General features: G+C 47.5%; 1 protein-coding gene across 2 annotated transcripts; it reads left to right on the top strand.

Annotated features, from left to right (window-relative positions):
• The first annotated feature begins 12229 nt into the window (after positions 1–12229).
• ovca2 (OVCA2 serine hydrolase domain containing) lies at positions 12230–66069 on the top strand. Of its 2 annotated transcripts, XM_070858051.1 has the most exons (3): positions 12230–12298; positions 54563–55156; positions 65514–66069. In XM_070858051.1, exons 2-3 carry the CDS (start codon positions 55003–55005, stop codon positions 66014–66016), a joined length of 657 nt encoding a protein of 218 aa, XP_070714152.1. In that variant the 5' UTR covers positions 12230–12298; positions 54563–55002; the 3' UTR covers positions 66017–66069. The 2 variants fall into 2 exon arrangements, with proteins under 2 accessions (XP_070714152.1, XP_070714151.1); XM_070858050.1 differs by lacking the exons at positions 12230–12298; positions 54563–55156 and adding an exon at positions 63082–63325.
• Positions 66070–72089: the final 6020 nt, after the last annotated feature.

Below are 72089 nucleotides of genomic sequence, written 5' to 3'. Positions count from 1 at the left end.
CGTGCACCTGAGAAAGCAGACGGTTTAACATCTCATCCCGACTGTGCAGCACTCCCTCAGCACTGCACTGAGAAAGTCAGCCTAGATTTATATGCTCAAGTCTCTGGAGTGAGACTTGAACCCACAACCTTCTGACTTAGAGGTGAGAGTGCTATCCACTGAGCCAATTTCTGAATTGTGGGGCGTTTTTGTGCTCCAGACTTGTTGATGTGATACGGTTTTGTACTTTACATCGAATTTACAGCACAGAAACAGGCCCATGTCTGTGTTTATGCTCCACACGAACCTCCTCCCACCCTACTTCCTCTAACCCAATCAGCATATCCCTCTATTCCTTTCTCCCTCATGTGTTTATCCATCTTTCCCTTAAATGCCTCGATACAATTCACCTCAACCACTCCCTGTGGCAGCGAGTTCCACATTCTCACCACTCTCTGGGTAAAGAAGTTTCTCCTGATTTCCTTATTGGATTTTTTAGTGACTATCTTATATTTATGGCCCCTAGTTTTGGACCCCCCCCAACAGTCATGGGGCCTTCAGCTGTCTCGATCCTCCTTTCTGGAACCCTCTCCACCTCTGGTTCTCTCTCCACTTTCAAAACCTCCTCACACTTCCCCAATGGCTTGACCCGCACTTTCGAGAGGGATACAATACGAACAATGGCAAACAGGTAAAGACCCCCTGGTCCATCGAGCCTATACAGTCTCCACCCTACCAGAAACCAGGTGATCTCTTGGGGGAGGCAAAAAAAAACAATAAAAAAAAAAAATGCCAAGCCAATTTGGGGAAAACAAATCTGGGAAATTCCTCTCCGACCCAAATAGGCGATCGAAACTAGTCCAGGAGATCACTCTGGTCCGGAATTCCCTGCAGTACCTACCTTCTGTAAGAGGTGATCGCCGCCGCGACCAGAAACAGGTCCAGCTCTCACATGGAGGAATTCAGCGAATCAGCGACCACTGCACGAGATGGCAGCCTGTCCCAGAGGTCTCTGGGAAATGAACCACCTCCTGACATCCAATCTAGATTTGGCCTTGTACAACTTCAATTTGTGACATCTGGTCCTGCCTAAGCTATTTAATTGAAACAAACTGTCAGCTGGAACATAATCTATTCTCTTCATTATCTTATAAACCTCAATCAGATTGCCTCTTAAGTCTACGCTTCTCTAAAAAGTGTGGAGTTCCAACTCATTTAGCCTATGTTGATAACTCAGATGCTTTAAACTGGGATAGAGATGTACAGGAGGGCCTTGTGCTGTATGGAGGAAGTGGTAGAGATGTACAGGATCATAGAAAATTACGACACGGAAGGCGGCCATTTCGGCCCATCGTGTCCGTGCCGGTTGAAAAAGAGCTACCCAGCCTAATCCCACCTTCCAGCTCTAGGTCCATAGCCTTGCAGTTTACGGCACTTCAAGTGCATATCCAAGTACTTTTTAAATGTGATGAGGGTTACTGCTTCTACCACACTTTCTTATCGAAACATAGAAGATAATGAGGGGGCTCGACAAGGTGGATGCAGAGAGGATATTTCTACTCATAGGGGAAACTAAAATGAGGGGACATAGTCTCAGAATAACGGGCCGCTACCATTTAAAACTGAGATGAGGAGGAATTTCTTCTCTGAGGGTTGTAAATCTATGAAATTCTCTGCCGCAGAGAGCTGTGGAGGCTGGGTCATTGAATATATTTAAGGCGGAGATAGACAGATTTTTGAGCAATAAGGGAATAAAGGGTTACGGGGAATGGGCGGGGAAGTGGAGCTGAGCCCATGATCTTATTGAATGGCGGAGCAGGCTCGAGGGGCCAAATGGCCGACTCCTGCTCCTATTTCTTATGTACAGGAGAGCCCTGTACTGTGCTATACGGAGGGTATTAGTGCTGTATAGAGGAGTGTGTCGGGAAAGAACACACCTTAAGGAGGGGAGTGGATCTGTCGAGGGGGTGTGGAAGGAAGTCTGTGCTAACCTCTTACTATCAGCAAGCAGCAATGATTGAATGAGTTAATTATCTGAAGCATGAACTTTGCTTTGAGAAACTGCAGCCGGTGATCGAGCGCTAAGATGGCCGTCACTTATCGGTCTCCCTCTGCGTGTTCTGTCTGTGAATATCTGGGCTCTGAAAGTTATTCAGATGAGCTGCCACTTAACATTGAGCGGTTTGACAGTGATGCTGACTGCCTCTGTCAACACGACAGTAGAAAGCCAATAACAATTGCTTTCTATCTCCCGCTTCTGTCTTAGTGACTCGGGAACGTTTTACTGCTGTTAATTCCGGAGTTGCTGAAGCGTTTCTGGCTGCGAATGTCACAAAGGTTTCCAAAATCCTGCGGGGCTGTCAGTTTATGGGGCCGTCGGTTTTATGGGGCGAGGCATTTCCCCGCCATTTCGCCGTGGCGGGTTTTTAACTCCTTAGGGTACGAGAGGTCAGAATCAGTCGAGGGCTGAAAAAACATTTCTGAATCATTGGTTTTATTGACATTATTTATTGACTGTCTCAGCCGTGGTTCAGTGAGCAGCACTCTCGCCTCTGCCAGAAGGTTGTGGGTTCAAGCCCCACCCCAGAGACGTGAACTAGGCTGACAGTCCAAGTGCAGTGCTGAGAGAGTGCTGCACTGTTGGAGGTGCGGTCTTTCGGATCAGATGTTAAACCGAGGCCTCATCTGCATTCTCAGGTGGACGTAAAAGATCCCGTGGCACTATTTCATAAGAAATAGGAGCTGGAGTGTCATTTGGCCCCTCGAGCCTGATCCATCATTCAATAAGATCATGGCTGATCTGATCTTGGCCTTAACTCCACTTCCCCGCCCGCTCCCCATAACCCTTGACTCCCTTATCGTTCAAAAATCTGTCTATCTCCACCTTAAATATATTCAATGACCCAGCCTCCACAGCTCTCTGGGGAAGAGAAATCCAAAGATTGACGACCCTCTGAGAGAAGAAATTCCTCCTCATTTCCATTTTAAATGGACCATTCCTTATCCTGAAACTATGCTCCCTAGCTCGAAGAAGAGCAGGCGAGTTATCCCCGGTGTCCTGGGCCAATATTTAGACCCTCAACTAACATCACTAAAACAGATTATCTTATTCAAAAGCGAAATACCGCGGATGCTGGAATCTGAAATAAAAGCAGAAAATGCTGGCAATCTCAGTGGGTCAGGTAGCATCTGTGGAGAGAAACAGAGTTAATGTTTCAGGTCGATGACCCTTGCTATTTGTGGGAGCTTGCTGTGCGCATATTGGCTACCGCATTTCCTAAATTACAACAGTGACTGGACTTCAAAAAGTACTTCATTGGTTGTAAAGCGCTTTGGGACGTCCTGAGGTTGTGAAAGGCGCTATATAAATGCAAGTCTTTCTGTATTAAGACACCACAGTTTTACAGATAAAGATTCTTACAATCTTATCCGGGAGTACAACTCAAATAAATCTGTGAGCTGCTTCTAATTCTGTTGTCTCCAAATCGCTATGAAATGGCTGGTGTCGTAGCTCTCTTTGCTTGTTCACTACAGCTTGTTGGTGGTTTATTTCCCCCTTTCTCTCTTTCTCACGGATTTGTTATGGTTCATTTATCTCTCACCTTGTCCTTATCGGCCCGAAAGTACAGCAAGTCTCTTGTGCACAGCAGTTAGTCCACAACAATAATAATATCCATGATACCTTTCGAACTTGGTCGACTTCCCAGCATGGCTTCTGATTTCAGCCAAGCTCTGTGTTCTTTGTTGTTATGCACATTCAGAATAGATAGAGAGAAACTGTCTCCATTGGCAGACGGGTCACGAACCAGAGGGGACAGATTTAAGGTGACTGGCAAAAGAACCAAAGGCGTCATAAGGAAAAACGTTTTTACACAGCCTGAAAGGGTGGTGGAGGCAGACTCAATCATGGCTTTCGAGAGGGAGTTGGATAAGTACCTGAAAGAAAAGCAATTGCAGGGCTACGGGGAAAGGGCGGGGGAGTGGGACTGGCTGAGGTGCTCATGCAGAGAGCCGGCAGCTCATTCAGGGTTTCTACCCATTCTTTTAGTTTTCCTTTTTTTTAAAAAAAAGAAATTAGTATAAAATTCCACATTGAAAAGTCCAGAATCCTTCAGCAGGTTGTCACATGTACCCTTTCAGTGATAGAGAGATACGGAGCCCTGTGTTTCTGAGGGAAGGAGTTTAGCCGCCATGCTTGGTATTGAATAATACACAAGGCCACAATTGCCGAACTTGAGGCCTGTTTTTAAAGGAGCAGTGAGAGTGTCCTCTGGTCACTCCGCCCGTGCCTGTAAGAACTGAAAATGCAAAGGTGACGCAGGCTGCATTCTTCCAGGCGCCAAGCTGTCACTTGCACCCACCATTCCTAACGCGGCGAGTTCCCCCATCCTAGCAGTGCTGACGGAACGTTTTACGACTGGTGACTTCTCCCTCGCCCCGAGCACCCGCCCAAAGACCTCCATCCCATTCCTCTTGCATCCAAATGAGTGGCTGCCTTAGGTGAGTAACCTCACTCCTCTCTCTGACGGAGATGGTGTGTGTAATGTATGCACCTTGTGAGCATGCTCACAGGTTGGTGGAGCTGTTGAGCTGGGAGTGATGTTCACAAGGCTCAATAAAACCCCGGCCAGTTGGGTTCAGGGGATCCATGAAAAGGCAGGTGAGTGTAAGCCTGGTGGATGAACTATAAAATGCTGAGTGATTGTTAAACCTTTTGCTAATAAACTAACTAGTTCTTAATGGCAATGTGTTGTTACGAATTCTTAAGCAAAGAGCCCATGAAGCAAATACATGACGGTGTGTGTACAGAGGAGGACCTGTGTTGCTAGTTCTTCTGTTGTGTTCCTGACACAGATGAGACTGCACACAGGGAGGTTAAAGCAACAGTGACCTCAGTCTTTATTAAGACACTCCAGAGTGAGGAACAGGCCTTAGGGGCCGGCTTACATACAGTGCTCCCAAGGGATACTAGGATCCCTTGGGACTTCAGGGTATGCACTCCCTGGTGGCAGAACATGGGAGTGCATGCTTTACAGATACACAACATCACTCCCCCCAAAGTCAAAGTGAAAACTATTTACAAGGTGAGGCGGTCGGGAGCCTTTGTTTCCCTGGTGGACCGCCTCGGTACAAATGTCTGTTCTGGTGTGTTGGCTGTGCCCTCGCTGGGCTGGCGTGTTGTTGGCCCTGCAGGGTTACTGGGTGAGCCTGGCCTTGCTGGGCTGTTGGGCGTGATGGGTTCGATTTCCTGGTCCGGGGTGGTGTCGTTGATCCTTTGATGTGTATTGTGGGCTCGAAAAAGATGGTGTTTGCTGTGGATTGTTCAGGGCAGTCTGTGAACCGCAGCCTCGTTTGGTCCAGGTGCTTTCTGCAAATTTGTCCATTGTCTAGTTTGACTACAAATACCCTACTCTCTTTAGCTATCACTGTGCCCACGATCCACTCTCTCCCTCATCATGTGAGGTACCGCTCGCGCATTGTGTTGAATGGGTCGTGCCTCTGGGACCAAGTGGATACGCACCTTCGACCCGGAAAAGTTTCTAATGCCTGGCTCAAAAAGGGAAGGAAATTTGTTAAGAACCTGGGTACACGAGGCCTCATTGACATGTGCTAGCGCTCGGATGTCATCCCAGTTCCAGCGGATTTTGCCCAGCCAGCTCCTTCCAAGCAGTGTGGGGTCATCGCCCCGGACAACCCAGAGTGACAGTTCGTGCACCGTGCCCTCGTAGGTGACCTTGACCATGGCGCTGCCCAGGACAGTGATAAGCTCTTTGGTGTACGTTCTCAGTTTCGTGTGGATGGGGCTCAGGGCTGGGCTGAGTGCCTTGTTGCACCACAGTCTCTCAAACATTTTTTTACTCATGATGGATTGGCAAGCGCCAGTGTCCAGTTCCATGGCTACGGGTAAGCCATTCAATTTGACATTTAGCATTATTGGTGGACATTTGGTCGAAAATGTGTGCACCCCGTGTACTTCAGTATCTGCCTCCTTTCTCTGAGGCTCGAAATTGCTTTGATCCACCATGGACCGATCTTCCTCTGCCACGTGGTGGTTAACAGGTTTTGTAGAGCTTGCAGCTCGACTGCAAGCTCGTTGAAGGTGCCTCATTGTTCCACAGCTCTTGCAAACATACCCTTTGAAGCGCCATGAGTAGGCTGAATGGAAGCCTCCACAACGCCAACAAGGTGTGAATTGCCTTGCATTCATTCTTTGTTGCGGACTCTCAGTCATCTGGGTCACCTGCGGCCTGCTGGCAGTTGCAGACTCGTGGTTTCTGCCCTGTACATTTCTGCTCACAAACACAGTTCCAGTTAATTTATGAACATTGCTAGCACTTGTGTGCTGAGAGATTTGTTTGGTGTTATCACTGGTGGACATAAACGCCTGTGCTATCGCAATGGCCTTACTGAAGGTCAGTGTCCCTACAGTCAATAGTTTTCGTAGGATGGTCTCGTGGCCAATGCCCAGTTCAAAAAGGTCTCTGAGCATCTGCTCCAGGTAGCCATCAAACTCACATTGTCCTGCAAGCCGCTTTAGCTCAGCGACGTAGCTTGCCACTTCCTGACCTTCAGATTGCTGGCACGTGTAGAACCGATACCTCGCCATCAGCACACTCTCCCTCGGGTTAAGATGCTCCTGAACCAGTGTACACAGCTCCTCATACGACTTATCTGTGGGTTTCACTGGAGCCAGAAGATTCTTCATGAGGCTATAGGTCGGTGCCCCGCAGACCGTGAGGAGGACCGCTCTCCTTTTTGCAGCGCTTCCTTCTCCATCTAGCTCATTGACTACAAAGTACTGGTCTAGCCGTTCGACATAGGCTTCCCAGTCCTCACCCTCTGAGAACTTCTCCAGGATGACCACAGTTTGCTGCATCTTTGCGTTGGATTTGTATACTCGTCGCCAGTTGTTGTGTTCCTGACACTGATGAGACTGCACACACGGAGGTTAAAGTAACAGTGACCTCAGTCTTTATTAAGACACTCCAGAGTGAGGAACAGGCCGTAGGGGCCGGCTTATGTACAGTGCTCCAAAGGGATGCTGGGATCCCTTGGGACTTCAGGGGATGCACTCCCTGATGGCGGAACATGGGAGTGCATGCTTTACAGATACACAACACTTCTTCCGTACCTAACGACACACGAGGCAATCCATTTCTTCAGCGGCTTTAGATCCAGTAGCTAAGAAATGGGTTGTAACTAAGTTATGTCCTTTTTACCTGGACAGGATCTTAGCCGGGCTCACAACTCCCTACCAGGAAGGGTGCCCCAGCTCCCATTGGATGTGAGTACCCCACTGCTCGGGGGTGGGGGGAAGGGAGGGGGGGGGTGAGGAGGGAGGAGACACTCCACTCTCATTGCACGTGAGTATTCGACACCAACCCAATATTCACAGATCGACACTCTCCTGGGTGTGTAAGAGAATTAAAAACCTTCCAATAGAAAGTGGGTGCGGCTGCCAATGGCTCGGTGGACAGGTGCACATTGCAGTACCCGTATGGAGTCATACAGACCCGGAGGTGCAACAATAAGGGGCACCATGATTGGTGCAGCAATAAGTCTAGTGTTGCCAACACTGGTTAGACATATTCCTGGAGGTTTCATCACATGACCTCGAACTGCCCTGCCCCACTTGGCCAAATAGCCGTTTTCACCATCTCCAGTATTTTTATAACATAAACAAAAGGGTTCAAAGAAAATGAAAACCACGTACAATGTTATTTATTGCCCCCTGTGATTTTTCTTCCAAATTGGTCCTAGCAGTGTCCGAGTGATCAATCTTTAATTCCTGGAGACTCCAGGGGAATCCTGGAGGGTTGGCAACCCTAAATAAGGAGCACTGTGATTGATGCAGCAATAAGAGGTGCCATGATTGGCCTTAAGGTCCCGAGAGAAGATAAACAGCCAGGAGCTCCTCGACTGATCCAGTGCACCCTCTTGGAAAATGTATAACTCTTTGGCAACTCGCCAAGGCTTCTTCGGCAGCACCTCCCAAACCCGCGACCTCTACCACCTAGAAGGACAAGGGCAGCAGGCGCATGGGAACACCACCACAAACATTCCCCTCTAAGTCACACACCATCCTGACTTGGAAATATATTGGCCGTTCCTTCATGGTCGTTGGGTCAAAATCCTGGAACTCCCTCCCCAACAGCGCTGAGGGAGCACCTTCACCACACGGACTGCAGTGGTTCAAGGCGGCTCACCACCACCTTCTTGAGGGCAATTAGGGATGGGCAACAAATGCCGGCCTTGCCAGTGACGCCCACATCCCATGAGCGAGTAACAATAAAAAAAGGTGATCAGGATTAGCTCTGATGCTTCTCCCCCCCATGGTGGAATAGGCTACTGACCCATTCTACGCTTGCACACGGAGCTGGCAATGGGTGTTTGGGGAGGGGTTGGGAGAGGAGGAGCTTTCATACCTGTGGCAAGAAAACTGTGGAGCGAATGAAACACGTTGAACCCTCACCTCAAAACCGGGACGTAATCGGCAGTTTCTGCTAACCCGAGTCTTTATTCCTGTGGAAGTGGGTGCGTGGGGAATTGGCTGTCATGCTTCTGTGGACACACTAACTTAATTAAGATGCTGGAGTGAAAATTGTAAACAGGCAGCGGCAACCGAGAAACATGAACTCCTGTGACATTTTTTTTTCTATTGAATATGTGGGGACATAACTGTCACGGTTTAGTAACGCTGTCACATAGTTAGAAAAAAGAAACGTGCATTTGATTTATAACTATGGTTTCTTTTTATGAACTTGGGGGTCTCTGAGACTATAAACCTGTTTCTTCCAAAGCAATAACGCTCCTCTCCAGGGACATTTTCTACCCATTTGTCTTGACGTTACGTCATTCAGCCATCGTACTGCTAGACCTTTTGTATTTGTGTACATTTTATGAGAAGAGCAAACAGATACCAAATGTATTTTTTTTTATATATATATATATAATATATATTATATAATATATATTATATATATATATATAAAGTCTCACTCCAGAGCCTTGAGCACAAAAATCTCAGCTGACGCTCCAGTGCAGTGCTGAGGGAGTGCTGCACTGTCGGAGGTGCCGTCTTTCAGGTGAGAAGTTACAGCGAGGCCCCGTCTGTTCTCTCAGGTGGATGTAAAAGATCCCACGGCACTATTTCGAATCACAGCAGAGGAGTTCTTCCCAGTGTCCTAGCCAATATTTATCCCTCAATCAACATCACTAAAACAGATTATCTGGTCATTATCACATTGCTGTTTGTGGGAGCTTGCTGTGCGCAAATTGACTGCCGCGTTTCCCACATGGCAACAATGACTACACTTCAAAAAGCACTTCATTGGCAGTAAAGCGCTTTGGGACATCCGGTGGTCGTGAAAGGCGCTATATAAATGCAAGTCCGTCTTTTTAATAAGCTACATTGTACCTCGCGCTTGTTTTATCTGTCACGCCTAAGTGTCACACCTACCTATGCAAATTTGTGTCACAGGTTAAAAAATGCTAAAAAAAGGGGTAAGGAAATGAATCTAGTGCACTCTGCAGAGAAATTCCTGCAGTTCAAGAAAATACCTCATTGCCGCAGGAGTCAGGATATCTGTAGCCACTAATTGACCTCAGCAATCACACATTAAGGAAACAAAACCGTTGCAGCCTTAAAGGGCTGCAGCACTACACTGTATCCGCAGCTTACTGCTCTCCAGCAGAATGACACCTTTCCAGAGAGCGCAGCTCAAGAACAATGGGGTAATCACGTTCTTTTTCTTGGGAGATAAGAAGTTTGCTCTCCCACGTCTTGTTCTAACGTGGTTTCTCCAGGAAAAAATCATTGTAAATTGAGATTTTTGTACGTTTTTCCTCCTTCAGGCTTGTGAATGCCATATTTGGCCGTGTTTTCCATTCTGACTGTTCTTCCAGCCTGATTTCTTATCTCTGCAGCAGTCAATACGTCCTGGCCTTGTGGCCTGTTACTTCTTTTCTAAGTTTGTTGCTGGGCAGAACAGGCTGCTGTTTAGGGGACGGTTTCTCAGAGTCCAGTGAAGCAGCTGCCTTTTGTTACCCTCTGCTTATCTGTCCTCGCCTTCCAACAAAACAAGACAGGCATCTTGGCCAGCAAGCTTTCCTTTACTATTCACCAAGAAAAAAAGAAAGACTAGCGCCTTTCATGACCACCGGATGTCTCAAAGCGCTTTACAGCCAATGAAGTACTTTTGGAGTGTAGTCACTGTTGTAATGTCGGAAAGCAGAAGCCATTTTGCACACAGCAAGCTCCCACAAACAGCAATGTGATAATGACCAGATAATCTGTTTTTGTTATGTTGATTGAGGGATAAATATTGGTCCAGGACATCGGGGGGATAACTCCCCTGCTCTTCTTCAAAATAGTGCTGTGGGATCTTTTACATCCACCTGAGAGAGCAGACGTTTCATCCGAAAGATGGCACCTCCGACAGTGCAGCACTCCCTCAGCAGTGCACGAGAGTGTCGGCCTAGATTTATGTGTTGAAGTCTCTGGAGTTGGACTTGAACCCATAACCTTCTAACTCAGAGGCAAGTGTGCTACCCACTGAGCCACAGCTGACACCAGTTCCGGCCTTTTACCAAGTCCATTCTTCTCTTCCTTAAAGAAAGAAATAATTCACATTTATATAAGAGCCTTTCACGATCTCGGGACATCCCAAATGGCTTTACAGTCAATGAAGTGCAGTCACTTTTGTAATTTGCGCACAGCAAGCTCCCACAATAAGTGACTGTGACCAGATCATTTTTTTTTAAAAAGTGATATTGGTTGAGGGATAAATATTGGCCGGGATAGCGGGCCGCACTCCCCTGTTCTTCGAAATAGCCTCTGTGAGATCTTATACATCCACCTGAGCGATGGTAAACGGGCTTGTCGGTGGGTTTAATGTCTCGCCCGAAAGGCAGCACCTCTGACAGCACGGCCCTCCCTCAGCACAGCCCTGGAGTATCAGCCTAGATTTTTTGCGCTGGAGTGGGTCTTGAACCCCACCAACTTCTGACTCCAAAAGCGAGCGCGCGGCCCACTGAGGGGGAAAGAGAATGGGAAATAAAATCGCTGCCTGCAACTGAGAGAGTATCGACAAGTGATAACACTCGTAACTCGGGACAGAAGGCGAGAACACGGTGAAGCTGCTTGTGGCGGCTGTGCCGTTAACTCTTTTAGAGTCTACCTATAAAACATAAAACATTAAACCGTGCCACCCGACCTGGATGACACACCAGACATTTACAAGGCCCTTTTTTTTTGTTTTTTTTTGTTTTTTTGGGGGGTTTTTTTGTGTTTTTTTTTGGGGGGGGGTTTTTTGGGCACTAAAATCACCTTTTTTCCCCAGTGTCCCCTATAAAAGGGAAGGGGACACTAAAAGCACCGGCAATTAAAACAAATTAAACTTTAAAACGTAAAATCAAATTAAAATTTGGTTGCTGGGCGTGATGATGCACTCCAGTCCCTCCGGTGCCCACCTCTCGCGGAAGGCCGCGAGCGTACCGGTGGACACCGCGTGCTCCATCTCCAAGGACACCCTGGACCGGGCGGAAGAGAGGCAGGCAGTCAGGTTGAACGACCCCCTCGACCGCCCGCTGCCTGGACCGGCTGATGGCACCCTTGGCCGTGCCCAGGAGCAGTCCTACGAGGAGGCTCTCGGACCTACCCGCTCCCCTCCGCACAGGGTGCCCAAAGATCAGGAGAGTGGGACTGAAGTGCAGCCAGAATTTCAGGAGCAGCCCCTTTAAAGAATGGGGAGCTGTGCCGTTATTCGAAACTGCTGCCTGCAAGTGTGGAGCAATTAACAGACTATATAGACAGAGTAATCCCAGGGGCCGGGGTAAACTTCACAGGCCCTGCCTGGCCCACTGGTGCTGACATTATAGCTGCTGAATAATCATCCCCAGCAGCTGCAGGCACTTCGGTGCGATGATCAGGGACACACTGACACGAAGCACACTGCTTAATAACGAGGTTTAAGAACACAGGCGTCACGGAGCAACTTACTGGGCGAGGAAGTCACGCCGCTGTGTCACTTTTACATTTGGTAATCGCTGACGGGATGCAGCACTGCAGCAGGGACCCAAAACTAATTGCACCACACAATTGAAAGCCGTGAGCTATGATTTTTAAGCTCCTGGTCAGACTTTGCTGAATCAATACAATACCTGCCTTCAGAAGCAGCCTTCGTCACTGACCGGCACCCCCTGCGACGATCTTCCGGTTGACAGCTGGGAACTGGATTTTTGGCGCTTATGTTTCCGGGGCGACAACGGAGGCGGGACGGGAAAGTTACCGGCCGGGAATAGTTTGCGCCTCAGGAGGGTAAGTTTGGGGATCTGGGCCCTTGAGTCAGGGGGCGCAGCGCTAAGGGAGGCGTTGTACACCTCGGGTGGCGATAGGATGGGAAACTCCCGAGCTGAAGAATCGGGCCCCGAGAGACGCCTAGCGGGGAGGTGAAAATAAACCTAAAAAACCCCCCCCCACACACACACACAAAAAAACATTCATAAAACTTTGCCCACGTCACCACAAACACAAACCGCACAAAGATTTAAAACAAAACAAAAACACTCGGGCTTACCCTGCGGCGTACTTTGCCGTCCTCGGCGCCGGCTATGCTGGCCGCCCAGGCGGTCATTGCGGGCAGCAGGCCGGTGTTCGCAACCAGAGGCGTTGCACACCCGGCCCGGTGCAGCTCTTCCTGGCGGTGCGGTGCTGCTCAGCGCCGCCACAAAACCCGACCCGGGGGATCTCGGCGGGGCGCTGGAGACTTCACCGCCACCTTTCCCGCCGCTCCGCGGCGAAACCCGCAGCGCAAAGGACCGGAAAATCCAGCCCAAATTTTGAGTTTGTATTTTTCTTCTTCTAAACGCCACTCGGCAGGGTGACGACGTACTCTCCTGTTTCTCTCACTGTGTTGGTCATCCCAGTCCGAGATTTGCCGAGTGCAACAAAAAAAGGGGAAAGAACTTGCATTTCTGTAGCGCCTTTCATGACCTCAGGCCGTCACAAAGCGCAGTACAGCCAATGAAGTACATTTTTTGAAGTGTAGTCTCTGCTGTAATGTAGGAAGCGCGCCAGCCAATTTGTGTACAGAAAGATCCCATCAACATCAATAAGGTAATGACCGGATAACCTGTTTTAGTGATGTTGGTTGAGGGATAAATATTGGCCAGAACACTCCTGCTCTTCCTCGAAATAGTGCCCAGGAATCTCAGTTTAACGTCTCGCCCAAAAGATGGCAGCTCCGACTGTGTTGGGCTGGGAGCATTCGCCTGGAGCATTCCCCACCGCACCCCCCTAAAAAAAAGAGTAACAAAGTTCTCCTACTTCTTCAATCTGGCAAAATGACGTAAGAACATCTCTGTCCGTGGATCCGGTGTGACAGTAGTGACTGTGACAGTAGCGAGTGTGATAGTGATGAGTGTGACAGTAGGGGGTGTGACAGTGATGAGTATGACAGTAGCGAGTGTGACAGTGAGTGTGACAATAGCGAGTGTGACAGTAGCGAGTGTGACAGTAGCGAGTGTGACAGTAAGTGTGACAATAGCGAGTGTGACAGTAGCGAGTGTGACAGTAAGTGTGACAATAGCGAGTGTGACAGTAGCGAGTGTGACAGTAAGTGTGACAATAGCGAGTGTGACAATAGCGAGTGTGACAGTAGCGAGTGTGACAGTAAGTGTGACAATAGCGAGTGTGACCGTAGCGAGTGTGACAGTGAGTGTGACAGAGATGAGTGTGATAGTAGGGGGGTGACAGTAACGAGTGTGACAATAGCGAGTGTGACAGTAGCGAGTGTGACAGGACCAGCGGACGGCCTCAGAATCTGCCCCCCAATTGATTTTCCCCTTCTACCGCCCAGAATTCCCATTGGGACACCCATTGGTGGCACTAATGATGCTGGAGGCGAAGGTGAGCAGCGATTGCCACACGGGTTTCTGGAGGAACTAAAATCATTGGGCAAACACCTTAAAGCTACCGTTTAATCTTCTTACTTTGCCCTTGGTGTCAGCCGTGATTCAGTGAGGACAACCTCGCCTCAGAGTCAGAAGATCGTGGGTAAAAGCCGAACTAGAGACTTGAGCACATAATCTAAGCACTCCAATGCAGTGCTGAGGGAGGGCTGCACTGTCAGAGGTGCCGTCTTTGGGATGAGATGTCTGCTCTCGGGTGGATGTAAAAGATCCCAGGGCACTATTTCGAAAAAGATCAATGGAGTTATCCCCGGTGTCCTGGGCAATATTTATCCCTCAACCAACATCATTCAAACTGATTAATCTGTCATTTAATCTTAAATCCAGATTTTTTTTTTTTTCGTAGCCAATCTTTCCAATTCTTTGTCAAATCACAAACGCCAGAGGTCACCTTGCACACATCAAGGATCACTCTGCGCCAATGCTCTTAGCCAAAAGGCCTAGAGCCACTGCACCGTTCCTGGAAGTACTGCAATACCAGGTTCGTGCCATGGAGGTGGATGGGTCAGCACCCCCACCCACCTCCTATTTCTAATCTTAAATCCAGATGTCTCTGAACTGCATTCTTCAGAACCACCCAACAGCTGGGTTTAGTGCACATTATTAGGCCCACTCAGCCAATCAGATCCTTCCTTTTGTTGATTATGGTTTAAGAAGGGACTGAATCAATACTTGTCGAGAAAGCATTTTGAGCGTTATTGCGAGATTCGGGTCTCTAAAATGTCACACTGTTTGTCCGACATCCAGTTCTGGATGAACAGAAATTTTCTTCATTTAAATATTGGGAAGACTGAAGTCATTGTCTTTGGTTCCCGCCACAAACTGCGTTCTCTAGCCAGCGACTCCATCCCTCTCCCTAGCATCTGTCTGAGGCTGAACCAGACTGTTCGCAACCTTGGTGTCATAGATGACCCTGAACTGAGTTTTCGGCCACATATCCGCACCATAACTAAGACCGTCTATTTCCCCCTCTGTAACATCGCCCGTCTCCGCCCCTGCCTCAGCTCATCTGCTGTTGAAACCCTCATGCATGCCTTTATTATCTCTAGACTTGACTATTCCAACGCACTCCTGACTGGCCTTCCACATTCTATCCTACGTAAATTTGAGGTCATCCAAAACTCGGCTTCCTGTGTCCTAACTCGCACCAAGTCCCGCTCACCCATCACCCCCTGTGCTCGCTGACCTACATTGGCTCCCGGTTAAGCAACGCCTCGATTTCAAAATTATCATCCTTGTTTACAAATCCTTCCATGGCCTCGCCCCTCCCTATCTCTGTAATCTCCCCCAGTCCCACAACCCCCGAATTATCTGCGCTCCTCTAATTCTGCTCTCCTGAGCATCCCTGATTCTAACTACTCAACCTTTGGTGGCCGTGCCTTCAGCTGCCTGGGCCCTAAACTCTGGAACTCCCTCCATAAACCTCTCTACCTCTCTTTCCTCCTTTAAGACGCTCCTTAAAACCTACCTCTTTGACCAAACTTTTGGTCATCTGCCGTAATTTCTTGTGTGGCTCGGTGTCAAATTAATTTTTTGGGCCTGTGAAGCGCCTTGGGACATCTAACTACATTAAAAGCGCTATATAAATACAAGTTGTTGTTGTAATGGATCAGCTTGATTCATGTGGAGAGCTTGGGTTGGGGAAGGGGTGGATCCGTGACTGAGGTGGCCATGTGTGGACTATGTAAGGAGGAGTGAGCTTGATGGGCCAAATGGCCTTTTCTCACCCGAGCTTTGTGATCTTCAGATGTCTCAAAGTAGACCTGCAAAAAATATTAATTCCCACTTCTCCACTGGGAAAAGAAAGTCACCAATTACTGTGCTGTGGCTCAGTGGGTAGCACGCTCTCCTCTGAGTCAGATAGGTCGTGGGTTCAAGTCTGACGTGTGTGCAAAATTCCGGGCTGACACTCCCAATGCAGTGCTGAGGGAGTGCTGCACTGTCGGAGGTGCCGTCTTTCAGATGAGACGTTAAACCGAGCCCCCTGTCTGTTCTCTCAGGTGGACATAAAAGATCCCAGGGCACTATTTCGAAGAAGAGCAGGGGAGCTATCCCTGGTGTCTTGGTCAATATTTATCCTTCAATCAACATCGCTAAAACAGATTATTTCTCACGTGGTGTTTGTGGGAGCTTCCTGTGCGCAAATTGGCTGCCGCGTTTCCCACGTTACAACAGTGACTACACTCCAAAAGTAGTTCATTGACTGTAAAGTGCTTTGAGACGTCCTGATGCAGGTGCCTTTCCTTTCTAACGAGCAGCCCCAGATCTGATGTCTGCATTTAGCAAAGAGTGAAATGTCACTTGGGAAGCACCTCAGTGACAAGAAACCTCTACAACTCGTGGAGCTGACCAGCTGTTAATTCATCTGTTATGTGGTCAGGAACATGCGTATAAATATCCTAACGCACCAGGGCCCATATGGTGTCCTGTATTTCTGCCTGTAGGGGTAAAGATAAGTTGAATATACATTTACATAATTTATTCAGGTGTGTGGACTGAGATTCATTTTCTGATGTTTTCACAGCCCCAGGCTGCCCCAAGAATAGTTTTCTTTCACAGCGTTTGTGTAACTATCTATCTCTGTGACTCATTGGCACCGTAAATATAAATGTATTTTAAATTAGGCAATTCGGGAAGGAACTGAGGTAGGTAGTGCCCCTGTTGCCCATGGTTACCAGTAAGGCCCCATGCCAACAGTGATAGAATGCATTCATCATCTTGTTAAATTTAAAAGTGCCTAAAAGTCAGGGAACAAGAGATATACGCTAATTAATAGAGAAACTTCCACAAGTGCGACTGCAAAGACTGAAATGAAGTCAATAAAAAAAATGAATTAGATATAACTCCCCCTACGGCTTGGTGAATAAAGGTGGCTCTCTAAATGCTACTGAGCCGTACCGATCAGAAAGGGCCCAGGCCCAGGCCCAATCGTTGGTCTGTGGCTCAGTGGGCAGCACGCTCACCTCTGAGTCAGAAGGTTGTGGGTTCAAGCCCCCCTCCAGAGACTTGAGTGCAAACAAAATCCAGGTTGACACTTCCAGTACAGTGCTGAGGGAGTGCTGCACAGTCGGAGGTGCTGTCTTTCAGATGAGTCATTAAACTGAGGCCCTTCCTGCTCTTTCAAGTGAATGTAAAAGATCCCATGGCACTATTTCGAAGAAGAGCAGGGTAGTTATCCCTGATGTCCTGGGGCCAATATTTATCCCTCAGTCAAAAAACAGATTATCTGGTCAGTATCACATTTCTGTTTGTGGGAGCTTGCTGTGCGCAAATTGGCTGCCGCATTTCCCACATTACAACAGTGACTGCACTCCAAAGGTGCTTTGAGATGTCCGATGGTTGTGAAAGGTGCTATACAAATGCAAGTCTTTCTCTCTTTCTGTGTTGAGTCAACGGATGTCAACCAGGCCGGTGGTACATTTTTAACCATTAGCCTAGAACCGGGGGGGGGGGGGGAAATCAGCCAGGTTTCTCGCTCTTGATTGATAGAAGCTTGTCAGATGTCAGAGGATTGGATTGGGCTCGGCTATGATGGCCACACCCCCAGTTACATCCCTGTCAACACTTGCTGGGAAGAAAAGAAAGACTTGCATTTCTATAGCGCCTTTCACGGCCTCAGGACGTCCCAAAGCGCTTTACAGCCAATGAAGTACTTTTTTTGAAGTGTAGTCACTGTTGTAATGTAATAACCGCGGCAGCCGATATGCGCACAGCAAGCTCCCACAAACAGCAATGAGGTTATGACCATATTATCTGTTTTAATGATGTTGATTGAGGGATAAATATTGGCCAGGACACCGGGGAGAACTCCCCTGTTGTTCTTCAAAATAGTGTCGTGGGGTCTTTTCTGTACAGCGGAGGGGGCAGATGGGACCTCAGTTTGACGGCTCATCCGGAAGACGGCACCTCCGACAGTGCAGCACTCCCTCAGCACTGCACTGGGAGTGTCAGCCTAGATTTGGTGTTCAAGTCTCTGGAGTGGGACTTGAACCCACAACTTTCTAAACTCAGAGGCCAGAGTTGAGCCACGGCTGACAGTTGACAGCGGGAGTTTGAACCCAGGCGGTTGGAATCCTGATCGCTGGGCCGTACGAGGAGCCCTGCGAACTCGAGCGAGGTGAGGGATGTGCGAGGCACCCGTGGAAGTATTGCCCCATCACGGCATCAAACACGCTCAAGGGCAGGGGGAGAGATAACTGGAAGCGAGAGCTTACCACCCTGTGACCAGCCACTGAATAGAAAATCTCTTGCAATTGTGAGGCGGACAGATACAAGTCACTGTGGCCTGCAACATTCAGAGGCGTGTACTTCATCCTCAGCTAGCACTTTCAAGGAGGGGAGTAGTTGACATGTATGTGAGTGGGGTGAGATTCATTATCTATTATCTTATTAAATATTAAACATTCTGTTATGTATGTAACTATGTAATACTTGCCACCAGAGGGCGTGACTGTTGGAGTCCTAATGGTCACCTGCACACACGTGCAGGGCCAGTATAAAAGGTTGACTGCCATGTTGTTTAGGCACTCTGGAGTTGTAATAAAGAAAACTAAGGTTAGTGTTAAAACTTAGTGTTAAGTTTAGCTGACAGTACTCAGCCTCGCGGAGTTCTTCTACACACAATACATTCTTGCGTGGAAGCATGTTACACTTCAGTCGTGTCTGAAAAACAATCTTATCAGGTTTCGCATTGACTAGTTAAAAATAAAACAACACTTCAACACTTACCTCACTGTCTCTGAGCACATCTCTCAGAAACTTCCTTCTAAATCATAGGCCCGCTAGTCAGCCCTGATCTCCCACTGATTCTGTGTGTAACATTGAGCATTGGTCACACCCTGCAACTCACCCTGAGTGTACAAAACAATAACAGGTTGCATATAAGTGAAGTGATGGGAACTCAGTGAAGTGTCAGCCGTGGCTCAGTGGGGCAGCACACTCGCGTCTTGAGTCAGAAGGTTGTGGGTTCGGGTCCCACCCCATGAACAAAAATCCAGGCTGACACTCCCAGTGCAGTGCTGAGCGAGTGCTGCACTGTCGGAGGTGCCGTCTTTCAGATGAGACGTTAAACCGAGCCCCCCTTCTGCTCTCTCAGGTGGATGCAAAAGATCCCATGGCACTCTTTCAAACAAGAGCAGGGGAGTTATCCCCAGTGTCCTGGCCAATATTTATCCCTCAGTCAGCATAACAAAGAACAGATTATCTGGTCATTATCACATTGCTGTTTGTGGGAGCTTGCTGTGTGCAAATTGGCTGCCGCAACAGTGACTACACTCCAAAAAGTACTTAATTGACTGTAAAGCGTGTTGGGATGTCTGGTGGTTGTGAAAAGCGCTATATAAATGCAAGTCTTTTTATTAATATAATGCCTTCAACATTATAAGACGCCAATTAATGAAGGGATTGGACACATTGGGTGAAGAGAATGAACTGGGGAGATCTGGTTGTCAGGGAAGAGAAAGGTAACCAGATAATGTTCATTGAAGCGACTGGTCAACTTTCAAAGCGATGAATATTGCTGAATGCGCTGAGAATGAAAGATGGCATTAAGGAGGGAGGTGAAGATGGCCCTAAGATTCTTGTACTTGCATCATTTTTATTTTTAAAGAATGAAAGCAATATTTTACAGACGCTTAACGCTGACACACAGCCTAATTCTGTACGTGAAGATGCCACCACAGAATAATTAAAGCATGCTCATCAGCCATTCACACATTCCTGTAAACAGTCACAACAAGCTGGTTCACACAGACTTCCCGAAGAATCTGTTAAAACCGAAGGTAGTTTATCAACAGCAGCAACAACTTGCATTTATAGAGCGTCCTTAACGTAAAATAGCGTCACAAGGTGCTTCACAGCGGCGCAAAGAGAAAGATTGACCCCTAGCCAAAGAAAGACAGATTATGAGGTGTGATGGAGCTCCCCCTAGTGGACTACTGATATACTGCAACACTGCTGTAAATGATAAAGGATCGGCAAGGTCACATGATCACAGTTTATGTTAGGAGCCATCTTGTGTGTAGTGTGCGTCTTGGTGATGTCATAAGATTATATCACAGGAGGGGCGATCAAAAGGTGGGTTGGAAGGCAGGTCTTGAAGCCAGAGAGGATGGTAGAGAGAAAGAGGGATTGAGGGAAGGAATTCCAGAATGTGTGGCTTAGGCAGCTGAAAGCATAGTCGCCAATGGTGGGGCGAAGAGAGAAGAGGATGAACGAAAGGTCAGAGGCAGAAGAACTTAAGAGTTTTGGTGATGTAATGTAGGTACCTCTGAGCATGCTCACAGCTTTGTTGAACTGTTGGGTTGTGAGTGGCTTAGCCAGTCACGTGATGTTTGCAAGACTCAATAAAACCCCGGCCAGTTGGGTTCGGGGGATCCATGATGAGGCAGGTGGTTGTGAGCCTGGTGGATGAACTGGTAATGTGTAATGTGATTGTTAAACCTTTTGCGAATAAACCAATTAGTTCTTAATAGCAATGTGTTGCTATGAATTCTTAAGCAAAGAACCCATGAAACAAATACATTATAGGTGGGGTGGGGGCAGTTGGAATATTATAGAAGGTTACAGAGATAGGGAGGGGTGATGTCATGAAGAGGATTTAAACACAAAGATGAGCATTTTAAATTGGAGGTGTGGGGTGGATGAGGGACTGGGAGTCAATGTAAGTCAGTGAGCGGGACAGGATAAGGGCAGTAACCTGGATGAGCATAAAGGGTGGGAGGTTGGCCTGAAGTAACGGAGTCTGGAGGTGACTGAGGGACAGTTGGGAGTGTCAGAGGTAAATGGGCTGAGATAGGGATGGAAGCGGCTGATGTTACTGAGATGAAAGGAGGCAAAATTCTCATCCTTGTTTACAAATCCCTCCATGGCCTCGTCCCTCCCTATCTCTGTAACTTCCTCCAGCTCCACAACCCCCCGAGATGTCTGCGCTCCTCTAAATCTGGCCTCTTGAGCATCCCTGATTATAATCGCTCAACCATTGGTGGCCGTGCCTTCAGCTGCCTGGGCCCCAAGCTCTGGAACTCCCTCCCTAAACCTCTCCATCTCTCTTTCCTCCTTTAGGATGCTCTTTAAAACCTACCTCTTTGACCAAACTTTTGGTCATTTGCCCTAATTTCTTCTTATGTGGCTCGGTGTTAAGTTTTGTTTGGTAACGGTCCTGTGAAGCGCCTTGGGACATTTTACTAAGGTAAAGGTGCTATATAAATACAAATTATTGTTGTTTATGTCTAAGCGTGACATAGAGATTTGATTGTGATTTGAAGGGTAACAAGGAATGGTTGCTGGACAAAGCATTTTTATTACATTAATGGCAAATTTTCTGTGATGCTGTTTGCACAAGCCAGAGGATGTATTGTTTAATAAGGTCAGCAACATCGTACCATGAGGCAGCTCGTGCAGAGCACGGAGTGCAGCAGCATAGAGTGGCATTCGTGAGTTTGGTAAGTGGGTGAGTTTTAAGGGTTATTCTCTTTAAACCATTTGGAGGCTGGAGTAAATTGTTAGTGGCAATTGCCAGTAGCTTCTAAGTAAGTAGCAGTTTAATTTAAAGGGGAAAAGTTAAATAGTTGGGAATCTTTCAGGTTTAGGCAGAGAAAAACAAGGTAACTCTCCAGTAGGAGGTAATTAGCAACTAGTTAAAACCAGTTCTGTAAATGACTGACCAGTACTGAGTCATCTGACCTAGATACAGTTTAAAAAGAGGCAGCTCATGCAGAGCACGGAGTGCAGCAGCATAGAGTGGCATTCGTGAGTTTGGTAAGTGGGTGAGTTTTAAGGGTTATTCTCTTTAAACCATTTGGAGGCTGGAGTAAATTGTTAGTGGCAATTGCCAGTAGCTTCTAAGTAAGTAGCAGTTTAATTTAAAGGGGAAAAGTTAAATAGTTGGGAATCTTTCATGTTTAGGCAGAGAAAAACAAGGTAACTCTCCAGTAGGAGGCAATTAGCAGCTAGTTAAAACTACTTCTGTAAACGACTGACCAGTACTGAGTCATCTGACCAAGATACAGTTTAAAAAGAGGCAGTTCGTGCAGAGCATGGAATGCAGCAGCATAGAGTGGCATTCGTGAGTTTGGTAAGTGGGTAAGTTCGGGCAAAAGGGGGTGGCAGGTGCTGTTTTGTCTTGTTTTTCCTACCAGTGCTGACATTAGAGCAGCTGATAAGGAGTGCGAGAGTAGAAGATGGAGGACCAGAGACCAGCCCAACCAGCTGCAGACAAAGATAGAGGGGTGCGAAATCGAGAGGTGACATCACAGCCAAGCTGGTAAGTGGTTGGCTGTTCGATTGGTAAGTATAACTCTCTTTTAGACTGACTTTTAGATTGGTTTATTTGACAGTGAACTACTAAGTAGCTGTTTGGTGTTTAAGTAAATTTTAGTAAGTAAATTAATTTAAGGGTTAAGTCATGGCAGGAGAGCTCGGACCCGTGTCATGCTCCTCCTGTGCTATGTGGGAAATCAGGGACACTTCCAGTGTCCCTGACTACTATGTGTGCAGGAAGTGTGTCCAGCTGCAGCTCCTGACAGACCGGATGACGGCACTAGAGCTGCGGATGGACTCACTCTGGAGCTTGCGTGATGCTGAGAATGTTGTGGATAGCACATTTAGTGAGTTGGTCACACCGCAGGTAAAGGTTGGGACAGATAGTGAATGGGTGACCAAGAGACAAGGCAAGAGCAGGAAGGTAGTGCAGGAGTCCCCTGCGGTTTTCTACCTCCAAAACAGATATACCATTTTGGATGCTGTTGCGGGAGATGACTTGCCAGGGGAAGGCATCAGCAACCAGGTTCATGGCACCATGGGTGGCTCTGCTGCACAGAAGGGCGGGAAAAAGAGTGGGAGAGCTATAGTGATAGGGGACTCTATTGTAAGGGGAATAGATAGGAGTTTCTGCGGCCGCAACCGAGACTCCAGGATGGTATGCTGCCTCCCTGATGCAAGGGTCAAGAATGTCTCGGAGCGGCTGCAGAGCATTCTGGAGAGGGAGGGTGAACAGCCAGTTGTCGTGGTACATGTAGGTACCAACGATATAGGTAAGAAGCGGGAAGAGGTCCTACAAGCTGAATTTAGGGAGCTCGGAGTTAAATTAAAAAGTAGGACCTCAAAGGTAGTAATCTCTGGATTGCTACCAGTGCCACGTGCTAATCAGAGTAGAGGGAGCAGGATAGTTAGAATAAATACGTGGCTTGAGCAATGGTGCAAGAGGGAGGGATTCAAATTCCTGGGACATTGGAACCAGTTCTGGGGGAAGTGGGACCTGTACAAAAGGGACAGTTTGTACTTGGGCAGGACTGGAACTGATGTCCTGGGGGTAACATTTGCTAATGCAGTTCGGGAGTGTTTAAACTAATATGGCAGGGGGATGGGAACCTATGCAGCGAGACAGGGCGAAGTAATATGGAGTCAGAAACAGATGGTAGAAAGGTAAAAAGCAATAGCGGAAGGCCGAGTAAACAAAGGCAAGAAACAAAAAGGGCCACACTACATCATAATTCTAAAAGGACAAAGGGTGTTAAAAAAACAAACCTGAAGGCTTTGTGTATTAATGCAAGGAGTATCCGTAATAAGGTGGATGAATTAACTGTGCAAATAGATGTTAACAGATATGATGTGATTGGGATTACAGAGACGTGGCTCCAGGATGATCAAGGCTGGGAACTCAACATCCAAGGATATTCAACATTCAGGAGGGATAGAATAAAAGGAAAAGGAGGTGGGGTAGCATTGCTGGTTAAAGAGGAGATTAATGCAATAGTTAGGAAGGATATTAGCTTGGATGATGTGGAATCTATATGGGTAGAGCTGCAGAACACCAAAGGGTAAAAAGCGTTGGTGGGAGTTGTGTACAGACCTCCAAACAGTAGTAGTGATGTTGGGGAGGGTATCAAACAGGAAATTAGGGGTGCATGCAATAAAGGTGCAGCAGTTATCATGGGTGACTTTAATATGCATATAGATTGGGCTAACCAAACGAAGCAATACGGTGGAGGAGGATTTCCTGGAGTGCATAAGGGATGGTTTTCTAGACCAATATGTCGAGGAACCAACTAGGGGGGAGGCCATCTTAGATTGGGTGTTGTGTAATGAGAGAGGATTAATTAGCAATCTCGTTGTGCAAGGCCCCTTGGGGAAGAGTGACCATAATATGGTGGAATTCTGCATTAGGATGGAGAATGAAACAGTTAATTCAGAGACCATGGTCCAGAACTTAAAGAAAGGTAACTTTGAAGGTATGAGGCATGAATTAGCTAGGATAGATTGGCGAATGATACTTAAGGGGTTGACAATGGATGGGCAATGGCAGACATTTAGAGACCGCATGGATGAACTACAACAATTGTACATCCCTGTCTGGCGTAAAAATAAAAAAGGGAAGGTGGCTCAACCGTGGCTATCAAGGGAAATCAGGGATAGTATTAAAGCCAAGGAAGTGGCATACAAATTGGCCAGAAATAGCAGCGAACCAGAGACTGGGAGAAATTTAGAAATCAGCAGAGGAGGACAAAGGGTTTGATTAGGGCAGGGAAAATAGAATACGAGAGGAAGCTTGCAGGGAACATTAAGACGGATTGCAAAAGTTTCTATAGATATGTAAAGAGAAAAAGGTTAGTAAAGACAAACGTAGGTCCCCTGCAGTCAGAATCAGGGGAAGTCATAACGGGGAACAAAGAAATGGCGGACCAATTGAACAAGTACTTTGGTTCGGTATTCACTAAGGAGGACACAAACAACCTTCCGGATATAAAAGGGGTCAGAGGGTCTAGTAAGAAGAAGGAACTGAGGGAAATCCTTATTAATCGGGAAATTGCGTTGGGGAAATTGATGGGATTGAAGGCCAATAAATCCCCAGGGCCTGATGGACTGCATCCCAGAGTACTTAAGGAGGTGGCCTTGGAAATAGCGGATGCATTGACAGTCATTTTCCAACAATCCATAGACTTTGGATCAGTTCCTATGGAGTAGAGGGTAGCCAATGTAACCCCACTTTTTAAAAAAGGAGGGAGAGAGAAAACAGGGAATTATAGATCGGTCAGCCTGACATCGGTAGTGGGTAAAATGATGGAATCAATTATTACGGATGTCATAGTAGCAGCACATTTGGAAAGAGGTGACATGATAGATCCAAGTCAGCATGGATTTGTGAAAGGGAAATCATGCTTGACAAATCTTCTGGAATTTTTTGAGGATGTTTCCAGTAGAGTGGACAAGGGAGAACCAGTTGATGTGGTGTATTTGGACTTTCAGAAGGCCTTCGACAAGGTCCCACACAAAAGATTAATGTGCAAAGTTAAAGCACATGGGATTGGGGGTAGTGTGCTGGCGTGGATTGAGAACTGGTTGTCAGACAGGAAGCAAAGAGTAGGAGTAAATGGGTACTTTTCAGAATGGCAGGCAGTGACTAGTGGGGTACCGCAAGGTTCTGTGCTGGGGCCCCAGCTGTTTACACTGTATATTAATGATTTAGACGAGGGGATTAAATGTATCTCCAAATTTGCGAATGACACTAAGTTGGGTGGCAGTGTGAGCTGCGAGGAGGATGCCATGAGGCTGCAGAGTGACTTGGATAGGTTAGGTGAGTGGGCAAATGCATGGCAGATGAAGTATAATGTGGATAAATGTGAGGTTATCCACTTTGGTGGTAAAAACAGAGAGACAGACTATTATCTGAATGGTGACAGACTAGGAATAGGGGAGGTGCAACGAGACCTGGTTGGCATGCAGGTACAGCAGGTGGTTAAGAAAGCAAATGGCATGTTGACCTTCATAGCGAGGGGATTTGAGTACAGGGACAGGGAGGTGTTGCTACAGTTGTACAGGGCCTTGGTGAGGCCACACCTGGAGTATTGTGTACCGTTTTGGTCTCCTAACTTGAGGAAGGACATTCTTGCTATTGAGGGAGTGCAGCGAAGGTTCACCAGACTGATTCCCAGGATGGCGGGACTGACACATCAAGAAAGACTGGATCAACTGGGCTTGTATTCACTGGAGTTCAGAAGAATGAGAGGGGACCTCATAGAAACGTTTAAAATTCTGATGGGTTCAGACAGGTTAGATGCAGGAAGAATGTTCCCAATGTTGGGGAAATCCAGAACCAGGGGTCACAGTCTAAAGATAAGGGGTGAGCTATTTAGGACCGAGATGAGGAGAAACTTCTTCACCCAGAGAGTGGTGAACCTGTGGAATTCTCTACCACAGAAAGTAGTTGAGGCCAATTCACTAAATATATTCAAAAAGGAGTTAGATGTAGTCCTTACTACTAGGGGGATCTAGGGGTATGGAGAGAAAGCAGGAATGGGGTACTGAAGTTGCATGTTCAGCCATGAACTCATTGAATGGCGGTGCAGGCTCGAAGGGCTGAATGGCCTACTCCTGCACCTATTTTCTATGTTTCTATGTAAAAGAAAGAGCTTGCATTTATACAGCGTTCAGGTCCTCGGGACGTCCCAAAAGTGATTTATTTCAAATGTGGTCATGCAAAGCGCGAGGTTCGGGAGGGGCGGTGAGCAGCAGGGCGAGGGGGAGAGTCGGAGCTGGAACAGCGCGAGGGGGAGAGTCGGAGCTGGAGCAGCGCGAGGGGCAGAGTCGGAGCTGGAGCAGCGCGAGGGTCGAGCGGGGCACGAGCAGTATAACGGCAGGGCGAGGGGGAGAGTCGGAGCTGGAGCAGCGCGAGGGTCGAGCGGGGCACAAGCAGCATAACGGCAGGGCGAGGGGGAGAGTCGGAGCTGGAACAGCGCGAGGGGCAGAGTCGGAGCTGGAGCAGCGCGAGGGTCGAGCGGGGCACGAGCAGCATAACGGCAGGGTGAGGGGGAGAGTCGGAGCTGGAGCAGCGCGAGGGGGAGAGTCGGAGCTGGAACAGCGCGAGGGGGAGAGTCGGAGCTGGAGCAGCGCGAGGGTCGAGCGGGGCACGAGCAGCATAACGGCAGGGTGAGGGGGAGAGTCGGAGCTGGAGCAGCGCGAGGGGCAGAGTCGGAGCTGGAGCAGCGCGAGGGGGAGAGTCGGAGCTGGAGCAGCGCGAGGGTCAGGAGGGGGGGCACACCAAAGAGCCGGCCAGAACAGAATCAAAATCAAAGTGTGACATCACAGGAAAGCAGGGCAGTGATTGGTTGGTCAGTTTTTCTCTTTTTTCTGGGGTATTGGTTTAAATTAAAAGCTGAGCTTAAAAACAAAATGTTAAAAAACATAATTAATTAAATACATTAGGATGGCAGGAGATGTGTTTCTGCTTTTGCATGAGGGAGTTGGTTGACCCCATTGAGGTCTACGGCGACCACATCTGCAGCAAGTGTCTGCAGCTCGAGTAACTTCGGCTCCGCGTTGATGAGCTGGAATCCGAGCTGCAGACACTGCGACATATCAGGGAGGGGGAGAGTTACCTGGACACTGTGTTCCAGGAGGCAGTCACAACCCTTAAATTAATTCATTCAAATTTGGTGCGTGGTCAGGGACAGGAGGGTGTGACTGAGTGAGGAAGGTATGGGGATCCAGGAGGTAGTGATGGAGGAGCCTCAGCCCTTGCTCTTGTCCAACAGGTTCGAGGCTTTTACTCCCTGTGTGGACGAGAATAGGGACTGCAGGGAGGATGATCAAACTGACCACAGCACCGTGGTACAGAGGGGCATTCAAGTGGGGGGAGTAAAAATAAATGTGGTATTGGTAGGGGACAGTATCATTAGGGGGATAGGTAAGGTTCTCTGCAGCTGAGAGCATGAGTCCCGAAGGCTGTGTTGCCTGCCCAGTGCCAGGATTAAGGATATCTCCTCTGGGCTGGAGAGGAATTTGGAGTGGGAGGGGGAAGATCCCATTGCCGTGGTCCATGAAGGTACCAATGAAATAGATAGATCAAAGAAAGAGGTTCTACTGAGGGAGTAGGGACTAAACTAAAAAGCAGAACCACAAAGGTAATAATCTCTGCATTACTACCTGAGCCACGTGGAAATTTTCACAGGGTAAATAAGATCAGTCAGATGAACACGTGGCTCAAAGACTGGTGGGGAGAAATGGGTTTCGATTCCTGGGGCACTGGCACCAGTACTGGGGTAAGAGAGAGCTGTTCCGTTGGGACGGGCTTCACTTGAACCATGCTGGGACTAGTGTCCTGGTGAATCAAATAGTTAGGGCTATAGAGAGGGCTTTGAACTAAATAGCGGGGAGGGGGAGGGTTCAGGCGGGCGTAAATTTTAAAAGTCAAAGAGCAAGGAGAAGGCAATAGAGCAGGGTAGCACTGGGGGAAATAGCAACCAGAGTGTAACAGGAAGGGACAGAATGTATAAAAATAAAGAGTCTATCAGAAAGTGGGGTTGAAGCAGGGAAAAATGGTAAAAAGAAAAAATTAAAAGCTCTATCTGAATGAACACAGCATTCGTAACAAGATAGATTAGTTGACAGCACAAATAGAAATAAATGGGTATGATCTGTTAGCCGTTACAGAGATGAAGTTGCAAGGCGACCAAGGCTGGGAACTGAATATTCAGGGGTATTTGATGGAAAGGAAAAGGAGGTGGGGTAGCTCTGTTAATAAAGGATGAGATCAGTGCAGTAATGAGAAATGATATTGGCTCAGAAGATCAAGATGTAGAATCAGTTTGGGTGGAGATAAGGAATAATAAGTGGAAGAAGTCACTGGTGGGTGTAATCTATAGGCCCCCTAACAGTAGCTACACTGTTGGACAGAGTATAACTCAAGAAATAATGGAGGCTTATAAGAAAGGTACAGCAATAATCATGGGCGATTTAAATCTTCATATTGATTGGACAAATCAAATTGGCCACGGTAGCCTTGAGGAAGAGTTCATAGAGTGTATCCGGGTTACTGCAAAGGTAAGAGCTCACGGGGTTGGAGGTAATATATTAGCATAGAAAGCGGATTGACTAACTAACAGAAAACAGAGAGTTGGGATAAATGTGTCTTTTTACGGTTGGCAAACAGTAACTAGTGGGGTGCCATAGGGATCAGTGCTGGGGGCCTCAACTATTTACAATCTATATTAATGACTTGAATGAAGGGACCGAGTGTAATGTAGCCAAGTTTGCTGATGATACAAAGCAAGTTGTGAGGAGGACACAAAAAATCTGCAAAGGGATATAGACAGGCTAAGTGAGTGGGCAAAAATTTGGCAGATGGAGTATAATGTGGGAAAGTGTGAGGTTATAAAATAAAAAAGTGAATTATTATCTAAATGGAAATGACAAAATGCTGCAGTACAGAGGGATCTGGGGGTCCTTGTGCAAGAAACACAAAAAGTTAGTATGCAGGTACAGCAATTAATCAGGAAGGCAAATGGAGTGGTGGCCTTTATTACAAGGGGGATAGAGTATAAAAGCAAGAAAGTCCTGCTACAGGGTATTGGTGAGACCACACCTGGAGTGCTGCGTGTAGTTTTGGTTTCCTTATTTAAGGATGGATATACTTGCATTGGAGGGCCGACGACCTTTTTGCTACACTGGCGGGAGGAAAGACGTTCACGAAGCTGGACTTGACCTCGGCCTACATGACGCAGGAGCTGGAGGAATCATCGAAGGGCCTCACCTGCATCAACACGCACAAAGGTCTCTTCATTTATAACAGATGCCCGTTTGGAACTCGATCAGCTGCGGCGATATTCCAGAGAAACATGGAAAGCTTACTGAAGTCAGTCCTGCGCACGGTGGTCTTCCACGACGACATCTTGGTTACAGATCGGGACACAGTCAAGCATCTGCAGAACCTGGAGGAGGTTCTTAGTCGACTCAACTGCGTGGGGCTCAGGTTAAAATGCTCGAAGTGCGTTTTCCTGGCGCCTGAAGTGGAGTTCCTGGGGAGAAGAATCGCGGCGGAAGGCATCAGGCCCACCAATTCGAAGACAGAGGCAATCGAGAACGCACCAAGGCCACAGAACGTGATGGAGCTGTGGTCGTTTCTAGGACTCCTGAACTACTTTGGTAACTTCTCAGCACACTGTTAGAACCACTACACGTCTTACTGCGTAAAGGAGACAAATGGGTATGGGGCAAAAGCCAAGAAAATGCCTTTGTAAAAGCTAGAAAATTGTTATGCTGAATCAAATTGCTTGTGTTGTATGATTCATGTAAGCGTTTCGTACTAGCATGTGATGCGTCGTCGTATGGCGTCGGGTAACAACAAGCTAATGATTTTGGGAAGTTGCAACCGGTTGCTTATGCAACCAGAAGTCTTTCTAAGGCTGAGAGAGCCTATAGCATGATTGAAAAAGAAGCGTTAGCTATGGGGTAAAGAAAATGCATCAATATCTGTTTGGGCTAAAATTTGAATTGGAAACTGACCATAAGCCACTCATATCCCCGTTTTCCGAGAGTAAGGGGATAAATACTAATGCATCGGGCCGCATCCAGGGATGGGCGCTCACGTTGTCCGCATACATCTACGCCATCCTCCACAGGCCAGGCACAGAAAACTGTGCTGATGCTCTCAGTAGGCTGCCATTGCCCACCACGGGGGTGGAAATGGCACAGCCCGCAGAATTAGTCATGGTTATGGAAGCATTCGAAAGTGAGCAATCACCCGTCACAGCCCGACAGATTAGAACCTGGACGAGCCAGGACCCCCTACTGTCCCTAGTTAAAAATTATGTGCTTCATGGGAGCTGGTCCAGTGTCCCACTGGAAATGCAGGAAGAGATAAAGCCGTACCAGTGGCGCAAAGATGAAATGTCTATACAGGCAGACTGCCTTCTGTGGGGCAATCGGGTAGTGGTCCCCAAGAAGGACAGAGACACCTTCAGCAGTGACCTCCACAGTACTCACCCAGGCATTGTAATGATGAAAGCGATAGCTAGCTCCCACGTGTGGTGGCCCGGTATCGATGCGGACTTAGAGTCCTGCGTGCATAGATGTAACACATGCTCGCAGTTAAGCAATGCACCCAGGCAGGCGCCACTAAGTTGATGGTCTTGGCCCTCCAAACCGTGGTCCAGCGTCCATATGGACTATGCAGGCTCGTATTTGGGTAAAATATTCCTTGTGGTTGTAGATGCGTACTCCAAATGGATTGAATGTGAAATAATGTCGGCAAGCACATCCGCTGCCACCACTGAAAACCTGCAGGCCATGTTTGCCATGCACGGACTACCTGATGTCCTTGTGAGCGACAACGGGCCATGTTTTACCAGTGCCGAGTTCAAAGAATTCATGACCCATAACGGGATCAAACATGTTACATCTGCCCCGTTCAAACCAGCATCCAATGGTCACGTAGAGAGAACAGTGCAAACTATCAAGCAGAGCTTGAAGAGGATCATTGCAGACTCCCTATCCCGAGTTCTGCTTAGCAACCGCACGAGACTCCACTCACTCACTGGGATTCCACCTGCTGAACTGCTCATGAAAAGGGCACTTAAGACAAGTCTCATTAGTTCACCCTGATCTACATGAACAGGTAGAGAGCAGGCAGCTTCAACAAAGTACATATCATGATAGCGCAAATGTGTCAAGCGAAATTGAAATCAATGATCCTGTATTTGTATTGAATTATGCACAAGGTCCCAAGTGGCTTCCCAGCACTGTTGTGGCCAAAGAGGGGAGCAGGGTGTTTCAGGTCAAACTTTCAAATGGACTCATTCACCGGAAACACTTGGACCAAATCAAACTCAGATTCACGGACTATCCTGAGCAACCCACTTTGGACCCTACCTTTTTTGATCCCCCAACATACACACCAGTGGCAACCGACACCGTGGTTGACCACGAAGCAGAACCCATCATCCGCAGCAGCCCAGCAGGACTCACCACACCAGGCAGCCCAGCAAGGCCAGCTGCACAGCAGCCCAACGAGGGCCCAACAGACGGTTCACCAATACCAGCATCTGCACCGAGATGATCAACCAGGGAAAGAAAGGCCCCAGCTCGACTCACCTTGTAAATAGTTACATTGTTGACTTTGGGGGGGTGGGGGGGAGTGTTATATATGTAAACTTGTACAGCCACCAGAGGGCTCATCCCCTGGAGTCCCAAGGGATCCCACAATCCCTTGGGAGCACTGCTACTTAAGGAGGCCTCACAGACTGGAGAGGCACTCTGGAGATCTGCAATAAAAGACTATCACACTTTACTTTGAGCTCACAATATCCAGTCAGACTCCTTATTCATACATAACAATCTCCTTGAGCGACAAGGAGATGGGAGAAGGAGCAGGAGGTGTGAGTTGAGTGGCCAGAAGAGCGGAGCCGAACGGAATGAGGAAAGAGTGCAAGAAGAGGCAGAAAACTGTTGAGCAGAAAACAGGATGGAAATGGTGGAAAACCTACCAAGTATGGTGGAAAAGGACAAAGTCAGCGGAGGATATCACGGGTCAGGGACAGAGTCAAGCCATAATATGGCTCGCCTTCAGGTGTCCATGGGGGGAGCAAAGGCGGATGCGTGGTAAGTGTAAGTACTCCAAAGAGTTGTACATCTTGGGGAGCAGGAGCGGGCAAGACCAGGAGAGGGTGCAAGAGGCGGAAGCCTTAAAGGGGCAGCAGGATGGGAGCGGGGAGACAAAGACGCCAAAAGGGAGAAAGATGGGTGGAGATGCGCCATTGTCCCAAGAGAGAAGAAACAGGGAGCAAGGGTCAGCAGTAGAGGTAAGGCCGAAGGGAGTGGACTGTTGGAGAAACCATGTTAGCAGGAGGACTCTCTAAGGGAGATTCTGTATCTGATGGGGAACAGGGACATGAGATTACAGAAGAGCTCGAGAGTGAGGAGTCAGAGAAGGAAGGAGACATGAAATTGGGGGGTGGGGGGGCAACATGTGGAAAGGGAAAGGTTAGCGAGGGGCAGAAGGAGGGAGAAACATAGAAAATAGGTGCAGGAGTAGGCCATTCGCCCTTCGAGCCTGCACCGCCATTCAATGAGTTCATGGCTGAACATGCAACTTCAGTACCCCATTCTTGCTTTCTTGCCATACCCCTTGATCCCCTTAGTAGTAAGGACTACATCTAACTCCTTTTAGAATATATTTAGTGAATTGGCCTCAACAACTTTCTGTGGTAGAGAATTCCACAGGTTCACCACTCTCTGGGTGAAGAAGTTTCTGCTCATCTCGGTCCTAAATGGCTTACCACTTATCCTTAGACTGTGACCTCTGGTTCTGGACTTCCCCAACATTGGGAACATTCTTCCTGCATCTAACCTGTCTAAACCCATCAGAATTTTTAACGTTTCTATAAGGTCCCCTCTCATTCTTCTGAACTCCAGTGAATACAAGCCCAGTTGATTTAGTTTTTCTTGATAGGTCAGTCCCGCCATCCCGGGAATCAGTCTGGTGAACCTTCGCTGCACTCCCTCAATAACAAGAATGTCCTTCCTCAGGTTAGGAGACCAAAACTGTACACAATATTCAAGGTGTGGCCTTACCAAGGCCCTGTACAACTGTAGCAACACCTCCCTGCCCCTGTACTCAAATCCCCTCGCTATGAAGGCCAACATGCCATTTGCTTTCTTAACCGCCTGCATGCCAACCTTCAATGACTGATGTACCATGGCACCCAGGTCTCGTTGCACCTCCCCTTTGCCTGATCTGTCACCATTCAGATAATAGTCTGTCTCTCTGTTTTTACCACCAAAGTGGACAACCTCACATTTATCCACATTATACTTCATCTGCCATGCATTTGCCCACTCACCTAACCTATCCAAGTCGCTCTGCAGCCTCATAGCATCCTCCTCGCAGCTCACACTGCCACCTAACTTAGTGTCATCCGCAAATTAGGAGATACTACATTTAATTCCCTCGTCTAAATCATTAATATACAGTGTAAACAGCTGGAGCCCCAGCACAGAACCTTGCGGTACTCCACTACTCACCGCCTGCCATTCTGAAAAGTACCCTTTTACTCCTACTCTTTGCTTCCTGTCTGACAACCAGTTCTCAATCCATGTCAGCACACTACCCCCAATCCCATGTGCTTTAACTTTGCACATTAATCTCTTGTGTGGAACCTTGTCGAAAGCCTTCTGAAAGTCCAAATATACCACATCAAATGGTTCTCCCTTGTCCACTCTACTAGAAACATCCTCAAAAAAATTCCAGAAGATTTGTCAAGCATGATTTCCCTTTCACAAATCCATGCTGACTTGGACCTATCATGTCACCTCTTTCCAAATGCGCTGCTATGACATCCTTAATAATTGATTCCATCATCTTACCCACTACCGATGTCAGGCTGACCGGTCTATAATTCCCTGTTTTCTCTCTCCCTCCTTTTTTAAAAAGTGGGGTTACATTGGCTACCCTCCACTCGATAGGAACTGATCCAGAGTCAATGGAATGTTGGAAAATGACTGTCAATGCATCCGCTATTTCCAAGGCCACCTCCTTAAGTACTCTGGGATGCAGTCCATCAGGCCCTGGAGATTTATCGGCCTTCAATCCCATCAATTTCCCCAACACAATTTCCCGATTAATAAGGATTTCCCTCAGTTCCTCCTCCTTACTAGACCCTCTGACCCTTCTTGTATCCGGAATGTTGTTAGTGTCCTCCTTAGTGAATACCGAACCAAAGTACTTGTTCAATTGGTCCGCCATTTCTTTGTTCCCCGTTATGACTTCCCCTGATTCTGACTGCAGGGGACCTACATTTGTCTTTACTAACCTTTTTCTCTTTACATATCGATAGAAACTTTTGCAATCCGTCTTAATGTTCCCTGCAAGCTTCTTCTCGTACTCCATTTTCCCTGCCCTAATCAAACCCTTTGTCCTCCTCTGCTGAGTTCTAAATTTCTCCCAGTCTCCGGGTTCGCTGCTATTTCTGGCCAATTTGTATGCCACTTCCTTGGCTTTAATACTATCCCTGATTTCCCTTGATAGCCATGGTTGAGCCACCTTCCCTTTTTTATTTTTATGCCAGACAGGAATGTACAATTGTTGTAGTTCATCCATGCTGTCTCTAAATGTCTGCCATTGCCCATCCACAGTCAACCCCTCAAGTATCATTCACCAATCAATCCTAGCCAATTCACGCCTCATACCTTCAAAGTTACCTTTCTTTAAGTTCTGGACCATGGTCTCTGAATTAACTGTTTCATTCTCCATCCTAATGCAGAATTCCACCATATTATGGTCACTCTTCCCCAAGGGGCCTCGCACAACGAGATTGCTAATTAATCCTCTCTCATTACACAACACCCAGTCTATGATGGCCTCTCCCCTAGTTGGATCCTCGACATATTGGTCTAGAAAACCATCCTTTATGCACTCCAGGAAATTCTCCTCCATCGTATTGCTTCCAGTTTGGTTAGCCCAATCTATGTGCATATTAAAGTCACCCATTATAACTGCTGCACCCTTATTGCATGCACCCATAATTTCTTGTTTGATGCCCTCCCCAACATCACTACTACTGTTTGGAGGTCTGTACACAACTCCCACTAACGTTTTTTGCCCTTTGGTGTTCTGCAGCTCTACCCATATAGATTCCACATCATTCAAGCTAATGTCATTCCTAACTATTGTATTAATCTCCTCTTTAACCAGCAATACTATCCCACCTCCTTTTCCTTTTATTCTATCCTTCCTGAATGTTGAATACACCTGGATGTTGAGTTCCCAGCCCTGATCATCCTGGAGCCACGTCTCCGTAATCCCAATCGCATCATATTTGTTAACATCTATTTGCACAATTAATTCATCCACCTTATTACGGATACTCCTTGCATTAAGACACAAAGCCTTCAGGCTTATTTTTTAACACCCTTTGTCCTTTTAGAATTTTGTTGTACAGTGGCCCTTTTTGTTCTTTGTCTTGCGTTTCTCTGCCCTCCACTTTTTCTCATCTCCTTTCTGTTTTTTGCTTTTGTCTTCTTTTTGTTTCCCTCTGTCTCCCTCCATTGGTTCCTATCCCCCTGCCATATTAGTTTAACTCCTCCCCAACAGCACTAGCAAACACTCCCCCGAGGACATTGGTTCCGGTCCTGCCCAGGTGCAGACCGTCCGGTTTGTACTGGTCCCACCTCCCCCAGAACCGGTTCCAATGCCCCAGTAATTTGAATCCCTCCCTGCTGCACCACTGCTCAAGCCAAGTATTCATCTGCGCTATCCTGCGATTCCTACTCTGACTAGCACGTGGTACTGGTAGCAATCCCGAGATTACTACTTTTGAGGTCCTACTTTTTAATTTAGCTCCTAGCTCCTTAAATTCGTTTCGTAGGACCTCATCCCTTTTTTTTTAACCTATGTCGTTGGTACCAATGTGCACCACGACAACTGGCTGTTCTCCCTCCCTTTTTAGAATGTCCTGTACCCGCTCCGAGACATCCTTGACCTTTGCACCAGGGAGGCAACATACTATCCTGGAGTCTCGGTTGCGGCCGCAGAAACGCCTATCTATTCCCCTCACAATTGAATCCCCTATCACTATCGCTCTCCCACTCTTTTTCCTGCCCTTCTGTGCAACAGAGCCAGCCATGGTGCCATGAACTTGGCTGCTGCTGCCCTCCCCTGATGAGTCATCTCCCTCAACAGTACTCAAAGCAGTGTATCTGTTTTGCAGGGGGATGACCACAGGGGACCCTTGCACTACCTTCTTTGCACTGCTCTTCCTGCTGGTCTTCCATTCCCTATCTGGCTGTGGACCCTTCTCCTGTGGTATGACCAACTCGCTACACGTGCTACTCACGTCATTCTCAGCATCGTGGATGCTCCAGAGTGAATCCACCCTCAGCTCCAACTCCGCAACGCGGACCGTCAGGAGCTGGAGGTGGATACACTTCCCGCACACGTAGTCGTCAGGGACACTGGAGGGGGCAGTTCTGCGGCCTAAATTTAATGTAAGGAAGAGGCTGAAACTGCAGGGGAAGTTCAAGCAGGAGGTGAAAATGAGCCGAAGGCTGCAGGAGAAAGCAACAGCTTCCCAAAAGGTTGGGAAGGAGCCTGAGAGTCAGGAAGGGCCAGAGATTAAATGATGATGGGGGAATTATCAGGTACACTTCTTTTATTAGGAGCAATGATTACATTGGTCTCGATTAATGTGAACGGACTGAGGGGGGAGAAGAAATTGCAGCAGTCGTTGCAGTGTTTTGAAGGCACAGACCTGTTGTGTCTGCAAGAAACCTTTTGGGATGAGGATATCCTAGCAAGAGTTCAGAAGGTTTGGAAGGGAGAAGTGTTTGCAAGTTGCACAAATAATAACCGTAGAGGGGTGGCTGTTTAGTGAGTTTGTCCATAAAAGAGAACGTTGCATTGGTGGACAAGGACACTGAGGGGAGATTTTTACAGCTAAAGGTACAAATGGATGAATTGAATTGTGATCTCTTTACTATCTATGCGCCGAATGACCATTGCAAGCGGCGTGAGTTTTTTCGGTGGTTATTCACAGAAGTGGCAGAGGCGGAAAACCCTTGCATAGTGGGAGATTTTCTTGTATTTTTATCTCGGATGGACATTTCAGCCCAGATGACCTTTAAGGATGATAACTCCAGAGAGATGATTGTAAAAATGATGGCAAATTTAAATTTGAGAGACTTGTGGAGGGATCAGAACCCCATAAAAAGGGAGTTCTCCAGAAGAGGTTGTGTGAGTGATGTTTTAAAACAGAGCCAAATAGAATTTGTGTTAATGCAGGAAGGGTTAAGTTCTGAGGTGATGGAGATTTATTATAAAAAAGTATTTTTTTGTGACCACTCGGCTTTGGTTCTTATAATTAGGAATAGCTGAGTTAAGATCGGTCCAGGGGTATGGATTTTAAACAATCAGTACCTGAAAGAAATTGCTTTTAAAGAAAGGATTTTAAATATAATACATAATGCTCGGAAGGAACCTTTATTTTTGAAAGAAAAAAGAGTTTGATGGGACAATTTCAAATATGAGGTGAAAGTTTTTTCGATATGTTATGGGAAAGAAATAGCAACAGTTAACTGGTGTCAAGAAGAGAATATAAACAGAAGGTTTACAGATATCTGTAAAGCAGTTGATGGAGGGGATAAGGGAGCAGAGACTAAATGGAAGGCTTTAAAGGAAAAGTGGGAATTATTGCAAACTGAAAAATGCAAGGGGGCCATTCTCCGTGCAAAGGCTAAAGATGCATTGGAGGGAGAAAGATGCACTAGATATTTTCTAGAGCAAGAGAAGTTGCGAGAAAGGTTATCATTAATTGGAGAGTTGAAGGTTGGAGAAAAGATCATTAATGAAAGTGGGGAGATTATGGAAGCGGCTAGTAGCTTTTATCAAGACTTGTATACAAAAGACATTTCCAAATTGGCGATGGAGAAGGTTAGTACTTTTATTGAAGAGGGTTTAAAGGAGGATGAGAGAAGCATGTGTGACAAAGAAGTAGGATTAGCGGAAATAAAAGTCGCAATAAGTGGAATGAAGGGGAGGAAAAGCCCAGGGTCCGATGGATTAAGTGCAGAATTTTATGAAGAATTTTTAGAGATTTTAAGTCCATTGGTCTTAGAGGTTTTTAAGGAAATTAAAACTGAGGGAGGCTTGGTCCCATCTATGAGGAGAGGTATCATAAGCTTAGCTTATAAAAATAAAGGGGATAGAAGGGATCTGAAGGATTGGAGGCCCATCACATTATTAAATGTGGGTTATAAAATCTTGGCGAGGGTTATGGCAAATCGTATGAAGGAGGTGATGCCGCAGATAGTTTCGCCCTCTCAGTCCTATGGCGTCATAGGCCGGAACATCGCTGACTCTGGTCTCAATCCGAGATGCGATAGAACTCATGGAAGAGAGTGGGAGGGAAGCTTATGCGCTAAAGATGGATCAAGAGAAAGCCTTTGATAGAGTCTCTCGTGAGTTTATAATTGATGGTTTTGGAAGCATTTGGTTTTGGGAAAACTTTCATTGAGTGGATAAGGATTTTTTATTCAAACACATTTAGCTGTGTTAAATGTAATGGTTTTTTTAATCCAAGTATTTTCCAATATAGAGATCAGTGAGACAGGGTTGTCCCCTGTGCCCATTGTTGTACACATTGGTAGCAGAACCATTTGGTTACATGATGCGAAAGGAACAAGGCACAGTCGGGATTGCGGTTCCCAGTTCCGGGCAGGTGTCGGTAATACACCAATATGCAGATGACACGACCTTAACGTTGAGAGATGGGGAGTCAATGAGGAAAGCTATAGGAGTAGTGGAGGAGTATTGTAGAGCTCGAGTAAATTATAGTAAATCCAAATGCCTGGTTGTAGGAAGGAGTAAGGGGCAGTGGTTGGAGGAAAGCCCTTTTAAGGTGGTGGAGGTTTTAGAAGTTCAGGGGTGCATATGGGGGGCAAGAAGGATAGGGATGAAGTGGATCAACTCAATTGGGAACCGAAGGTTATGAAAATTAAAAAGATTTTTGGAAGATGGGCAAGAAGATGGTTGAAGGTGCAAGGAAGAGCAACAGATGTGTCAGCTCTCCTGCTATCTAAACTATGGTACTTATCTCGCAGGTCATGGCCCCCCTATCTGCGAGAGAACAGCTCCGCAGGTCAGGCTATAAAAGAGCTGCAGCGGTCTCCCACTTCAATCTCCAGCGCGAGCTGCTCCAAGTGTGTGACGATTTTGAGATGGGCGACTGGGTGATGTCATCAAAACCCTGGTCGCCGTTTTGGAGCGTGGGCAGGAACATCGGCAGAACCCAGGTACAGAGGAGTGGGAAGGTCGGGGCGGATGAGCAGCGAATGTTTGTGGCGAGATGCATTGAATGTTGGTGGCGGAGGAGCGGCGAGAGATCATGGCGGAGGTGCGACAGATGAGAGCACGGGGCTGTGATGTATGTACTTTCGAGATCACTAGCCACTAGATGGCGTCACTGTTGGAGGCCATTGGGCTGCACGCACGTGTGTGCAGCCCAAGTATAAAAGGACAGCCATTTTGTATATCAGTCACTTTGGACTTTAATAAAACAGAGCCAATGTCATACCTCTTGGAATTAAACAGTACTCAGTCTAACAGTTATTGCATACACAACATATGGCGACGAGGCAACAAGAACCTTTGCATGCAAAAATGAGCACAATTGGATTGTTGGAGTGATTTGTGGAAGGAGAAGATTGGGAAGACTTTGTGAGATGTTTGAACCAGTTCTTCGTGGCCAACAAAATGGAGGAGGTCGACGATGCAGATCGGTGCTGGGCGGTGTTCCTCACAGTTTGCGGTCCAACTTATGGTCTGATAAAGGATCTACTCCTGCCTGTGAGTCCAACAGAGAAGACATATGAAGAATTGTATACACTGGTACAGGACCACCTTAAGTCAGACGAAGGCATCATCATCTCGAGATACAGATTTTATACGCACGTTCACTCAGAGGGCCAGAATGCAGCGGAATTCATTGCCGACCTGAGACGTCTAGCGGGACCGTGTAAGTTCGGGGCTGTGTTGGTAGACGTGCTGCGGGACTTCTTTGTAATCAGTGTCATGTACTCAACCAGCATTGTAACCCATATATAATCTGACCTAAGTTGTACACTGTGAGAACAATGACCACTAGGTGGTGAACTTGTGGGAGACACTCCTAACCTGGACCTTCAGGTAGAAAAGGGGAAGCTCCACCCACTTCCATCACTTGAGTGCTAAGGAGTAAACGACAGGTCACAGACTGACCTTCTCTCAAGCGTAGGCCTTGTGTGCATTTATACTGTATAGTAAGGACGTATCAATGGCGACGAGAAACTGGGATTTAAACCACGCGAGCATGGCCACTAGCAGAACAGACGAGAGGTACTGTGTAAAGGAATGGTTGGGACAGAGATTCAACATTGTTAAAGCAGCACACAGTGCTCCAGGCAGACAAAGGCAATCGGGCATGCCCCAACATGTAGTCGAACCCAGAGGGGGAGTTCGACAGAGACAATGGCAAGCTGAACGGCAATTCACGCCATTGCAAGGGACAATGCGGCCAGTAATGGGGCCATCAACATCTGTTAATGGTGCACTCAAGGACAATCACAGGGCAGTCAGGGACGATCGACTGGCAAGGGACCTTTTGTTTCCAACAGCAGCTCATGTTGGAGGCATGGAGGCACACACTGAGCCGGAGTTTGCAGAGATGAGCAAAATACCTGCAGAAATGAATGCTGGGGGAAATCGCTGGAAGCTGAAGTTCAGCGAGTTCATGTGGAGCACGTATACAGTTCATACACCAGGACGCCACCAATAATGATGAAAGTGCTCCTCAATGGCATCCCAGTATCAATGGAGCTAGACACGGGTGCCAGCCAGTCCCTGATGGGTATCAAACAGTTCGAAAAGTTATGGGCGTCCAAGGCCAGGAGGCCAAAATTATTGCCGATTGACGCACAGCTACGGACATACACAAAGGAGATCAATCCGGTGCTAGGCAGTGCCACGGTAGTCGTGACCCAGAAAGATTCGGAGAACAGGTTGCCACTCTGGGTTGTCCCGGGGGACGGTCCCGCACTACTGGGGAGGAGTTGGCTTGCTGTCATGAACTGGAAATGGGGCGATGTCAATGCAATTTCCTCTGTGGAGCGAGTATCATGCTCACAGATCCTGGACAAATTTGACTCATTATTTCAACCCGGCATTGGTACTTTCATGGGGGCCAAGGTAGTGATTCACATAAACCCGGACGCCAGGCCAGTACACCACAAGGCCAGGGTGGTGCCGTACGTGATGCGGGAAAAGATAGAAGGCGAATTGGACCACCTGCTGAGGGAAGGCATCATCTCGCCAGTCGAATTCAGTGACTGATTGTGCCGGTGCTCAAGGCGGATGGGTCGGTCAGGATATTGGTGATTACAAGACCATAATATAGTGGAATTCTGCATTAGAATGGAGAATGAAACAGATAATTCAGAGACCATGGTCCAGAACTTAAAGAAGGGTAACTTTGAAGGTATGAGGCGTGAATTGGCTAGGATAGATTGGCGAATGATACTTAAGGGATTGACTGTGGATGGGCAATGGCAGACATTTAGAGACCGCATGGATGAACTACAACAATTGTACATTCCTGTCTGGTGTAAAAATAAAAATGGGAAGATGGCTCAACCGTGGCTATCAAGGGAAATCAGGGATATTATTAAAGCCAAGGAAGTGGCATACAAATTGGCCAGAAATAGCAGCGAACCCGGCGACTGGGAGAAATTTAGAACTCAGCAGAGGAGGACAAAGGGTTTGATTAGGGCATGGAAAATGGAGTACGAGAAGAAGCTAGCAGGGAACATTAAGACGGATTGCAAAAGTTTCTATAGATATGTAAAGAGAAAAAGGTTAGTAAAGACAAATGTAGGTCCCCTGCAGTCAGAATCAGGGGAAGTCATAACGGGGAACAAAGAAATGGCAGACCAATTGAACAAGTACTTTGGTTCAGTATTCACTAAGGAGGACACAAACAACCTTCCGGATATAAAAGGGGTCAGAGGGTCTAGTAAGGAGGAGGAACTGAGGGAAATCCTTATTAGTCGGGAAATTGTGTTGGGGAAATTGATGGAATTGAAGGCCGATAAATCCCCAGGGCCTGATGGACTGCATCCCAGAGTACTTAAGGAGGTGGCCTTGGAAATAGCGGATGCATTGACAGTCATTTTCCAACATTCCATTGACTCTGGATCAGTTCCTATCGAGTGGAGGGTAGCCAATGTAACCCCACTTTTTAAAAAAGGAGGGAGAGAGAAAACAGGGAATTATAGACCGGTCAGCCTGACCTCGGTAGTGGGTAAAATGATGGAATCAATTATTAAGGATGTCATAGCAGCGCATTTGGAAAGAGGTGACATGATAGGTCCAAGTCAGCATGAATTTGTGAAAGGGAAATCATGCTTGACAAATCTTCTGGAATTTTTTGAGGATGTTTCCAGTAGAGTGGACAAGGGAGAACCAGTTGATGTGGTATATTTGGACTTTCAGAAGGCTTTCGACAAGGTCCCACACAAGAGATTAATGTGCAAAGTTAAAGCACATGGGATTGGGGGTAGTGTGCTGACATGGATTGAGAACTGGTTGTCAGACAGGAAGCAAAGAGTAGGAGTAAATGGGTACTTTTCAGAATGGCAGGCAGTGACTAGTGGGGTACCGCAAGGTTCTGTGCTGGGGCCCCAGCTGTTTACACTGTACATTAATGATTTAGAAGAGGGGATTAAATGTAGTATCTCCAAATTTGCGGATGACACTAAGTTGGATGGCAATGTGAGCTGCGAGGAGGATGCTATGACGCTGCAGAGTGACTTGGATAGGTTAGGTGAGTGGGCAAATGCATGGCAGATGAAGTATAATGTGGATAAATGTGAGGTTATCCACTTTGGTGGTAAAAACAGAGAGACAGATTATTACCTGAATGGTGACAGATTAGGCAAAGGGGAGGTGCAACGAGACCTGGTGTCATGGTACATCAGTCATTGAAGGTTGGCATGCAGGTACAGCAGGCGGTTAAGAAAGCAAATGGCATGTTGGCCTTCATAGTGAGGGGATTTGAGTACAGGGGCAGGGAGGTGTTACTACAGTTGTACAGGGACTTGGTGAGGCCACACCTGGAGTATTGTGTACAGTTTTGGTCTCCTAACTTGAGGAAGGACATTCTTGCTATTGAGGGAGTGCAGCGAAGGTTCACCAGACTGCTTCCTGGGATGGCGGGACTGACCTATCAAGAAAGACTGGATCAACTGGGTTTGTATTCACTGGAGTTCAGAAGAATGAGAGGGGACCTCATAGAAACATTTAAAATTCTGACGGGTTTAGACAGGTTAGATGCAGGAAGAATGTTCCCCATGTTGGGGAAGTACAGAACCAGGGGTCACAGTCTAAGGATAAGGGGTAAGCCATATAGGACCGAGATGAGGAGAAACTTCTTCACCCAGAGAGTGGTGAACCTGTGGAATTCTCTACCACAGAAAGTTGTTGAGGCCAATTCACTAAATATATTCAAAAAGGAGTTAGATGAATTCCTTACTACTAGGGGGATCAAGGGGTATGGCGAGAAAGCAGGAATGGGGTACTGAAGTTGCATGTTCAGCCATGAACTCATTGAATGGCGGTGCAGGCTAGAAGGGCCGAATGGCCTACTCCTGCACCTATTTTCTATGTTTCTATGTTTCTACCATCAATCGGTTGTCACTCCAAGACCAGTACCCGCTACCGAGAGCAGAGGACCTCTTTACGACGCTATCCAGTGGCAAACTTTTTTCAAAATTGGACCTGACCTCAGCTTACATGACCCAGGAGCTGGCGAGTGAGTCGAAGAAGCTGACTACCATCACGATACACAAGGGGTTGTTTGAGTACAACAGATGTCTGTTCGGGATTCACTCGGCCGCCGCGATCTTCCAACGAAATATGGAAAGCCTCCTCAAGTCGATTCCAGGGACGGTGGTTTTTCAGGATGACATCCTCATCACGGGTTACCATACTGAAGAACACCTCCACAACCTGGAGGAGGTGCTACGCAGACTGGACCGGGTAGGGCTGCGACTGAAAAAGGCGAAGTGCGTCTTCCTAGCTCCAGAGGTAGAATTCCTGGGGAGGAGGGTAGCAGCAGATGGGATCAGCCCTACTGCGTCCAAGACGGAAGCGATCCAGAGAGCACCCAGACCCCGTAACATGACGGAGCTGCGTTCGTTCCTGGGGCTCCTGAACTATTTTGGTAACTTTCTTCCCAAATTGAGCACGCTGCTCGAGCCACTACACGTGCTCCTACGCAAAGGTCGCAAATGGGTCTGGGGGGACAGCCAGGAAAGGGCTTTTAATAGAGCATGCAATTTGTTATGTTCCAACAATCTGTTAACGCTATATGACCCATGTAAGAAACTTGTGTTAATGTGCGATGCGTCGTCCTATGGTGTCGGGTGTGTGTTGCAGCATGTCAATGCCAAGGGTCAGTTGCAGCCGGTAGCTTATGCCTCCAGGAGTCTGTCCCAGGCAGAAAGGGGCTACAGGATGGTAGAAAAGGAGGTGCTCACATGTGTATATGCGGTAAAGAAAATGCACCAGTACCTGTTTGGCAGGACATTTGAGCTGGAGACAGATCACAAACCCCTAACGTCCCTTTTGGCTGACAACAAGGCCATAAATGCAAACGCATCGGCCCGCATACAGAGGCGGGCACTCACGTTAGCCGCCTATGACTACACAATTCGGCACAGACCGGGCACCGAAAACTGCGCCGATGCACTCAGCAGGTTTCCACTAGCCACCACTGAGGGGGCTACCAAGCATGATGCTGAGATGATCATGGCTGTTGAAGCTTTCGGAAACGAAGGCTCACCCGTGACAGCCCGTCAGATTAAAGTCTGGACAAATAGAGACCCGCTATTGTCTCTAGTCAAGAAATGTGTCCTGAATGGGGACTGGGCAGCCACGTACAGGGCATGCCCTGAGGAATTTAAACCATTTCACAGGCGCAGGGATGAACTCTCGATTCAGGCCGATTGCCTACTGTGGGGAAACCGCGTAGTCATGCCCCACTTGGGCAGAGAGGTGTTCATCAGAGAACTCCACAATGAGCACCCGGACATTGTCATGATGAAGGCAATTGCCAGGTCACACGTTTGGTGGCCAAGGATAGATGCAGATCTGGAACTTTGTGTTCGCAGATGCAACACGTGTGCCCAGCTGGGCAACGCACCCAGGGAAGCCCCCCTTAGCCCCTGGTCCTGGCCCGCCAAGCCTTGGTCACGCATCCATGTGGACTGCGCAGGTCCTTTCATGGGAAAAATGTTTTTGGTTGTAGTAGACACCTACTCCAAATGGATCAAGTGTGAAATTTTAAATTCAAGCACATCCTCTGCCATGAAAGTCTACGGGCAATGTTCGCTGCCCACAGTCTACCGGACATCTTGGTCAGTGACAATGGCCCATGCTTTACAAGCATTGAATTCCAGGACTTCATGGTAGGCAATGGAATTAACCATGTCAGAACGGCACCGTTCAAGCTGGCCTCAAATGGCTAGGCAGAACGAGCAGTACAGATAATCAAACAGGGGATGCTCAGAATCCAAGGGGGTTCCCTACAAAGGCGCTTATCACGCCTCTTGTTGGCCTACAGATCCCAACCACACTCGCTCACAGGGGTCCCACCCGCAGAGCTGCTAATGAAAAGGATGCTCAAAACCCAGTTATCCCTTATACACCCCACCATGAAAGAAATTGTCAAGAGCAGGCGGCAGTCACAATATGACTACCATGACAGGAATGCAAGAGTGCGATGTATTGATGTAAATGACCCTGTTTTTGTCCTCAACTACGCTGCAGGGCCCAAATGGCTCGCAGGTACTGTGATTGCCAAAGAGGGAAATAGGATTCTGGTAGTTAAACTTAACAATGGACAAATCTGCTGCAAACATGTGGATCAAACAAAAAAGAGGTTCAGCAACCTCGTAGAAGAAGCAGAGGAAGAACACGACATAGAGTTTACTCCACCACAGGTGACCGAACACCGGAATCAAAGGGAGGAGAGCCCAGTCACTGTGGGCAGTCCGGATAGGCCTGAGGCACTGCAAACAGCAGACACTCAGGCCAGCGCCCAACAACCGGAGCCCCAACTCAGACGCTCTAAAAGAGAGCGTAAACCACCAGAGAGACTCAACCTGTGATCCCAGTAAGACTTTGGGGGGGAGGTGATGTCATGTATACAACCAACATTGTAACCCATGTATAATCTGACCTAAGTTGTACACTGTGAGAACAATGAACACTAGGTGGTGAACTTGTGGGAGACACTCCTAACCTGGTCCTTCAGGTAGAAAAGGGGAAGCTCCACCCACTTCCATCACTTGAGTGCTAAGGAATAAAGGACAGGTCACAGACTGACCTTCTCTCAAGCATGGGCCTCGTGTGCATTTATACTGTATAGTAAGGACGTATCAATCGGCATCAACCACAAGGTGATCCTGCGTAAACTACTGGCGGTGGAGACATTGGACTTGAACAGGGTTATCACGATCGCTCAGTCATGCATGACGACGGATAGAAGTCTAAAGCATATCAGTGAAAAATTGAAATTCGGCAAGTACTGTAAATGTGATTGATTTGGTGTTCAGCAGAGCGGCACATGGCAGGGCCTACCCGACTGTGTACTCAAAACCTGCCCAAAGTCTGCCAGCGGGAATGCAACCGATTTCTCCGTGTTGGCGTTGTGGGGCAAATCACCGGCACCAGCAGTACCGATTTAAAAAATATAGTTGCAAAGGCTGTCTGAGAGTGGGGCATCTCCAGTGCAAGTGTCCGTAGATGAGCAAGCGTGCTGCGACACACCACGTGGAGGATGATGGTCAGACTAGCATGGATCCAGATACGCAATCCGAGATATTAGAGGAGGAAGTGTATGGACTGTACTCGTTCCTAACTAAGAGCAAACCAATAATGATCAACATGAAATTTAATGGGGTGCCGGTATCGATGGAACTGGACACAGGGGCGAGTCAATCGATAATGAGCCAGAGGGCCTTCGACAAGCTGTGGGATACTAAGGCTGTGAGGCCCAGGCTGAGTACAGTCCATGCCAAGTTGCGCACGTACACCAAAGGACTCATAACGGTGATTGGCAGTGCCACAATTAAAGTGTCGTATGATGGTGCGGTTCATGAGTTACCGCTATGGATTGTCCCAGGCAATGGCCCAACGCTGTTTGGCAGGAACTGGCTTGAAAAAAATCAGCTGCGACTGGAACAACATCAAGGCATTGTCATCGGAGAAAGATACATGTGCCCAAGTACTGAGCAAGTTCCCCTCGTTGTTCGAACCAGGCATCGGCAACATCACGGGAGCCAAGGTACAGATCCACGTGGACTCGGATGCAAGACCCATCCATCATAAAGCTCAGGCAGTTCCATATTGATGAGGGAGAAGGTCGAAATCGAACTGGACAGACTCCAGCGTGAAGGGATCATATCACTAGTTGAATTTAATGAATGAGCCAGCCCCATTGTCCTGCGCTGTAAAGTGATGGCACAGTCAGAATCTGTGGAGACTGCAAGGCTACGATCAACAGGATTTCGAAACAGGATCAGTACCCGTTACCGAAGGCTGATGACTTGTTTGCAACGCTAGCTGGGGGGGAAGTCGTTCACCAAACTGGACTTGACGTTGGCCTACATGACACAGGAGCTGGTCGAGACGTCGAAGAGACTTATGTGCATTAACACGCATAAAGGACTGTTTATTTATCACAGGTGCCCTTTTGGAATTCGCTCGGCTGCATGCAGCAATATTTCAGAGGAACATGGAGAGTCTACTGAAGTCCGTTCCCAGAACCGTCGTGTTCCAAGGTGACATCCTGATCACAGGTCGTCACTCCGAGGAACATCTGAACAACCTGGAAGAGGTTCTACATCGTCTGGACAAAATGGGACTCGGACTGAAACGCTCGAAGTGCGTCTTCATGGCACCAGAGGTCGAATTCCTGGGGAGGAAAATTGCTGCTGACGGCATCAGGCCCACGGACGCGAAAACCAAGGCCATCAAGAATGTGACGCAGTTGCGTTCGTTCCTGGATCTACTCAACTACTTCGGTAACTTCCTACCTAAATTGAGCACCTTATTAGAACCACTGCACATGCTGCTAAGAAAAGGTGACAACTGGGTGTGGGGTGCGTCTGAAGACAACTTTTGAGAAAGCCACTAATCTGCTTTTCTCTAACAAGCTGCTGGTACATTATGACCCATGTAAACGTTTAGTATTGGCCTGTGATGCTTCGTCATGTGGAATTGGTCGCGTACTCCAACAAGCTAAAGAGTCGGGTAAACTTCAACCAGTCGCGTATGCTTCAAAAGATTTGTCTAAAGCGGAAAGAGCCTACAACATGACAGAGAAAGAAGCACTAGCCTGTGTGTATGGGGTTAAAAAGATGCATCAGTACCTGTTTGGTCTTCAGTTTGAACTGGAGACAAATCACAAGCCGCTCATTTCACTGTTCTCCGAAAACAAAGGTATCAATACCAATACCAATGCTTCATCCCACATCCAGAGGTGGGCGCTGACATTATCCGCTTATGATTATGTCATTTGCCATAGAGCTGGCACCGAGAATTGTGCCGATGCTTTGAGCCGTCTGCCGTTGCCCACACCGGAAGTAGAAACGCCACAACCGGCGGACCTATTGTTAGTTATGGATGCTTTTGAAAGTGAAGGAACCCCTGTCACGGCTCAACAAGTTAAGACCTGGACCAGCCAGGACCCGATTTTATCGGTGGTGAAGAGTTGCATGCTCAAAGGTGATTGGTCTGCCATACCCAAGTAAATGTGCGAGGAGACCAAACCTTACATTTGTCGCAAAGACGAACTGTCTTTTCAGTCGGATTGCATACTGTGGGGCAATCGTATTGTTATGCCCAAAAAAGGGAGAGAGAAATTTGTACGTGAGCTACGTAGCACACATCCCGGCATTGTAATGATGAAAGCCATCACCAGGTCTCATGTATGGTGGCCGGGAATTGACTCTGAGCTGGAATAATGTGTGCATCAGTGCAACACAGTGCATGCAGCTCAGCAAAGCACCAACGGAATCGTCGCTGAGTCTGTGGTCGTGCTCATTGAAACCATGGTCCTGGATCCACATAGACTTTGCAGATCCCTTCCTGGGGAAGATGTTTTTAGTTGTGGTGGATGCACATTCGAAATGGATAGAGTGTATAATCATGTCATCCAGCACATCCACAGCTACCATTGAGAATCTCAGTGTCATGTTCACGACACATGGTCTGCCTGACATCATTGTTAGCGACAACGAATCGTGCTTCACCAGTCAGGAGCTTCAAGAGTTTATGAAACTCAATGGTATCAAACATGTAAGGTCAGCACCGTTCAAACTTGCATCCAATGGGCAAGCAGAACATGCTGTCCAAATCATAAAGCAGAGTATGAAGCGAGTAACCCAAGGGTTACTGCAGACCCGCCTATCATGCATACTGCTTAGTTACAGGACAAGACCACACACGCTTACCGGGGTCTCGCCTGCTGAACTAATGATGAAAAGAGGTCTTAAGACCAAGCTATCTCTTGTACACCCTGACTTGAATAATCCTGTTGAATACAGAAGACAAAGTCAGCAAGGGTATCACGATTGCGCAGCTGTGTCACGCGATATTTCTGTAAATGATCCTGGATATGTTCTGAATTATGGTGAGGGTCCCAAGTGGATCACTGGTACTGTCATGGCCAAGGAAGGCAACAGAGTATTTATTGTCAAGCTCAAAAATGGGTAAACATGCAGGAAACATATGGATCAGACAAAGCTGTGGCACACAGACGAACCGGAACAGTCGGAGGAAGAGACAATCGACGACCAACCAACCTACCCCCAGTCATCAGAGGACTCAGTGGTCATCGGTGAAAATGGACTTTCAATCCCTGACATGGCCATTGCCACTCCCACCAGGTCAGCCACCCAGCCACCAGTCACAACAGATTCTGAACACTCACCCAAGGCTGGAGTTGAACTGAGACGGTCAACCCGGGAGCGTAAAACACCGGAATATCTCAATTTGTAAAAGACTGTGTTAATACCTCAGAGGAGGGTATTGTCATGTATGTACTTTCGGGATCACTAGCCACTATATGGCGTCACTGTTGGAGGCCATTTGGCTGCACGCACGTGTGTGTAGCCCAAGTATAAAAGGCCAACCATTTTGTATATCAGTCACTTTGGGCCTTAATAAAGCAGAGCCAAGGTTATACCTCTTGGAGTTAAACAGTACTCAGTGTAACAGTTAAAGCATACACAACAGGGGCCCAGAAAAGCCGAAGGCCCAGGGGTGCTAGGTCCGTTCAGCAGAGCAGGTCTCCGGTCATCTAAATCGTTAATGTATATTGTAAAGAGCTGGGGTCCCAGTACTGAGCCCTGCGGCACTCCACTAGTCACTGCCTGCCATCCTGAAAAGGACTCTGTATTCACGAAGGAAGACACAAATAACCTTTCGATTGTACTAGGGGACAGTAGGTCTAGTGAGAAGGAGGAACTGAAGGATATCCTTATTTGGCGGGAAATTGTGTTAGGGAAATTGATGGGATTGAAGGCTGATAAATCCCCGGGGCCTGATAGTCTGCATCCCAGAGTACTTAAGGAAGTGGTCCTAGAAATAGTGGATGCATTGGTGATCATTTTCCAACAGTCTATCGACTCTGGATCAGTTCCTATGGACTGGAAGGTAGCTAATGTAACACCACTTTTTAAAAAAGGAGGGAGAGAGAAAACAGGTAATTATAGACCGGTTAGCCTGACATCGGGAGTGGGGAAAATGCTGGAATCAATCATTAAGGATGAAATAGCAGCGAATTTGGAAAGCAGTGACAGGATCGGACCAAGTCAGCATGGATTTATGAAAGGGAAATCATGCTTGACGAATCTTCTGGAATTTTTTGGGGATGTAACGAGCAGAGTGGACAAGGGAGAACCAGTGGATGTGGTGTATTTAGACTTTCAAGAGGCTTTTGACAAGGTCCCGCACAAGCGATTGGTGTGCAAAATCAAAGCGCATGGTATTGGGGGTAATGTACTGACGTGGATAGAGAACTGGTTGGCAGACAGGAAGCAGAGAGTCGAGATAAATGGCAGGCAGTGACTAGTGGAGTGCCGCAGGGCTCAGTGCTGGGACCCTAGCTCTTTACAATATACATTAACGATTTAGATGAAGGAATTGAGAGTAATATCTCCAAGTTTGTGGATGACACTAAACTGGGTGGTGGTGTGAGCTGTGAGGAGGACGCTAAGAGGCTGCAGGGTGACTTGGACAGGTTAGGTGAGTGGGCAAATGCATGACAGATGCATTATAATGTGGATAAATGTGAGGTTATCCATTTTGGGGGCAAAAACATGAAGGCTGAATATTATCTGGATGGCAGCAGATTAGGAAAGGGGGAGGTGCAACGAGACCTGGGTGTTATGGTTCATCAGTCACTGAAAGTGGGCATGCAGGTACAGCAGGCAGTGAAGAAGGCAAATGGTATGTTGGCCTTCATAGCTAGGGGATTTGAATATAGGAGCAGGGAGATCTTAATGCAGTTGTACAGGGCCTTAGTGAGGCCTCACCTGGAATATTGTGTACAGTTTTGGTCTCCTAATCTGAGGAAGGACATTCTTGCAATTGAGGGAGTGCAGCGGAGGTTCACCAGACTGATTCCAGGGATGGCTGGACTGTCATATGAGGAGAGACTGGATCAACTGGGCCTTTATTCACTGGAGTTTAGAAGGATGAGAGGGGATCTCATAGAAAGGTATAAGATTCTGACGAGACTGGACAGGTCAGATGCGGGAAGAATGTTCCCGATGTTGGGGAAGTCCAGAACCAGGGGACACAGTCTGAGGATAAGGGGTAGGCCATTTAGGACTGAGATGAGGAGAAACTTCTTCACTCAGAGAGTTGTTAATCTGTGGAATTTCCTGCCGCAGAGAGTTGTTGATGCCAGTTCATTGGATATATTCAAGAGGGAGTTAGATATGGCCCTTACGGCTAAGGGGATCAAGAGGTATGGAGAGAAAGCAGGAAAGGGGTACAGAGGGAATGATCAGCCATGATCTTATTGAATGGCGGTGCAGGCTCGAAGGGCCGAATGGCCTACTCCTGCACCTATTTTCTATGTTTCTATGTTTCATCTTGGTTAATCCTTGCCACTAGACCAAGACCTAGCTCTGTCGAGCCCGTGTGGTGGCTGGTGTGCAACGGTCACCACACGTTAAAAAAATTCACACACAGGCATCTTCCACTCCCTCAATTGGAGTTCAGGACTGGAACATCGGGTCCTTCATCGAAACACCTGTGAACTCGTGGAAGCAAGTCATCCTCGTTCGAGGGACCATCGATAATGATGACTTATTGACGGTGGAGGATATTCCTCAGTGGGCGGAAAAGTCTATCCGAGGATCTTGTATAAAGTTTTTATGGGAAGGGAAACCAATCTTGGTTACTTACAATACCATCATTGGACAGCGAAATTAAGGAGGACTCATTTTCCCAGATATTGATTTGAAGAAAAAATCCGTTAGAATTAAGTGGGTGAAGAGATTTCTTCAGAAGACAAATACAAGTTTTTGGAAGAGCTGTTTCCAGCACTTTTTTTTTATTAAGTGGGATAGGAAGACAGGGAATATTTGATATGGAATACAACAATATGTTTTTGAAATCGATTAAACCTCTCCCTAGGTTTTATAAGGGGGTTGTAGACACTTGGGCCCAATTTTTAAAGGTGCTGAGGAATTTTTAGAACAGTCCTTATTTTTGAACAGATGGATCAACATTGAAGGAGAGGTATTATTTAATCAAGCTTTTATAAAAGCTGGTTCAGGTATTATATATGTGAAAGATGTATCATATGAGGTAATTCCAGGTTGGTTGCCGGAAACGGTAGTGAGGGACATGGTTTGGGAAGAGGATCAGGAGGTAGAGGAAAATCCAATTAAGATCATGTATGAGAAGATTGTGAGAGCAATGCCACAGGATTGGATGGAAGAAATAAATACGCAAATCTCCAAAGGAGGTATAATGCATCCCGCTTTTCCTAGCTTTCTGCTGGAGAAAGGGGAGGAGTTGATCCAAGTTGACAACTGTAATACTCGAGATTTCTATGGAGTATTTAGTGAATGGAGATTTAAGGCACCTGCTGATCAGGAGTTTTGGCAGAATATATACCCACAGCTGGACTTCAACAGGATTTGGAAGGGAGTGTGGGTGAATTTTAAATGTCCAGAATGGATTGAACTAGATTTCAAATTGGCTCATAACCAGATTTTTACCATGATGGTCTTATGTAAGATTGGGTGAGTAGAGGTGGCAACGTGCCCAGTGTGTGGGACACGGGATGGGACTCTGTCCCATTTGCTGGTGTTGTTATGTCGGCAGTTGAAGTATTTTAAGCACTATGTTCGACAGTTGTGTGAGGTTTTCTTGTTGAATGAGGATTGAAGAGCAAGAATGGGAATCCCGTGGGACTCAATTTTGAGATGTGAATTGCAAGAGAGTAGCGAAGTGGCAATTAATTTAATGTTCAGTTTGGCTAGATTTGTGATTATGCAAAGAAGGAATGCTCTGTTTTCTAAGGGGAGGAGAATAAACCTAAAAGAGTATTTTAAATGTAAACTAAAAGATCATTATAAGGCTCTGTGGTTGTTTTATTCAGAAAAGAATTTAAAGATAGTATTTTATAATCAATTTGTAAAGTACAATAGATTATTATATGTTACAGGAGACAAATTAAACTTCAGGTTTTGATGTTAACATGTGTTAGAGGAATGGATTTGTATGATACGATGGAATGATCATGATATTGTAAATGTTCTTAATGTTCAATAACTATCGATATTTATTTTTTTAAAGTGGGCAGCACACTCGCCTCTGAGTCAGAAGGTTGTGCGTTCAAGTCCCACTCTAGGGGCTTGATCACATAAATATGGGGTTAAAATTCAAGTGCAGTGCTGAGGGAGTGCTGAACTGTCAGAGGTGCCGTCTTTCAGATGAGACGTTAAATCAAGGCCCCGTCTGCTCTCTCAGATGGACGTAAAAGATAACAAGGCACTATTTCGAAGAAGAGCAGGTGAGTTATCCCTGGTGTCCTGGCCAATATTTATTCCTCAAACAAAAGAACAGAATCATATTATCTGGCCATTATCAAATTGCTGTTTGTGGGAGCTTGCTGTGCATAAATTGGTTGTTGCGTTTCCCACATGACAACAGTGACTACACTCCGCTTTGAGACATTCGGTGGTCGTGAAAAGCTCTATATAAATGCAAATCTTTCTTTTCTTTTAGAGTCGGCCTCAGCATCCTTGAACGAGGGAGGGGGAAATCCTCCAGGGCCTGGTCCACCTAATTTGTATTTTCAAGTGGCTTCACAATTGAAAGGGATGGAACCTCTTGAGAAGTCAACAAGTGCTACTCGTCCTCAGCCACAAAAATGATTTCAATTTGATAACGCCGTGACCAAGTCAGTGAATGAGGGAAATTAACCATGACCTTCAGAAAGCATCATACTTAAGTCCCTCACGCACAAAAAAAGCGAAGCCCTTATGGAATCAAGGGTATAATTGCTAATTGGATCAAAAATTGGCTTGACAACAAGAAGCAGAAGGTATCCATTAATGGGAATTACTTGAGTGGGGCAGCTGTGATTAATGGAGTCCCGTAGGGATCAATCCTTGGACCTCTGCCTTTCATTATGCGGATTACGAGAAGACTGATTGACTTTTCTGATGACTGAACTGTGTGGAAAATCAAGACATGCCAACGACTTCTGCATCATTTTTCTCACAACAAGAGGCCGAGGGCCTGGAAGAGGTGGTCGCAAATGCCGAACAGCCTTGATAAACGTCTGGCAAAGCGCTCGCGATAATGACTATGATCACGGTGAGTGGAACAATTCTGCAACAAACAAAAAAGATGCAGCTGGAGAAGTACTAGGTCAGTTGACAAAGTCAGCGAAAGTCCTCCCTACAACACGAGGCAGCAATTGCCGAGGGACACGTGTCAGGATGTGTAGCCGAGCAAATCAATATATTAAGTTCAAATAAATTGTGTTGACCCACTGTGACATAGTTCCATCTGGTTGTGATCTCTGTAAGGAAAAGATTTGCATTTATATAGCAATCTTCATAACCTCAGGACGTGCCGAAGTGCTTTAGTCATTTAATTACTTTTTCAAGTGTAGTCACTATTATAATGTAGGAAACGCGGCAGCCATTTGCACACAGCAAGCTCCCACAAACAGTGATAGAGACCAGATTTTTTAGCGATGTTGATTGAGGGATAAATATTGGCCGGGACACCGGGGATAACTCCCCTGCTCTTCTTTGAAATAATGCCATTGGATCTTTTATGTCCACCTGAGAGGGCAGACGGAGCCTCGGTTTAACGTCTCATCCGAAAGACGGCACCTACGACAGTGCAGTACTCCCTCAGCACTGCACTGAAGTGTCGGCATAAATTTTGGGCTAAAGTCTCTGGAGTGGGACTTGAACCCATGACCGTCTGACTCAGAGACGAGAGTGCTGCCTGTTGTGTCCTTAGATGCTCTAATAATGACTCCACGAGGCAATGTGTTGTACTTGAACTGAAGTGACCTTAGTCCTTTAACTTCAGAGTGAGGATCACCCCTGGTGGCGTGCCTTTTATACAAGGCCAGGCACACCTGTACAGGTAACCTGTAAGTCTTCCACTGCTGTGCCCTCTAGTGGCACACCATGTGATAATACAAACAGTAATACATGACATCACTCTCTCCCAAGCCTTTAGTGCAAATCGACTCAGCATTGACTGTGCTCTGGGCTTAGCTCTACACATTCAAGTTCAGAAAAACAAGTTTGCATTACATTTGTGGTTCAGTTGTGAGACAAGTACGTTAGGCTGGTATCGATGCGTACAGGGGATCGGTGACCCGATGCATAAGGACAAACTAGTTCCAGAACTGCTGGACGGTGTCCAGGTAGTCAGGTGGCGGCGCGGTGCCCAATGCTGGCAGTGGGAACCCAGTTGGCGCAAGTTGCCTGCTCTTGGGGCTGTTGCCGTAGTTCCTAGCGTTGGGCATGTTCACAGATGCCTGTGACCGCCCTGTCCTTTCTTTGCGCTATGGGTTACTGCTGCTCCCGGAGGAGCAGTCGTCTAGCAGTGCACAGGGAACTGCTGACTCACTGGCCTGGGCGTTGTTTGGTTTGGGATCCTGGCTGGTCCCGGTCCCCTTTGGGAGGACTGTAGCAGGTGACCCTTCATTTCTGGGTATGGCTTTGGTGGCGATGGGGTCTGGGGGCTGCGCCTTAGCACAGTTTGCTCTTTCAGGCTCGTCACGGTTGATGCCATCGGGTGCCTGAGAGGTGGAGCCGATCAGGGGCAGGGTATCGATACCCACCAGAAATCACTTGCATTGCAGCTCTTGTGTATTGGCTGCTTGTGGCCACACTCCATGGTGCATAACTCTGGTCCCAGGGACGCAGGTTACAGCATTGTGTAGCTCACTGGACCTGTGTGCTCCCGATGGGTGTTTGCCCGCTGCATTGGCTGTGTGCAGTTGAAATCCTACATTGCACAACTTTTCATTACTTATTGTGAATACATGTAGCTCCGATCACGCGACTTTTCCTTGCTAGTTGCATGTACACAATTCTGATCATCAATTACACATTTTACATGATCGTGCGACTTTTCCTTGCTTATTGCATGTACACAACTCTGATTGTCAGTTACACATTTTATCTTTAACTCTCAGTTGCTATTACATTGCTTGAGTGTGTGGAATTGTCCCTTTAATTGTGGTGGGTTGCAGGCCTTCTTTAAGAGAGCCTTGCTTTCTTTACTCCAATCCTCTTCTCCGTTTGGTGCCACATGTTGCTCCATCAGCGCTGCACCTCATGGTCTGGCTGCCGCCATCTTTTCCTTCAGCGCATCACCTTGTGGTTCAGGCGCCACCTTTCCTCCATCCACAATGTCGACTACGGGTGATCCTCTCTCCATCCACGATGTCGACTACAGTGATCCTCTTCTCCCCGGGTTCTGCCTCCGAATTTCTGGATCTGAATTTCTTTCTCCGGAGTCCTGCCACTGGAGCCTGGAAGGTGCGCTCGGGTCGACCCAGCTGGATCATCTCCACGCAATCGTGCTGGGCGGTCTGTGCCTCGGGTGCTGTGCTGGTCTGCTCTCTGGTGCTGGGTCCAACCTCAGGTGAGGGCTTGCTTTGCCTCTGAGCGCGGGGGACATCGATCGCTGGAGGGGTGAAGTCTTCCCACTTTCAATGGATCTTCTCCATCCACCTTCGTCCGAGTAGCGTTGGTCCATCACCTGCAACAATCTACAGAGGTAACTTCTGCACCGCGCCATCATGGAGTACCTTTACATCCGCACTACCAACAACTGGGATAAGTTCATCGGTGTTGGTGCACAGCTTTGCCTGAACCGGGACCAACTTGGGTCGTTCAGCTTGATTGTCCCATAGCCTCTCAAAGGCTTCTTGATTCATTACTGACTGGCTCGCCCCCGTGTTCACTTCCATGAAGACTGGAACGCCACCTATCTCGACTTCCATCCTCAACGGGGAACACTCGGTGGTGCAGGTAAACATGCTATATACCTCATCGTGGGGCTGAGCTGCCTCTCTGCCTATCGTTTCATAATCTGCGTTGGATTCATAGCCATCTGCAGACTCTTCATCAACACTGTGAGTCATATTTATTTTACACATTCGCTGGAGGTGGCCCTTTGTGTTGCAGCCGTTACATACATAGTCTTTAAAACGGCAGTGGTGAGCTCTGTGATTCCCTCCACAATGCCAGCATGGAGCTACTCAATTAGCTCCCCTTGGCGGACTCTGAGTTAAGGGACTCGAGGGCCTGTTCTCTCTTCCCTGAGAAGGTTCGCATTCTACAGTCCAGCCTCTAAAAGGCGCCATTCTGTGCACAGTACTTGCCGGGTTTGAGTCCTGAGGATGAGTCAGCTGCCTGGAGCCACAGGCCGAGGTCATGAATGCCTGTCTCACAGAGATGACCTTCTGCAGTGTGACTGTGGTATCCGTAGACAGTAGCTTATGAAGAAGGCCCTCATGGCCAATTCCAATGACAAAAATGTCCCGCAGCGCTTCAGTGAGGTGGTCGCCGAGATCACACAGTGCCGCCAGCCTCCTGAGGTCTGCAGCATATTTTGCGACTTCTTGGCCTTCGGGCCATCGGTGAGTGTAGAACCTGTGTCTGGCTGTGAGTTGCTCATGGATCAGTGTTACGAGCTCCTCGTAAATCTTGGTCGTTGCCTTCGCTGGTGCCAGCAAGTCCCTGACGAGGCCATAGACGGTGGGCCCACAGCTGGTTAGCAGGATAGCTCTGCTCTTATCAGCCAGTGTGGCCGGGTTGTCTCCTGCCAGGTCGTTTGCTGTGAAGAAATGGTCGAGCCACCCCACAAAGGCGTCCCAATCATCACCATCGGCGAACTTCTGCAACGTACCAAGGGTAGCCATTTTTGCGTGAAAGTCCGTAATTTCATCGCCAATTGTTGTGTCCTTAGATGTTCTAATAATGACTCCACGAGGCAATGTGTTGTACTTGAACTGTAGTGACCTTAAGTCCTTTATTGATAACTCCAGAGTGAGGATCACACCTGGTGGCCTGCCTTTTATACTAGGCCAAGCACACCTGTACAGGTAACCTACAAGTCTCTCACTGCTGTGCCCTCTGGTGGCACACCTTGTGATAGTACCAACAGAAGCCTTGTAGGACACATGACACTGCCCACTGAGCCATGCCTAACACAGTGATTATAAAAGAACCAGACAAAATCCTTCCTTGTTCTCTTATCTTTCCACCTTCATAGGAGAGGTCTGCCGTTATTGGAGGGGAAGCAGCAAATTGGAGTGTCCCTTTCCCCATGCAAAGGTGCAAGATAAATATATATATATATCCAGATTTATTAGTGCTGCATGAGTGCCACAGACAAAGCCTTGGTTCCTTTTCTCCTGTGGTAGGCAGAGCTGTCTCACTGCTGTACTGTAATGCAAGTTCTTCCAGGCCATTTTACTCATCTCCTAATCTGTTTATTGGATCTGTTCGTGGTCATGACCTTTCATTGATTTTTGGCCGTGTCCAATCAAATCTTCTTCTTAGGCAGTCCCTTAGAGTCGAGGATAACTTGCTTCCACACTAAAATGGGTTCTAAGGTGACTGATGAGACCAATGCGGGATCTACAGTCTCTGTCACAGGTGGGGCAGATGGTGGTTGGAGGGACTGGGTGGGTGGGGTGCTTGATTTGTCGTGCGCTCCTTTCGTTGTTTGTACTTGGCTTCCACGTGCTCCCGATGAAGAGACTCGAAGTGTTCGCCACTTTCTCGGATTATTTTCCTCCTTGAGCGGTCTTGGGCCGGGGATTCCCAAGGGTCGGTGGGGATATTACATTTTTTCTATGAAATATTGGCGAGCCGCTCCATAAAGGCTTCCCAATCTTCAGCCTCTGAGAACTTTTCTAATGCACCAACGTTAGTCATTATTTGCGTGAAAGTTAGTAATCTCGTTGCTAGTTGTTATGTCTTTGATACTCTTGTGAATGACTCCACGAGGTCTAATATTGTACTTGAGCTGTTGTGACCTTAGTCCTATTTATTGTAACTCCAGAGTGAGGCACAAACAAGTGAGTCATTACATTGGATATACGGCACAGAAACAGGCCATTCGGCCCAACCAGTCCATGCCAATGTTTATGCTCCAGTCGAGCCTCCTCCCATCTTTCCTCATCTAAATCTATCAGCATAACCCTCTATTCCCTTCTCCCTCATACGCTTGTCTAGCCTCCTCTTAAATGCATCGATACTATTCGCTTCAACCATTCCCTGTGGCAGCGAGTTCCACATTATCACCACTCTCTGGGTAAAGATGTTTATTCTGAATTCCCTATTTGATTTCTTGGTGACTATCTTATATTGATGGCCACTAGTTATGCTCTTCCCCACAAATGGAAACACTCTCTCTGTATCCACTCTATCAAAAATCTTTCACAATTTTAAAGACCTCTATTAGGTCACTCCTCAGCCTTCTCCTTTCAAGAGACAAGAGAGCCAGCCTGTTCCCTTTTATCATGACCTTTTGTGTTTGGATTGCCTACCCTCCGGAAATGAACGTTTAATTTCCTGGACACTGCTGCAAGCAATCATTGGGGCATTAACATTTTTTTTTTTTTTCATTTTCTTGGAACATGTTATTAGTTATAAAAATATTGGAGATAGGGAAAATAGGTTGCTCAACAAGAATCATCTAATCTGGGAACAAAGAGTCTTTTTGCTTTCCAATTGCCATGGAAAGGCAGTGCGCATCAGCGTGTTTCTCCAATCACCCAAAAGGGTTTCATATACAGCGACTCACTTTGAAGGGCAGTGGCTGTTGTTATACAGGCATATTTGGCAGCCATTTTGCACACAGCAATCTCCACAAACATGAGATGAAAGGCCAGCTAATCTGTTTTTGATGACATTGGTTCATGAAGGACTCTGGGAGAACTCCTTTTCTTCTTTGAATAGTCCCAAGGAATCCTTAATTTGGTGGTAAAAACAGAGAGACAGACTATTATCTGAATGGTGACAGATTAGGAAAAGGGAAGGTGCAACGAGACCTGGGTGTCATGGTACATCAGTCATTGAAGGTTGGCATGCAGGTACAGCAGGCGGTTAAGAAAGCAAATGGCATGTTGGCCTTCATAGCGAGGGGATTTGAATACAGGGGCAGGGAGGTGTTGCTACAGTTGTACAGGGCCTTGGTGAGGCCACACCTGGAGTATTGTGTACAGTTTTGGTCTCCTAACTTGAGGAAGGACATTCTTGCTATTGAGGGAGTGCAGCGAAGGTTCACCAGACTGATTCCCGGGATGGCGGGACTGACCTATCAAGAAAGATTGGATCAATTGGGATTGTATTCACTGGAGTTCAGAAGAATGAGAGGGGACCTCATAGAAACGTTTAAAATTCTGACGGGTTTAGACAGGTTAGATGCAGAAAGAATGTTCCCAATGTTGGGGAAGTCCAGAACCAGGGGTCACAGTCTGAGGATAAGGGGTAAGCCATTTAGGACCGAGATGAGGAGAAACTTCTTCACCCAGAGAGTGGTGAACCTGTGGAATTCTCTACCACAGAAAGTAGTTGAGGCCAATTCACTAAATATATTCAAAAGGGAGTTAGATGAAGTCCTTACTACTCGGGGGATCAAGGGTTATGGCGAGAAAGCAGGAAGGGGGTACTGAAGTTTCATGTTCAGCCATGAACTCATTGAATGGCGGTGCAGGCTAGAAGGGCTGAATGGCCTGCTCCTGCACCTATTTTCTATGTTTCTATGTTTCTATGCCAATCTGAACCACTGAAACTGACAGATGGGGATTTGGCAAATTAAGACCTCACCCAAAGGACTTGTAATGTTTTTGCTTCATGGGTTCTTTGCTTAAGAATTCATAGCAACACATTGCTATTAAGAACTAGTTGGTGTATTAGCAAAGGTTTAACAATCACACTACACATTACCAGTTCATCCACCAGGCTCACAGCCACCTGTCTCATCGTAGATCCCTGAACCCAACTGGCTGGGGTTTTATCGAGTCTTGTGATCAACACGTGACTGGCTAAGTCACTCACAACTCAACCAACCTGTGAGCATACATTACAGGACTGTACCTCTGAGAATAAAGCATCCCTTCAGTACAACACCTTTAACATAGTAAAACATCCCAAGGCGCTTCACAGGAGCGATCATTAAATAAAATTTGAAACAGAGCCACACAAGATATTAGGGCAGATGTCAAAAGCTTGGTCAAAGAGGTAAGTTTTATCGAGTGTCTGAAAGGAAGTGAGAGAGGCACAGAGGTTTAGAGAGGGAATTCCAGTGCTGCATCGCAGCATCAACCCAGCTTCATGTGCTCAACTCCTGGAGTAAAATAGGGGTTGCTAGCGCCCATGATTCCACCCCAGCAATTCTCAATGCCTTGGGTGAGGAAACGAGCCGGGGGGCTGCAGGGCGGAATAAATAACACATTCATGTGTCGTTTAAAATATTTCTCTAGCACAATGGAAATCGTCCAAAATATTCTTTCTCTTTCATACTTCTACAGAAAAAAACATATCATTGATGTTGGAATCAGATCAAATAGCTGTGGCTCAGTGGGTAGCATACTTGTCTCTGGGTTAGAAGGTTGTGGGTTCAAGTCCTGCTCTGCAGACTTCAGCACATAAATCTAGGTTGACTGTGCAGTGCTGAGGGAGTGCTGCACTGTTGGAGGTGCCGTCTTTTGGAATATATGTTAAACCGAGGCCCTGTCTGCTCTCTCAGATGGACGTAAAAGACTATTTTGAAGAAGAGCAGGGGAGTTACAACAATTTTTATTTATTATAGCACCTTTAATTTATGGTAAAATGTTCCAAGGCACTTCATAAGGCAAAACAAATAAATTTGACACCAAGCCACATAAGAAGAAATTACAGCAGATGACCAAACATTATCCCGGTGACCTGGCCAATAGTTATCCCTCAACATAACAAAAAAACAGATTATCTGGTCATGGTCACATTGCTGTTTCTGGGAGCTTGCTGTGCGCAAACTGGCTGCCGTGTTTCCCACATTACAACAGTGACTACACTCTAAAAATACTTCATTGGCTGTGAAACGCTTTGAGACGCCCAATGGTCGTGAAAAGCGCTATATAAATACAAGTCTCTCTTTTGTTGCTCAGATAGTGTATCTAAGCAATAGTTATAAAATGACTCAATTCAATGGGGAATTGGTGGTGTCAGGGGGACGCACTGCGGGCACTTTGTACCGGGCTCTCGGTTGCCCAGTCGGATGGGTTTGGCCGCGGAATGCTGCCGACTGTTGTTGGCGTCCGTGTAATGGCTCCCCCGGCGCTGCGGCTGTTTTGCGTGCACGGTTACCGGCAGGACGAGAAATCTTTCCGCGAGCGGACCGGCTCCCTGCGGAAAGCGCTCAGGAAGCGCGCCGAGCTGCTGTACGTGTCGTCGCCGCTGAGGGTGCCGCCTCCGGGGGGCCCGGCTCAGCCTTCCGCTGCCGCCGGGGATGGTGAGCGCCAGCCCGGGGAACCGAACCTACCCGAGCCCGGGGCCTCCAAACCCCGGCTGTAACCTCTGGGAGATCCAGCTAACAACCCCAGCCGGTTCACACGTGTTCTTCCCCTCTGCCCTGGCCCACATGAGACTTTGGTCCCCACACTAAGAGAAGACAGTACTTGCATTTATATAGCGCCTTTCACCACCTCAGGCCGTCTCAAAGCGCTTTACAGCCAATGAAGTACTTTTGGGGTGTAGTCACTGTTGTAATGTAGGAAGGTGGGCAGAGGAAACGTTTCAAGGACACCCTCAAAGCCTCCAGAGACTAGAGCACAAAAATCTAGGCTGACACTCCAATGCAATACTGAGGGAGTGCTGCACTGTCAGAGGTGCTGTCTTTCGGATGAGATGTTAAACCGAGGCCCCGTCTGCTCTCAGAAAGATCCCACAGCACTATTTTAAAGTGCAACATCCCCACCGACACCTGGGAGTCCCTGGCCCAAGACCGCCCTCAGTGGAGGAAGTGCTCCCACCGAGAGCATGCAGAAAACAAGCGCAGGCAGCGGAAAGAGCGTGCGGCAAACCTGTCCCACCTACCCTTTCCTTCAGCCATTGTCTGTTCCACCTGTGACAGGGACTGTGGCTCTCGCATTGGACTGTTCAGCCACCTAAGGACTCATTTTAAGAGTGGAAGCAAGTCTTCCTCGATTCTGAGGGAATGCCTATGATGAGGATGATGTAGGAAAACCCAGCGCAGACGACGGAAGGAGCGCGCGGCAACCCAACACACCCGTTCCTTCAACCACTGTCTGCCCCACTTGTGCCAGAGACTGTAGGTCCCGCATTGGACTCTTCAGTTACCTGAGAACTCATTTTTAGTGTGGAAGCAAGTCATCCTCGTCTCCGAGGGATTGCCTATGATGATGAATGTAGGAAACGCTGCAGCCAATTTGCGCACAGCAAGCTCCCACAAACAGCGATGTGATAATGATGTTGATTGAGGGATAAAAATTGGCCTAGACAGCGGGGAGAACTCCCCTGCTCTTCAAAATAGTACTGTGGGATCTTTCTGAGAGCAGACGGGGCCTCGGTTTAACATCTCATCCGAAAGACAGCACCTCCGACTGTGCAGCACTCCCTCAGTACTGCATTGGAATGTCAGCCTAGATTTTTGTGCTCTAGTCTCCGGCGTGATGTTGACTCTTTATTATCCTCAGGGTAGCTAGGGATGGAACATAGGAACCACAGCAAATTGCATTTATATAGTGCTTTTAACGTAGTAAAATGTCGCAAGGCACTTCACGGGAGCGTTATCAAATAAAATTTGACACCGAACCACATGAGATATTAGGACAGCTGGCCAAATGCTTGGTCATAGAGGTAGTGTTTACGGAGATTCTTAAAGGAGAAAAGAGAGATAGGGAGGCAGTGAGGTTTGGGGAAGGAACACCAGAGCTTGGGGCTTGAGTGGCTGAAGGCACGGAGCGATGAAAATCGGGAATATGAAAGAAGCTAGAATTAGAGGATCTTGGAGGGCTTGTAGGAGATCACAGAAATAGGGAGGGATGTGAAAACAAGGAACAGGAGGAGGTCATTCCCTTCAAGCCTGTTCTGCCATTCAGTTAGATTATGGCTGATCTGTATCTTAACTCCATCCACATGCCTTGATTCTGTATTCCTTAATATCCTTTGCCTGACAAAAATCTATCAATCTAGGTTTTGACATTTTCAATTGACTCCCCAGCCTCAACAGCTTTTTGGGGAAGAGAGTTCCAGATTTCCACTGCACTTTGTGTGAAGAAGTGTTTCCTGACATTACCTCTGAGCAGCCTGGCTCTAATTTTAAGGTTATGCCCCCTTGTTCTGGACTTCCACCAGAGGAAATAGTTTCTCTCTCAAATCCTTTAATCATCTTAAACACCTCAATTAGATCAAACCTTAATCTTCTATACTCGAGGGAATACAAGCCTAGTCTATGCAATCTGTCCTCATAATTTAACCCTTTTAGCCCCGGTATCATTCCGGTGAATGCGCTGCATTCCCTCCAAGGCCGATATATCCTTCCTGAGAATGGGCAGTAAATATCACCTTGCCAGCATCACCCAAGTCCTAAGAATAAATAGTTTTTTTTAAAAAATGGTACTTTGGCCCACTAATTCTCAATGAGAATCGTATAATTCTGTTCTGTTTTGTTGATCTAGGGATTCAAGCGGGGGAAACTGAGGAAAATGCCCGTGGCTGGTGGTTCTCGAACCCCGGTGAGGAGAGTTTCAACGCCTTGGACCATGTGGAGACCTGCAAAGGGCTGGAGGAATCGCTGGAGACCGTCTCCAAAGCCATGGTCGAGTTGGGCCCGTTCGACGGTATCATGGGCTTCAGCCAAGGAGCAGCTCTCGTGTCTATGATCTGTGCCCTCAAGCAGCAGGGAGACTCCAGATTCCAGTTCGATTTTGCGATTCTCATCGCGGGCTTCAGGAGCAGGTGCAAGCTTCACGAGCGTTTCTACGAGGAGCCCATCGCTCTTCCTTCTCTGCACGTGTTTGGTGACACGGACAGGGTCATTCCTGGGGCAATGAGCCAGGAGCTTTCCACATTATTCATGGATCCTGTCATCCTCACTCACCCGGGAGGACATTTTGTTCCTGCCTCTGCGCCTCAGAAAAAAGTTTACTTGGAGTTTCTAGAAAGGTTCCAGAAAAAATAACTCGCGGCACAAATGGCTGTATCATTAAAGCATTTCTACTGGAGCTCCTTGGAGATGTGATGTAGTCGATTTGTGTTGAGAGTGAAGAAACATCCCAGATTATTAATGCAGGGAACCGGGGGTTGGGCAGGGGGAGTGGTTGGAGAATATCCACCCGAGCACGTTCTCCTCATTGGAATCATTAAAAGAAAGACTTGCATTTATATAACGTCTTTCACAATCACCAGACGTCTCAAAGCACTTTACAGCCAATGAAGTACTTTTGGAGTGTAGTCACTGTTGCAATTTGGGAAATGCAGCAGACAATTTGCGCACAGCAAGCTCCCACAAACAGCAATGCGATAATGACCAGATAATCTGTTTTTGTTATGTTGATTGAGGGATAAATATTGGGCCGGACACTAGGGATAACTCCCCTGCTCTTCTTCGCAATAGTGCCATGGGATCGTTTATGTCCACCAGAGAGAGCAGACAGGGCCTCGGTTTAACGTCTCATTTGAATGACGGCACCTCCGACAGTGCAGCTCTCCCTCAACACTGCACTGGAGTGTCAGCCTAGATTTATCTGCTCAAATCCCTGGAGTGTGAAAGACTGGAATCGAGGCCCTGGGAACCAGTCAAAATTCCTCACTCACATATACTCTTCCTTTACTAATTCTGCCCTTGCCCAACACTTACAGGCATGTGGTTTCCAGCAGGAGTCACTGGGCAGCGATCAGCAGTGGTGACACTGGCTGATTCTTCCCTTCCCCAGCCCGGGTCACTGCAAGTGATCCCACCATCTCCTTCGCTGAGATCAGTTGTCGCATCGAGAAAACGCAGCTCCTGAGATACACAGACAAATAAACCCCAGCACATTTACCAAACAGACAAGAGGGCTGATTTTCTCTCCTCCCGCTCTCCACAATATGGCAAAAGACGTGCATCGCTGGGCTGATTTTAACTGGCAGCGGTGGTGAAAGCAGAAGGCAGCGAAACGGCTGCCTGTTGTATACTCCCCCAACTCCATTTTCATTTCCATTGAAGCCAACCCATCTCTACCTGTTTCTGTCACTGCTAAAAGTTAAAAATCATCCCTAGTGTTGTCCGAGGTACTCTGTGTCATAGAAACATAGAAAATAGGAGCAGTAGTAGGCCATTCGGCCCTTCGAGTCTGCACCGCCATTCAATATGATCATGGCTGATCCTCTATCTCAACACCATATTCCTGCTTTTTCCCCATACCCCTTGATGCCTTTTGTTTCTAGAAATCTATCTATCTCCCTCTTAAATATATTCAGTGACTTGGCCTCCACAGCCTTCTGTGGTAGAGAATTCCACAGGTTCACCACCCTCTGACTGAAGACATTTCTCCTCATCTCGGTCCTAAATTTTCTACCCTGTATCCTGAGACTGTGACCCCTTGTTCTAGACTTCCCAGCCAGGGGGGAAAACATCCCCCCTGCATCTACCCTGCCAAGCCCTGTAGAGAATTCCACAGGTTCACCACCCTCTGAGTGTCCACCTGGGCCTCTCCCCCATCAACTTTTGTGTCCAGCGTCGTACACACACCCCCACCCCAAACCCAGTGCTGCTCTGTCCCCAGGACACAGGGCCTTGCACCGGGAAACAGCAGCACAGGTGCAGCCCTGAGAATCTAGCAACTTTGGTCATGGCCACCAGCGTGGCCCGAAGATCTGGTGGGAGCAGCTGAAACCCACCCCACCTCCTTCAGGGCTTCTCACCAGCTCGTGGCCCTGCCTCCCGCTCGCTAACCGGGCAGGGTCCTGGCACTAGGCCCACCCTTGCCTCCTTCGGGGTACCCCGTAACCTTAAGTTCAGGGAGCTGAGCTGTGAGGCTGGGAACACTGCAGGCGGAGACCGTGCTCAGCCCGTGTGGGCAGGGCCCAGAACTCCCAGAGCAACGTAAAAGGGGTTGAAGACCCAGTCTGTTTGGAAAGCTGCCCCTTTAGCCTCACTCTTCCACCGCAGCGGATGAAGGTGAGGAAAATGGGGACTTCAGTTTTGGATCCAAAGAAAGCGACTGAAAATGATCTATGTCTGCAATAAGATCCCAGTCACTAATCTTATTCTTCACTGAGGTGGAATTGGGGCGAAACCAAAGAAGAAGAAAAACTTTGAAGTTCAAATGGCCAAAAATGTTTGTGTTTTACAAACCGAGTAAGTTGCTGCTTTTGCTGTGATTGATGGTGTGACCCGGTGGAGTGGCTGCCACTCTAATAGGTAACGTTGGATTTTAGATCACATTATTGGTCAGTATATCAAGCCATCTGCTGTGAGGCCGTTGGCAGGCATCTCTCAGGGGGTCTGTATTTACTTCCTGTCATCTTCCGTTTCTAAACAAATCCATCAAACTGGAGCCAAAGACAATCACGATGATCTTTAAGCTCAGAAGGAAGAGTGTATGCCCCGCTTCTGGGCTGAAGTGCAAGGGGCTGCCTGGGTTACACACCTTGGTAGCCAGCGCGAGGGTTGCGTGTGGGAGCGCTGGTCGGTTAGTTAACCGGGCGGGGCGTCCACACGAGCAAAATGGTTGCTGCAACTCGTCATCTCTGGTGAGATAATCCTGCCGACCAACAGTTCACAAAAATAGCATAGGAACAGGAGTCGGCTCTTCAAGCTTGTTCCGCCATTCAACCAGATCATCATCACAGGCAGTCCCTCGAAATCGAGGAAGACTTGCTTCCACTCTAAAAGTGAGTTCTCAGGTGGCTGTACAGTCCAATACGGGAATTACAGTCTCTGTCACAGGTGGGACAGACAGTGGTTGAAGGAAAGGGTGGGAGGGGGAGTCTGGTTTGCCGCACACTCCTTCCGCTGCCTGCGCTTGGTTTCTGCATGCTCTCGGCGACGAGACTTGAGGTGCTCAGCACCCTCCCGGATGCTCTTCCTCCATTTAGGGCGGTTTTTGGCCAGGGACTCCCAGGTGTCAGTGGGGATGCTGCACTTTATCAAGGAAGCTTTGAGGATATCCTTGAAACGTTTCCTCTGCCCACCTGGGGATCGCCTGGTGTGTAGGAGTTCCGAGTAGAGCGCTTGCTTTAAGAGTCTTGTGTCGGGCATGCGGACAGTATGGCCCGCCCAACGGAGCTGGTCGAGTGTGGTCAGTGCTTTGATGCTGGGGATGTTGGCCTGATCGAGAACATTGACGTTGGTGCGTCTATGCTCCCAGGGGATTTGCAGGATCTTGCGGAAACAGCGTCGGTGGTATTTCTCCAGCGATTTTAGATGTCAACCAGATAATGGCTGACCTGTACCTCAACTCCATTTACCAGTCTTTGATCCATGTTCCTTGATACCCTTACCTAATAAAAATCAGTCATGAAAATTTCAATTCACCCAGTACTGACAAAGGAGGTCATTTGTTCCATCTTCCTCATCCTTCAGTGGGAGCCTATAGTTCCTGTACCCCCGCCCCCTTTCTCCCCTCCCCCCGCCCCCCCCCACTCTATTCATATTACCATCACTACCCTACCCAGAATGCCTTGTGTGGCTTTTCCCCAGGCGACAGAATTCTCAAATCACTGAGGAGTGCTTGGTCCCCTCCTTCCCCAAAGAAACCACAAACAACAACTCACATTTGTAATGTTTCCAATATGTAAAGCGCTTTGTGACAACCCGAGGTTGCGAGAGGTGCTATATAAATGCAAGTCTTTCTTTTACAAAGCACCTTTAATGTCGTAAAACGTCCCAGGTTGCTCTACATGGGAGTTATCCGTCAAAAATGGACGCCGTGCAAAAGGAGGAGATATTTGGAGGGGGCTTGATCAAAGAGGTGGCTTTTGAGGAGAGCCTTAAGGGAGGATACAGAGAGGCAAAGCCAGGAGGGAATTTAAGGGAGTAAATAGAAACTACTTGGGCTCGCAATCTTCTGATCTGCTTGAAGGGTTAGCCTGCCCACTTTGTGTTTCTGCAGCTTTGGGAAAACCTTGCATTCAGTCAGCACTAAAGAAATACCTACATTGATATAGTGCCTTTCAAGACCACTGGACGTCATAATGCACTTTACAGCCAATTAAGTACTTTTGGAGTGTAGTCACTGTTGTAATGTGGGAAACGTGGCAACCAATTTATAAAAACATAAGAACTAAGAGCAGTTGTAGGCCATCCGGCCCCTTGAGCCTGCTCCACCATTCAATAAGATCACGGCTGATCTGATCTTGGCCTCAACTCCACTTCCCTGCCCACTCTCCATAACCCTTGACTCCCTTATCATTCAAAAATTTGCGCACAACAAGCTCCCATAAACAGCAATGTGACAATGACCAGATCATCTCGAATGAAGTGAAGGAACGGGAGAGAAAAATAGTGTCAAGGGCTTGTGACCTTTGCCAAATTCCAAACCCTGCAATCACTTGTGAACTCGCTGGTGTGTCAGCAGGATGGATGACCGAGTGAATACCCCCCCACACACACTGAGCAGGTGAACGGCCTCTCCCCAGTGTGAACTCGTTGGTGTGTCAGCAGGATGCATGACCTAGTGAATACCCCCCCCCCCCCACACACTGAGCAGGTGAACAGTCTCTCTCCAGTGTGAACTCGCTGGTGTGTCAGCAGTTGGGATGACTGAGTGAATCCCTTCCCACACTCAGAGCAGGTGAACGGCCTCTCCCCAGTGTGAACACGCTGGTGTAGCAGCAGGTTGGATGACTGAGTGAATCCCTTCCCACACACGGGGCAGGTGAACGGCCTCTCCCCAGTGTGAGCTTTTATTGCTGCTGTTATTCATATCCTAATGAACTGTGTTCATTCTGTTAGTTGGCATTTGTTCCTGCAGATGTTAGTAACCCTTCAACTAGACTGGAGTTTAATATTTTGATATTTCAAATAACAGTGTTGATATTTGATGTCTCCAAGATAAGAGGAGACTAATTGATGTCCTGTTTCTGACTGCTCCATTTTTGATTGGGGCGGAGGAGCGGTGAGAGATCAGGGCTCAGGAGTGTCGTGATCGTGGCCCAGGAGAGGTGAGGATTCAGGGCCCAGGAGAGACGAGGGTTCAGGGCCCAGGAGAGGCGAGGGCCCAGGGGCAGCACGGGCCAACCCACACTGCGATCTGTAGATAGTAGGAGCACGCATGCGCACTAGGTCCGTGCAGCAGAGCTGGTCTCCAGTCGTCTTGCTTAACTCTTGCCACTGGATCAAGATTTAGCTCTGTCAAGCCCGTATGGTGGCTGGTGTGCAACGGCCACCCCACGTTAAAAGAATCCATGCACAGGCACCTTCCACCCTTCAACACGTAGTTCGGGATCTTGAATGTCAGGTCCTGCACTGAAACACCTGTGAACTCATCCCTTTTTGGTGTGGAAGCAAGTCATCCTCAATACAAGGGACTGCCTAATGCTATACTATACTAAATAACTTAAAAACAGCACAGGCTGGTCTCTTGCATCTACTCGCTGGGCCAAACGAGATGAGCATAAATTATGCTTGGGTTTGGCCCATAATTTAACAGTGGTAAATCCTGTAATGTAATTTGGAAGGTATATTTGTTTACTAAATATAGGTAATTCATTGCTTACTTCCGATACTGTCGGGTACCCGTTGCACAAATAAAGCTCTTTCACTGCAGACACTTATTCTCTTTGCAATCTTTCAGGTTCCCTCTCCACCCCCATGTCAAAACCTTTCAAGAAAGATAGGGCAAGCGGGCAACCTACCCCGAAGCCTATGCCAGTTCAGTCCTTTAACAAGCTACTCGGAGCTGTGCAAAGGAGTCCAGCATTGATTTGATCCATGATTCCCTGCACTCACTCTTCCATACGAAGCACTTTGCCTCTGGGCATCTCCCCTCCTGATACTTTGGCTAAGATTGGGACATTGGTTGTTGGTGCAGCACCCACCTCTTACTACGTGTCAGCTGTGGCTCAGTGGGTAGCACCCTCACCTCTGAGTCAGAAGGTTGTGGGTTCAAGTCCCACTCCAGAGAGTTCCGTACATCATCCATGCTGACACCCCTAGTGCAGTGCTGAGGGAGCGCTGCACTGTTGGCGGTGCTGTCTTTTGGATGTGATGTTAAACTGAGGCCCCGTCTGCTCTCTCAAGTGGACGTAAAAGATCCCATAGCATTATT

Source organism: Pristiophorus japonicus, chromosome 16 (assembly GCF_044704955.1).
Source record: "Pristiophorus japonicus isolate sPriJap1 chromosome 16, sPriJap1.hap1, whole genome shotgun sequence".
NCBI lineage: Eukaryota > Metazoa > Chordata > Chondrichthyes > Pristiophoridae > Pristiophorus > Pristiophorus japonicus.
This window is presented reverse-complemented; position numbering and strand designations above follow the sequence as displayed.

Bases quoted from the DNA above. Each gene is read 5' to 3' on its own strand.
- ovca2 (XM_070858050.1), top strand. From the start codon at position 63,109: ATGCTGCCGACTGTTGTTGGCGTCCGTGTAATGGCTCCCCCGGCGCTG. The intron at 63,326-65,513 runs GTGAGCGCCAGC...TTGTTGATCTAG, and splicing joins TTCCGCTGCCGCCGGGGATG to GGATTCAAGCGGGGGAAACT.